The sequence below is a fragment of the Gavia stellata genome, chromosome 14 (assembly GCF_030936135.1).
Source record: "Gavia stellata isolate bGavSte3 chromosome 14, bGavSte3.hap2, whole genome shotgun sequence".
NCBI classification, from domain to species: Eukaryota; Metazoa; Chordata; class Aves; order Gaviiformes; family Gaviidae; genus Gavia; species Gavia stellata.
In genome coordinates, this window is record NC_082607.1 from 11,125,477 (window position 1) to 11,195,872 (window position 70,396).

Here is a 70,396-nt window from a genome sequence, read left to right on the forward strand (position 1 = left end):
CAGATTAGGAAAAAAGACAGGGCATAAAATACAGGCTGGGGACAGGGGGGAAATTTGTGAACTACTGCCCTAAAGGATGCATTTGTGTTCTCAGAAGCAAGGAGGAACTCTGCAGTTACAGAGCAAGTGTCCAGCACACCCTGTAGCGTCCACAATGATGTGTAAATCAGAAACTACTGCTGCAATGCCACCCTCTGGAGCAATCTGTTAACATCACAGGAGGAGCACCCAGACTCTCTAAGCTGAAATGATGCTGCAACAGAAGAGCGATCAATAAAAAGAGAAGACTGGGGGAGGAATGAGCAGCACTGATTATTTTTTTGAAGCTGTTGCTGGCTTAAAAAGATTTACATCCCACAGTCATCCTAGCTGCGCTACTGAACTATAAAGCAACATTTAGCCTAGTAAAATAAACACTGGACCAGCCTGCATCTACACTAGCAAACTCAGTGCACAAACACCTACCAAGCAGAGTGATGGCATACAAACTACCTATCGGGAATGGTGACTGGAAATCCAGCCAATTAAGGTCTGATTCAACTAGGAGAGGAATTCTTGCCCTACTTAAAATCTATGGTAAATACTAAGTCTGGAATAAAATATACAATGCAAAAATGCGCAGAGAAGAGGTGAGAAGTACTATCAGCAGAGCCTGTAACTGATCTGAGCTGCGCTCCTTAGTAAAGTCTGTAGCATAAAAGAAATCAAACTGAGCATCTCCAAGGAAAAAATTCAAGCAATTCTGGCTGTAGGCAAAACCACATTTAATGCTTGCTGCCTTCTATGGTTGTATGTAATTACCTCCTACACTTAACTGGGCAAACATGACCTTCTCATCTGGTACAGTGTGACACCTTTACCTGTTCATGTGTTTGTGCAAGTCAGAACTGAGAACAATAATTAAAGCTGGCCTGGCAGGCACCAAGGAGATACTACAGGCAACAATGGGTACCTTTGACTCTATGCCATTGTTTACAGTCCCTGCACTAATGTGATGCAGCATACATCGCCAAAACTGTGATTCCAAATGAATTTTATGTGGCATTTGAGGCCTGGCTTTTTATGGGTCCAAAGGCGTTTCTTAGTTAAGCAGAGAGCACATTGTGCATTAAAGATCTGAAAGCAGCGGCTCACAGAGATCCAAATTAGACCTGGTGAACTGAGCACACTGGGTGAAGAATTCACTCTAAACAGATCCATCCTCCCATCTGCATCAGGCAGCCTGCGTGATTTGTCTGGGTACCATAAATGGAATGCCACTGCAGTTCAGTGGAAGTGGCTTCTACTGCTTATAATACTTCAGCCTGAAGAATAAAGGCCCTGTGGCAGACCTCAGGAATAAGAACACATACATAAACTCCAGTCGAACATAATTGGTTTTGCTTTCATCTTTGCATCCTGCTTGATTACTTCCACAAAGGTACCTTCCTGTTCTTACCAACACGTAGTTCTATCTAGCTGAGCCAAAAGAGCAACAAGACACTTCACAACAAACTCTATAGCAGAAGCACAGCTCAGGCAGCACCAGCCTCAGCTATAGCATCCAGTGTCTTGCTATCACAGGCACCAGATCCTATAAACTTCCCAATACTTCCCCGGCTGCCACTTTCAATATATCTCACTCCTTTAGGGAGTCCCATTCTCACACTATTATTCCAAAGCTAATACTAACCTGTGCAGTACTGCAAAGCATCTAGTACAGTATGTTCCTACTTAATGTTGCTCTAAATGCCACACTGACTTATGTGTCTGCACATACCCACCTTCAGGAAATGACCCTGTATCCAGCTGCACAACAGACATGAGGATGTCACAGCTATGCCAAGGGCTGGTTTCTAGCTTCAGCCGTAGGACACAAAGTGGTGCCTGGTGCACACAAAAAGCAGAAATCACTAATATTTGGTTTACTCAGACTATGAAAAGAAAACAGACATGGAGCACTGATAGAGACTGCAATGCAGCTGACTTTTTTTGATTACTTCTTGGCCATGACCACTGCACTAAGCACACTACTAAGCTCTTCTTACAGAGCATGTCAGGCTTTCAGAACGGACTACGACTAATGCAATTTCTTCTTTTCTATAGCCACCATCCTGCTGTTAGTGGCTCTGTCCTCTGACTGAATAGGCTTTAATAATCTGGTTCAAAATGTAAAAACACATTTTACTTAAAAACCAAGATTAAATAAGACTTCATCTCCAACCAGATGATCTTATAGCTGAAAGATACTGCTGTCCATCAGCTCTGCCTTCTGTGTAATGTTTGTAAAGAATAAGCAGCAAAGCACTTTCAGTTCTCCAGTAAGCAAACCAGAGGACCTGAAATGACTGTTACAGTGTTCCTCAGGGTGCTTGAATATCCTCTTAAAGAAACAGCAAAAGAATCCACTTATAGGATGATGCCCAGTTACAGATTATGCAAATGTATATGTGGTCTATCACACAAAAGACACAATATACCATATTTACTTTGACTTGTCTTCTACCTGCTTACTGTAGTGCAGCAGCCCTAACTGAAAAGCAATCAGTATACATCTACCAGCTATGATACCTAGTCTTCTAAGCAGGCAACTGATAGCCCAAATCTGTGCTTTTTGCTCAGGCACCGTATCAGCCTCTTTTTTTTAAAAAAACTCCTATACTAAAGTATATCCAGGCTCTGCTAGAAGCCACAGTACTGGCCCCAAGCACTCAAAAGGGCTTTATTGGAGTGCGCTGTTGCTCCCTCCCACCCCGTCACTTTTACTTCCTTCCAGAGAAGGGCTGGGCGCATTGGAAGATGCATGGCCTTGTGCTCATATGCAGGTATAACTCAACAACAATGTGTCCCTTGGAGTTAGGACACCAAGAGGTGTTATGGAGCACATCTGTGCTACAGTACAGAAGACAACACTCGGGCCATGTTTCTTCTGACTTCTGAACCTGCCGGTGTAACAGCAACAATTGTATAGAACTAATTAAGTTTTCTAACCCCACTCCATCTGTCCACATTGAATTTCAGGTGGGAAGTATCTCTTCAATCCAGCTGCAGTAAGATCCATCCATTTACCAGCCTCTGTTTTTATATGGATTTGGGGGGATTTCATGCTGAACTGTGACTGATGTGTTACAGTTAGTAGTTGTTGCAGGAGAAGAGTCAGACATCACTCAGAGCTGATCTAGTAGTTTATTGAGTTCTAATCAGTAAATTCAGGTATGTAAAATATTTCAAAAGTACAGATGGATTGGCGGTCAGTACTATTTACTACACTTAAAGTTATTATGGGTTACAAAGATTATCACTTAAGCTTACTATACATATTTTAAGGGTTACACACATGGAGAAAATGTCACTTACCAAGCCATCAATGTCTGGTGTCAGGTGAGGGATCTCTCAGCCTCATGGGGTAACCTTGAGAGGCATCCCCACTCAAGGGGAGCTCAGCGCTGCGCAGCCAGCTGCTATGGAGGGAGAGCTCACCGGACGGACCCCAATGGCTGCAGATATTTATAGCATAAAGTGGTTGATTTGTAGTCAGATTTTCTGCTGTGTTAATGCAGTTTCAGCTGCTCATCAGCCCAGTCTCCAGCCAAACCCTTTTTTTGGGGGTTTGATGCTGAGTTCTCACTGATAGCCTCACAAAATAGGATTACCTTTGACTAGGCCTACTTACTGAGCATCTGCCTGGACCAAAGTTCACTTAGTTCGAACAGGAGGAGTGCATCCGTCACAGTAGTCTATAAACAGCTTTAGCTTTTTCTGTGGGAAAAATAGTACCTGCTCTTTTTTTATTCTAACTAAACTATGAAACTGCCAAACAGCTCTGAATTCTTGTCCATACTGAAATGGACTGAAAATTAAACAATCTGGTAAGTATTTATGTAGCAAGGCAGCTATGTCATCCAGAGGAGATGCCTGGTCTTTGAATATTTTTATTGTTCTCATTGCCATTTACTACTAAAAGCAGGTGTTTAAACCAACCTGTTACACAACAGCAGACACATCTCAAGAAGTATTTATTTCTAACTGTTACATAGCTCCAGAGAATGAAAGTTATTCCCTAGAGGAAAACAATTACATTTATTCAATAAACACTTCCTAAAAAGTACATAACTTAATTGCCAACAAGAAGGAGATCCTGTTTCTTTTCCACTGCTCCCATGACCCCATGCCTTTGCAGAGCTAATGTCCTCTTTCATTCAGCGGAACATTTCCAACATAGACTGCTGTCCTCCTTTATTGCAGTTGTGGCTGTCATTATTCTTCTTCATTTGGAAGAAACCCCTTTGTTCTGTCCAATTTGTCCAGAATCTCACTATAAAGACCAATCATCTGGAGAATACAAGCACCATAGTTGTCAAGAAGGATGGGTAACGTTATATCATTCAGCTAGATACTACAACAAAGTGACAGGGAACAGAACTAAGGGAATAGGTGGGATACTACCACCAGCTTTTCAACCTAAAATTTCAGACTGCTGTAAAGATTTTGGCACAGATTTAAATACAGTGGTTTAAGAAAAAAAATAGTCAAATCACTGCAACCTAACACAGGTGGTTTTATTTATACTGACATAAAGCATAGTTTATAGCCAAGTCTTACATTGTCAAATAAACCTATTCACAGAATCACAGAATGGTTGAGGTTGGGAGTCATCTCAATTCTTACAATCTTAACTGATGTACCTTAAACGGTATAAAAGTTGCAACCAGCTCTTGATTGCCAAGCTCATGCATAAGAGAATGAATGATCACTGCATACACTAGCCAGGATGCACTGTGTTGCAATCAAGGTAGGAGCACCAGCCAAGAACTGAAGAGAGAAGCTTACTTGTGACAGTAAGAAAAAGTGTTGTTGCTTTCTACAGAGGTACTAGCCCTCAAATTTCTCCCTCACAGGAAGTAGCTAAGCTACACCTGAAAAGATGAGCTTTAATGATTTTATTCACATCAGCTTAAACCCTATTTATAAGACATTAGAGTATACTAGAAACCAAGCTTGAAAGTATTCATACAACAGCTGATTTAAGTAAACTGGTACAGCCCCTTGACTTTAGTGAAAGCAGGCAATATACAGGAGTTCTCCCATGGCCACAAATGGTCAGAAGTTTATTTCCAGTCAGCCATTTACACGATCCTTCCAGTAAAAGGACACTACATTACTCTTTCTATTGTCTATTGAAACTTTTCTGGCCTTACTTCGAAAAAAATCTTTTAGCATCAAGTTCCCCCAAAATACTTAGGAACTATGCTTCTCCTGAAACTCTTTAAAGGACATCTGTAGTGGTTTCTTCACCCATATCCATACCTCAAATTCAAGCCAGACATCCAATCCCACATCCTCAAATCCATCTGCTTACACTTACATGGCCTTCATAGCTTTTCTTCAGAGATCCTAAGTGATTGAGGAAACGCATTCCTAATCCACACCACTGCTCAGCTTCCTTATATTTACCAACAGTATACTGAAATATTCCTGTATTCCAGGCTCTTGTCATCAACCAAAGGATCTCCATCTCTGGGTAAGCATCCTGGAGTAGCAAACAAGAAGCACCAGCTCATTAGAAAATAGACTCTTCACTTTAAACCTGACAAGTCAATAGTGCATTAGAGTTCAGTTTTAGGCTGGGAAAACAGTTGTGTAGGGTTTTTTCTCTAAGCAAAGGGCAAGTCCTTCAGAGCTATCCTGTACTTCACAGTTCATCTGCACTACTGTCAAACAGCTTGTTTCCAACATGGGTAAGTCATGTTGCAATTATGTATTGGTAGGTCAGAAAATGCAATTCTGTGGGACTGGGAATGATGCTAGAATGGAAATACGCTTTCCAACAGCCTATCTGCAGACAGGCTGAACTTGCTGCTGTGGTACTTTCCGGTTTATCCAAACAGTACTGAATAGCAGGACATAGCTGCTCACTACAGATTAGAAGCAGCAGTTCTTACGTCTTCAAAATTTCTCTATGCACTGTGGCAATGACTTGCCAGAGTGAAAGCTGCCCTTGTAACTGCTGAACAGAAGCCAGAGTACCCAACAATACTTTGAACCTGCTGGGGAACTGATTCAGTTGGGGAAGGGAAGGCCAAGCAATTATTTATTTGCCATGCAAATCCTTAAGGGGAGGCTGGAAGGACTTCTTTTCCCTCTTTGATAGATATTTCTCATCCTAGAGTAAGAGGGTCCAGAGTGAATTTCTGAAATGCAGTATCCATTTCTGAACAGGAGGTATAAATCATGAGTGGTGTACCAGCTTTCTAACTGATAATGTACTGATGTGCTGCCCCAGAGTCCTTCTCTTAGTATGGTACCATTAGTACCTGCTGCCATGAGTAAGACTGCAAAAGTAGGCCTTCTAGTACTGTGAAATTTCGCTGTTATGAGTATCAGTCCACATTAACATTAACAACAGGAACACTCCTTAACTGATTTTCACCTATGAAATTCTAGGTAGAAATGTCTAATTCCTCAGTACAACTGCCTTCACTGCACAGCATTATGCTTCAGACCTGAAAGGAGCAGCAGAAATGCTTACTGAAGGAAAGACTTTTCTCTCCACATACCTCTTCTCACAGAAACAAGGCATATGGTGCCACAAGTACTGACAGCACAGGAATCTAGTTCTAGGTCATTTGGAAAAAACAGTAACGTACTAAGTTTCCAAATACGTTTAACAAAACAGAGCTCAGAAAAAAAGCAAGACTGGTATCCAAATTTTAGCTGGCTTTAAACTGATCTGGAAAAGTAATTTGCATTTTAAAAAAACATATTCAGCATAAGAATGTAGAAAGCAGGAGGAAGAAAGATGGAAGTTCTAGCTCAAGATGTTTCTAAAATAGGCACTGAAAATTTGGCCTTAAATGTCTCTAAAAAAGCCCTTACAAAATGCAGGGAAATTCATAATTCAGTCATAAATATCCAAGATGCATTTCTTTTGAGGTAATTTCAGTGTATATTTTACTGAAGAAGTCTCAGCTGCTCCACATATAACACTATATAATGTTCATTCTACTCATTATTCTCAGTCTGATGAGAATTTTTTTTTAAAATGTGCTCAGGATCACCTCCCAGTCTCTTGTTTCCCTGTTCAACTTACTGTGCTGATGACTATGCTTAGAGCATCTTCAAAGTAGTCCCACACCTCATGCAGTACACAGGCATCCAAGTCTGTTAATCCAGTTGGCAAAGAAAGATTAATCAAACTATGTAAGCATTTGCTGAGAATTGAAACAGAGCAGAAGAGGAAACATTAAATACTACGTGCACAAACAACTACTTTTTAGTATCAGCAACACATTAACTTACGTCTCTATGATTGTCAGACAGACATGTCCACCTTGGTGCTTACTACACTCACATTCTTATAGCAGAAACATACATTTTCCTATTATGAGATCTCATTCATACAAACTATGCAAAAAGAGAGGCAAGAGCAGCAATTACTTCATTATTTTCATCGCTGGGCTCTAAAGTAACACAGAAGGAAAGACATAGTATTTTCTAGGGTGCTACACACAACAGCGAGGAAAAAGTACCTTTTCTAACTTCACCAACAAGAACTAAGTAGTCAGCATCCTCAGAAAATCAGTAACAAATACATAATTTCTGAAAACAGGTCTGTCTTTCTCAGTGTGAAGTTAAGAAAGGCAATATTAACAGTTGCCTTTGCCCAGTGATTACTGCAACGAACTCGGAAGGGAGGGAAAAAATCCTTTATGGGATACAAATGAGAGAGAAGGACACACACCAGGTTGTTTTTCAGATTCCATAAGCTACAGCTGTTAGAGAGCCAGTTACCCAGCAAAATAAATCACATAGGTACCATGGCATGATATGACTCACTTACAAGTCATGGCTTTCTTCTCACCCCTTAATTTCTCTTCACTTCATTGTTTTTGAAATACCTAGTTCAGTACTGCAGGGTAACATTTGAAATTATCACCCTCCTCACAAGAAACAGCCAGAGACTTCTGCATCCAATTTTCATTTTCCTTCCTCAATAGATTCATTTATTGGAAATACGACTGTTTCAGAAAACATGCCAAGTAAACAAATTGCAGTTAACACATCTATTAGACAGTCATACTTGAGAAGTAAATTGGTTGGCCAGTAAGAAGCGGAGCCTTGCACATAAGCTAAAATCCACTTTTTTCAAACTGCAGGCTTTACTCCCTGTCAGCATTTCCAGTCATAGGCTCATGGCAAAGCTATGTGATAACACTAACCTAAATTTCACAGCATCAATGACAGTCTGCTTTCTGTGAAGGTTTAGTGCACTCTTGAGAGCTTTCTTACACAGTACAGGATACCGAGCTGGAGATTCCATTGCTAATGCTTAAAGGCAAAAGAAAATAAAGAAGAAAGAAAGAAAGAAATGACTGGAGCCAGACTTTAATCTCATTGGTCACTAAAATAAACTACAGCATTCTGTCAGATCCCTTGTGATAAACAACTGAAGAGAGATTTGCTTAATGCCTGGGCTGGTCACAAGCTAGTGCTTCTCTACTACTTTCTTACTGTGCACATCACCAATGAGGACTACAAGGCAGAAGCACAGTAGATTTTGTAATTTACAAGTACTCTCACTGCTGTTTAATTCTGGTGCAGTAACCCAAAAATATTGGGGGGGAGGTCCTAAAGTAAAGAGTATTGTCTTATTTGTCTCCTTGAACATGAAAATCTGGATGGAAAAATTAGGTAGGAGTGAGATGTCAGTATGGTGTTTCCAAGCCCAGGTGTGTACTCCCTCAAGACAAGGGAGATAAGTAGGTGTTAATGCAATCCTACAGAATCCCCTCCAAAGACTTGCCACAGTAGTTCTAAATTTTACTCATCTTCCTTGGATCCTACTCTAGATTCTCAAGGAGGCCTGACTAGAACTTTGTGATGAAAGTACAGTACCATATAGAGAAGTGCAAATTAACTACACTAACTTTAAGTTGAAACTGCATTATCTATCCAAAGTCCACAACCTAAAACTTCTGTATGAGGGCATGAATCAGCTAGGGTCATTCTCTGGCCTTTGCCAGTCTGGAGTTCGTAAAAGTTTATCTGAATAATCTTTTCCAGACTCACAACCTATATAAATGTCTTGGGGTCTAGAAATGGAAGGATGTTGCAAATTTCTGGTTCATTATCCACATAATATGGTATTTCAAAATACAGGTCTCTTAATGTTGCCGAGATCCTAACCATCTTTGCTTCCGGACAAAATATATATGGTTATACCCATTTTCTGCATTCTGCACAACACATTATAATCCTGATCACCCCAAATGAACAGGGAAGAGCAACAAAAGCTGTTTTTCATGACCTGAAGAACCATGAAAGTACAAATGCAGTCCTTACATGCAATGATTTCTAGCGTCTTGACCTCTATTTGTGGTTGCTCCCATACTGACTCCATAAGGTTGTGCAGTGTTGGATCATTCAGTTTGGATCTTGCTTCAAATTCATAAAGCAGCAACAATGTGTCTGTTGGATCTTTAGCAAAATCTCCTACAGAAGAGACAGAATTGCCTTTATCTAATGATTCATTTTCTTACATGGTGTACCATAAGGTATAGATTTTGTATCCAACAGGAAGGAAAACCATTAAGGTACTCAGATCTTACAGCAGAGCAAGTGGAACTCTGAAGCAGTCTTGGACAGAAACCTCAGATATCCAAAGCACAACCCCACCAACCACCATGCCTCCCTGCACTGCCCCCCCTGCCCCACCCCACCCCCCCAAAAAAAAAAAAATCTAGATTGTCTGTAATTGGCTAAATTCATGCAACCCTCCTAGGCAAGATAATAGCTACTAGGGAAGCCATTTTCATAGACAAGTGAAAGAGATAACAGGAGGCCACCAGCTCAGAAGGTCAGCTTATTAAGGGAGTTATCATCAGCTTCAAATTTTTCTATAGGACTTGTCCCCTTTCTGATAGAAAAGCCCTCAGGAAATCCTTAAACATAGAAGAAGGGTGGCAGCACAGTAGAACTGCTAGGAAGGTTTGTAAACTTGATACAAATGCCAAACAATCCTTTACTGAATTATCAAAGACCTTTGTTTTCACATCTAAAAGACATTCTCAGCTTCCTCTAGGGCAACAGACTTGCCCACATGTTGGCCAAGGTCTAGTGAAGAAGAAGTGAAGGAAGCACCAGGCTACCATTCCACAAACCTCTGCAGGAGAAACTCCAATATGTCCCTGTCCTGAGATAACCAACCTCTTGGGATTTTAAGAATGGAAAATTAAAAGGGAAGAAGTCTTCCTGAGTTATCTTGCCTTCAGTGCAAAAGGGCAAAGAGAATCCCAAATCCAGGCCATATAATGAACCTTTCATTCTGAAATTTTAAGGGGAAAAAAAACCCAGCAAGTAAATTTCTTGACAGAAGTTAAATACTAATGCATCTTACAATGGAAACTCCAGTGTCCCAAACCTATAAATGAAAAGAAACCAGACCACAGGCCAGACAAAGAATGCCTAATAGAATTTTTCTACCAATATACTACCAAAAAAGTGAAGCATGCATCCTCTAGGCTAACAGTCACTCAGCATCTCAGCTGTCACCTGAAAGCACACCATTCTCCAGCAATATCTGATCCAAATTGACATGGAATAGTCAGGGAACAGAGGATGGGTTTTGGCACTTCAAAGTATTGTAGCAGGACTTTCTGTATTCTGAAATGCCTTATCTGGGAAGAGGTTAGTATAACTATTAAAACAGTGCAAGAGCGACTCCACTCTAGAGCAAAAAGTTTGGAGTTTCTTAACATTTAAGACAGAACAGTCAACCCAACTTCACTCTGAAAGATTGTTCCATACTTCACAGCACCTATACAATAAAAAGCCTGCAAGGACATACAAAAAACCGTAGTTGGCTTTGCCAACTCTTTTATTATATTGCCATATATCTGCTTCATTACTCGTCAGCTGAGACAGCAATTCTATAAGCCCTGTATTTTTCATGAATACAATGAATAAGTCTTAGAGTTACAGGTGCTGAACAGACACACTTTGTAGCTTACCTGTTAATTTCAGAACTTTCCATATCTCCTTGCACGCCTGGAGATGTTGAAGGGCCTGAGTCAAAAGCTCTGTCTATTTTACAAAATTTAAGAAGTTATTTTTTTCATAGTTTTAAAAGCGAAAAGAATATTACAAGTCACAACTAACAGGATCTCTATACCTAACTATAAAATAAATCAAGAATGAGCCTAATTAGTACATCATCTACACCAGTTACTGGTTTTTGGGGTTTTTTTCCTCTCTCTTTTTCAAAGACCTCCACATTCCAGACAAAACCTCTTCACACTGAACATTCCATTGGTCCAGAAAGAACCATATGGGCTCCTATGGGACATAATTTCTTTTAGTTCCCAAGCATAAAATAGTGCTATTGAGACTGACAAACCACTAAATCCCACAACACAAATTGCTGTGCGTTGCTCTCCACAAAAGTATGTTTCTACAACAATCACTGTACAGCAGACTTCCGTACTTCCTTCATAACCACTGTACATTTTCCTTAATCTTACCACAGTCAAGTACAACACCCCAGAAAAAGGATGTATGCATAAAAAAACCAAACCAAACCAAAATTGTGAGCTTTATCACAACAATACTGGTAACCACTTTCAGCAACGGCATAATCCTAAAGATGCAGTACTTATCTGCCTGACCAACCAATGTTTAGCAGCAGACTCCTCACGTAATATATAAGGTAGACTGAAATTCCTCTAAGAGAAGGTGCTGCCGTCACCCTTTGCTGATATAAATCTGTTCAAACCCACTGAAGACAACAGAACTAATTTACAGAAACCCAACATTTACAATTGTCTGGAAAGCACTAGGTGCACTGATTCTAACTAACTATGAAAGGTTCCCATGCTTACATTCTCAATATCCTGTTCTGAGTGAAACAACTAAGACTTCAAAATCAAAAGAAAAAAATGCTGCACTGATACATACAGAATCAGTTAACAGAGCAATGCCCTACCTGTTCAGAAGGTGTTACTTGTTGTCTCCCCATTTCCAGATCAACTGCAGCTGCCATTAACAAGCATGTCTTCTGAGCAATTAGAACAGCTTTGTCAGAAGGACAAAACTGGGACAACTGACACCAAAAAAAGGAAACGGTAATGAGACTTCTGCACATATAAAGCAATTCGCTCATGAACAGATGATTGCTGAGTCTCCTCTATGACACTCTTGGTAATCAGGCATGAATAGTATATATTCATATTGCAATTTTACTTGTACAATTACACAAGAAGATTATTTAAATATGAAGTGTAAAGCAGTGTTGGACTCCCCTCTCTACAAGCACATACAAAACTGACAATGTTCGTAAAAGTTCTGTATGGAGATTAGGACTCAAGTACTTAACATGCTCGTATTAATGATACAGTTTCCAAACATCAGAATCCATTTATTTTAGAAAGTCCTCATTGAAGTCTAAGTTTCTTATGACATTTTTAAGCAACAGAATGTAAAGTACAATAATAATGCTTACATTTTGTATTACAAGTCAATCTCCTTCTGACAAAAGGAGCCCTTGGGCCCCTCACTACAAGAAGGACATTGAGGTGCTGGAGCATGTCCAGAGAAGGACAACAAAGCTGGTGAGGGGTCTGGAGCACAAGTCTTATGAGGAGCGGCTGAGGGAGCTGGGGTTGTTCAGTCTGGAGAAGAGGAGGCTGAGGGGAGACCTTATCACTCTCTACAATTACCTGAAAGGAGGTTGCAGAGAGGTGGGTGTTGGTCTCTTCTCCCAAGTGACTAGTGACAGGACAAGAGGAAATGGCCTCAAGTTGTGCCAGGGGAGGTTTAGACTGGGTATTAGGAAAAATTTCTTTACTGAGAGAGTGGTGAGACACTGGAACAGGCCGCCCGGGGAGGTAGTGGAGTCACCATCATTGGAGGTGTTCAAGGAACGTGTGGACATGGCATTGTGGGACATGGTTTAATGGGCATGGTGGTGTTGGGTTGATGGTTGGACTTGATGATCTTACAGGTGCTTTCCAAGCTTAGTGATTCTGTGAAAAGTGCTCCATCTTCAGAGCATAAAAGCATGTCTCCAAGGAGATACCTGATACATGGATGTAACTTCTAACAGAACTAGACAGATGACAATATTTCTCAATCAGAGGTACTATTAGCAAGAGTACATACCTTGAAAGACAGTAGAAAAAAATCCCTCATCTTTTCAGGGCAGCCCCTGAACTGTACAGCTAAGTTCCAAGCTAACAAAGACATAAAAAATGGAGACTAGATAAAAATCTTCAATGTTATGGGTATGCCCATCTTAGGTCTAGTAATAGGCAGTTCACATTCTACAGTTCAATTTCTTAATCAAAATATCATCAACAGCTCATTTAACAACAGCAAGAAATACCATTATTAGTGATTTGTTAAAATAGCTTCATGCTTTCAAATTTTGTCTTGGTAATTTCATCATAAACAGGTATCCATTCTACCGCATACCCTACCCACAAGAGCATGGATTGGAAGAAGCATCTTCTTATGTTAGTAAACAAAACTAGTATCTGAATAAAAGTGTTGAACAATATTCCCAAGACAAATTAAAAAAAAAAAAAGGGAAAAAAACCCACAACACTTTGAAACATTCTCCATTTTACCCCAGCAGGGTCAAGAACATGTCAATTAAACACACAATTCTGATTAGTAAATGGATGAGCCATCTAAAGACAATCAAATGATTTATGTATGAGAATCTGACCCAATTAAATGTCTAGATTCTACAGCGACTTTGCAGATTCTAACTTTCAGGTTAATTTATTCCATAGGATATGTTTTTGTAGTCTCTGAATTGTTTATTCTGTGAGTGACAATGCTGCCTTGGAAAGGTGATGGTCACCACAGATTCCATTCACACTCATGTTACTATATTTGACCTCGGCCGCTTCTCTCCTTCCTTTGCTACTCTTTATTGGAGCATGGCTACACTGTGAGGAAGTGTGCAAAAGCTCATTACGGCAGATGTCTTCTGTTATTGATTTCAACTGTTTTCTCTCCTGTACGCTCTGGCAAAAGCAAGAATTTGAAAAATTGCTTCAACCCATTACCCTACGCTTATATTTTTATTTATAGACAGCAAATGCACTGACTCCTTTACCAAAACAGTGTAATGAAGACTACTAAATGAGGATCCAGAGACACGCTACGGATAGTGCTTAGGACAGCTCCATGGGAGCTGCACTTCTCACTAGGAAACCACTTCACCTATGTTAATGTTTGCTGTTTAGATTTCATATACTGTAGTTCAAGGCATACTCCAGGACTGCTCATTTAAGAGACAGTCTATCTGCGTGGCCGAGGTAAGCTCGTCCTGCATCAATCACACCAGTACACTCATCTGAACTTCCTAATTCTTATTTTGCCTACATGAGAATATGCATACCCAGGATCAGCAATAAAGTGGGTTTTTTATTGCTCTTAGCAGCACTTTTTTCCCAGACCTTGAAGAAAATCTTTATGCGTTCTATTTGCCTGATCTTAAATTTTACTTCTGTAACCGAGTTTTAGTAGTGAAAGGCTAACTAAGAGAAAAACGGTGAACTCTGAAGAGTTGTATCATGGACACATACAATTCCTCTGGTGAAGGGAATAATGTATCGGCTATCCCATCAGTCAAATAGACCTTGTGTGAGTATCTGTCTTACTAACTGACTTAAAACATGAGCCATATCATAGTTTCAGAAGACAGAAAATCCAGCATGAGAACTTTAAGACTAGTTAAGGCAGCGACTGCCAAAGGTGACAAGTTTTATAACCTACTGAATCTTTAAACACTTCTTTCTTTCTTAAGGTCTAGCTAAGTGGAGGTGGAGGGGATTCAGTTTAGATTTTGAGAGTGCAACATACCAACTTTTCTAAACCAGTGAGCTTCAAGGATCCTCATGTCCCCTGTAAACTTCTCTTCTGTGAAAGACTCAGCAAGTCTCTTGTGAGCTGCAGAAAGTGTGTTATTCAATACGTAAGTAACTTTCTAAGCAAAATAAAAACATTTCCAAGTCTAATAACTACACTACAAAACAGAGGTTTCCAAAAACTCCCTGATGAAGAGTTATACTCACAACTTAAATCTAATATGCTTGACCAGAGAGACTTATTAAAAAAAACATCAAAAGGTGCCTCAAAGAGCATTTTAGATAAGATGTATAAGGCTGGCAACAAGTACTGCCTCTTCGAAGTTTACTGACACTGAATTCTAATGCGGAGAAATTTTACTTAATTTCACAAAAAGTTGAGGTTTTTTAAATTTAGTAATAGGTTTAAGACCTTTCTTCAAGAAACCTTTAATTAATTTAATTCTAGTCTTCAATCTCTTCTCCTAGTTGCAGTAAGTTAGGAAGAGAGCGGTAAAAGATTTAGTGAAAGTAAGTATTTCTTCTGATGGAGAAAAGTCCTCTGTAAAACTGTACCTTTTCCAATGCAAACAAGACAATTCTTTTTCAAAGGACAGCACAACTTAAAAGTGGCAACCAATTTTAACAAGCCTCTCCAGTCTTTCAGTATTTTGCTATTACTCCTTGCAGTCTTCTAAGCCTTCCAAGGCCAAAAAAAATAGCATTAACTTAATTTAAAAAATGCTTCCTTTTAAAACAGCTAGAACAGCGAAGACCACCATTGGCATTTAATTAATGACAGTAGAAAGTTACGCTGTTAATTCAGTTTACAAAACCAAACTTCTTCCTTTTGTGGTAGCCCTGCTACTACAGATACAAACTTTGTTCCTATCAATGCAGTCAGAGTAGGAGACTGTCACTTGAGGCCACCCAGGCTGTGGCTTGTACCCAAATATCTGTTGTTTGCATGCATGGCCTTATGAAGGATTAAAGGGAAACTGCCTAGAAGAAACTGCCCCTTTGTCTGAGAGAAGCTCCCAAGTACAAGCTTTACTAGAAACAGTTTTTCCAACACTAGCCTGCAAGCTTTCCATAGCAAAAACCTGTAGCACTGAGATCCAGCTTCACAACACTGTTGAATCTCCAGTTTTAGTTTTCACTGATTTCAGTTAAAAGTTGGGAACCTAGATTTAAATAAGGAGTCTGAACAGTTGGTTGGTATGGACATAATCCTATCATAAAATGTTCACAGATGGAAGAACTACATAAAATGTAAATACAACAAAAGCATACCCAAGGTCAAGTAAGTCAGCACTGAGTTGATATCTTCATCTCTAGAATGGAGGAAAAATTAAGTTTTAGAAAATGTTTGATTAACTTTCTTAGAACAGAACACATTATTTATGTTGGAATACAGTATCTCCGTAATTATGGATATAATAATTTTTTCCCCTGACAAACATCTCGGGTATTAGAAACTTCTAACATTTGAAGCTGCAGAAAGAGTATTGAAGGCCTTCAAAAAGTTGTATTGATCTGCAGCAGCAAAGGTCATTGTAGAAGTGCAGCGGGAGATTTTCTCAGTTTGTTGGGGCTGCAGGTTAAACTTCAAACCCCACTGACACGCTGGTTTCTTGACAGTCAAAATCCAGCAGTACAGTTCTCCTACTTCTAAGCCAACACACCATTTGTGAAATGGCTAGTCTTCAGCAAGGAAGGTCCCCCTCTGAAGTTCCCACTCAGAACTTCTGAAAGATATCACATCCTAGTGTCAAAGTTGACGAGGTTGCTTAGCTCACATTCCCCATCAAAAATACCTGACAGTCTTACGCATTAATAAAACAGGAAGGCAAAGTGCAAATATTTAAAAGAAAGGTTATAGAAGTAGAAAAGATGTTCCTATGTGATGTCATTAGGTCAAGCTGGGAAGTCATCTGGGTGGACTTTTTACTAGCTTAAAAACTAATCTCTTGATTAGTCTGCAGGAAAATAAGCCCAGCAAGAAAATATTACACCATTTGTACAACATGTCCACCATAAGAAAATGGTTTTGCAAATGTACTCACCTTTTCTCTTCATTTTCTGCCATGACCTTTGACAACATCAGACGAACCAAACATCTAAATATGAGAAAAACAAGCTATGAAGAAACAAGAATTTTTTTTCCAACAGTGTACTTTGCCCTAATTTTCCAGAAAGGATCCCACTTTTCTTCCTTATGCTATCAGTCCGTGGAACTCACAGAAGAATTCGAAGTGTCAAACTGAGAATAAGATTATACTATTTCCCACCCTATTGCCTTATTTTGTATATCACTTTGTTAAATCACGTAATAGTAAGTAAATAAATGTACTTTAACAAAGGCTTTAAGCAAATATTGGAATAAATACATCTCTCTCACGATATTTGTTTTTAGAAACATGATGGAATACTTCAATAAGAAGACACCGCTTAATCAGAGGATACAAATGAACTGGTATTTTCACCAAATATATTATTACAATCTCTTTAGAGTCACTATTGGTCATCTGTTCAAATCACAATGTAATCATAAAGTTCAGAGCAACTAATACTATTTGCTTGGGAGAGACTTGGAACATCTGCAGATATTCAGGCTTGAGGTATATCTGCAGCACCAAAAAGACTGGTAACTAATCTTTCATCTACTCTGTTTTCCACCCTCCTCAATATAATAAATTCTTTTTGAAAAAGAAACCAGAAAAATGCCTCTTTCCTTGTAAATATACTGAATTCTCACTTTAAAGCTGCAAATAACTGTCGGCAGTCTTGTAAATGTTCAGACAAACACTCCAAAGCTTTGATAGCCACAACTTGTTGTTCATTCTGAAAAGAAAACATGTTTTGTATAAACTGCACTACCTCAGTTACCACCAAAAAAAAACCAAAACCCCAAAGCAACACCACATTCCAAAAGTCTGTGCAGTCTACTAGCAGGAAAAAGAACAAAGGACTCCACACAGAAGAGCCTCAGATTCAAGAGAAAACCATAAGGAGAGATCATATGATTCCATGCACAAGGAGCCTATGGCAAGAACAGGATCAGTACAGGCTGGCAAGGCTTTGATGCCTTACAGTGCTATGAACAAAGCTCTAAAAGGCAATCAAAAGCCTTCTAATTATGATGCCAATGTAATCAGCCAGTTCAGACATCAATCAAGTCACCAACCAAGAGGCAAACCAGAGGGTCCAGTGACTTCTCAGTCTTTCATTGCTGACTTGTGTATTTTGTACACAGGTTCCCCCTAGCATGTCAAAGATCAAATACCAGAGGCAGAAAAAGACGTAACTAAGAATTTTACAGAAATACACCATGTCACTTCCAGATACTAACATTTATAGCTCAGAATCCTTTATTTTCCTGAAGAAATATTTAAAAATGTAATTTATTTATACATGAAATCAATTTCTACTTTGCATTACACAACACATTTGAGTGACACCTTGGTCATGGAAGCATGAAATACTTAGAAATGCATGAAATACATAGAAATATTAAAAGTAGACCAGGTTACAGAAGTTACAGCTGTCCTACTTATATCAATAAAGCAAAGTAAAGACAACATTATCTGCCCTACCTCTAGAGCAATTTGGGCAGCTAAACTCAGGAGGTTAGTGCCTGTATTTTCATCCACTCTCAGCTTGTCTTCATGTTGAGATGGCTTTTCTGCTAGCTTCCCCATTTCAATAACTACTTCTACAGCTGAAATATACATAGGGAAAAAATAAATTTTTTTATAGAAGCAATTGGAAAATGAAAAGTTCTATTGTTTTGATGAGGCTTTAAAAAAAAAATTACAGCCTTTCATAAGTTGTTTCTAATATGAAAAACCAAGACAAGAAAACCTGACCATACCAGCACTTCTCCACAATTATGCGTTTCTTCCTGGAGAGGCACCAAAAGGCTTTCCAAGCTACTAATCTAAGGAAACAAGGATGCCATACAAATGAAACTATCTCACATCCTTAATTTTGTTCTGCTGCATAACTATCTGTCACCAAAGACAGAAGACTTTCTCTAATACATTGTCTGGGCGTGATTCCAAGCTCCCACATCTTGGCTTATGCTAAGGGTGCTGCTGCTTTTATGTTCACACTGTGCTGTGGTTCCCACTCTATATTATGTGGACAAATTATGCTATCATTGAAAAGATATATAGAGAACAATTAATTGGCACAGAACTCATTGGAAAATAAGCTCTGCTTGTTACTCTGTATTCTGATGAAGTATAGACTGTATTTCTCAACTTTCATTACTTGAGCTAAGATTCTCATTAAAATATGAAATGGCAGAATCATTATAAAGAAGAAAGAGTCTACAGAGATATGCCATCCTGTAAGTCATCTCAGCAATTTATGTATTTTCTGGTAACTTCAGGCTCTACTTGTCCAGAGAAATTAAGAGCAGCAATAATGGTTCTATTAAGCTCAGTTCCGTTTAGCTCACTATCCTTTTCTTATATTGTATATGCATACAAAAGAGTATTAGAAACAGTAAGTATACAATGATTCTCACCCTGGGATGCTACTATAGCTTCTGCCCATGAGAAGATTAGAGACTTACAAGCCAGAGGCTCCATCCAGACAATATCAGATATGGCAATGGACTACACATCTTACATATTGTGTGCAAAAAGCATCCCACTCTGACAGTTTATATCTACAGCCTGACAGTTTCAATGACTTTATAGACCCTTCATCTAGCTTCCCTCTATTGTGTCTTTCTCAAGATGAACAGTCCCAAATCTGCTTAGTATTTTCTGATGTATTCAGCACTTCTGCTCCTTGTAGTGATCCCTTTATCTTTCAAGTTCTACCTTTATTAGTATCTTTCTCCATCACTGCAATCTTATAAACACTGAATTTAGTAAAGATGCTGTTTGGATCGCACCTCTCTGCTTCTTTAACTGCCTCTTTAGCCTATTCACAGAAGAGATTAAAGGAAATCAGTACAATGACATCTTGCAATCAGTAATACAATTTGCAATAGAAGAGAGCTAAAAAGATACACAAAATGTTAATGGTTACATTGTTGATATTTATATAACTACTCAAGAAGTTCAGTTTGGCAACATCTTCCCTGGACAGAAAAGTAAAGTGGTGAGAGCAGAAGATGGCACCAAAGGCTGACAATGACCAGACTGAGGAAAAAGCCAATTCTTCAAAATTACAGCTACAGAATCAGAAAGCAAGAGAAGGCCTGAGAATGCTGAAAAATTAAAGTCCCTGCTGTCACTTTGAACTGTGAAGTTTAACACCCCCAAACCAGAAGGCCTAGACAGGTAAAGCCGGTGCACTTCTCCGCAGAGGTGAGGGCTAACACACTGTTAGGGGAAGTTCTAGTGAAACACATCAAACATTTTTCCTGCCAGGGCTCACCTGTCTTGAAGAGAGGAGGACCTCTGAGAAAAAACCTGATATACTGAGGCATGGTCACACAACTTGTGGACTGTTTCCCCCCATTAGAATGATAGGTGATACAAGAGGCCCCCATAGCAGCTAAGATGATGAACAACATCTCTCTGCCAGGTGATGCAAGATGGCCAAAGACAGTTCCCTCTCTCAAAGCAGAAGAGGAAGAGTAACAAAGATGTAAACTAAGTCCCAATAACATAGCTACAAAAATAAAAACAATGCAAATAAATAAATATGTATACATATATATTATATATACCTTGTCAACTTGTTTCAGATGAAGGTAGCAAGAAGCCATGTTCCTCTGCAGCTTCGCCAAGTTTTGATCTATCTGCCCAGGTGTGTAGAAGTTCACAGAATAACTGTACCAGTGAAGAGCTTCAGAATAGCTTTTTGCCTAGGAAATAAAAAACCACAAACAAAAAAAAAGCCCAAACCCCCCAGAACCAAACATGCTCTTATTTGTGTGATTAAACTGCCTATGTTTTCCCAATTTTAAAAAAAAGTCATAGAAAATGAAAGATTTAGATAATCAAGTATATTATAGTGTAACCTTTCCCCCAGAAGACCAATCATTGGTCCCACAACACAGGTAATACTCATTAGGAGAAGTGACACTTTACCTATTCCTAGTCTTCCCTATTCTTACGGCTGTTATCAAAGACAGGACACTGGACTAGATAGATCATTCATCTGACCCAGAAAGGACATTCTTATGACTAAATACAAAACAGAAATATTATTTCTAAAAACCTCTCTCTTCATGATACAAAGCAACTGAAACTAAGAGAAAAAGACAAAAGTGTTTATCCCATTTAGACTGTGAACCTTGATGATACTATGCTGAAGATGGTACTCCCAACTATAGTAGGACAGAGAATTTATTTTAAAATGAGGAGGGAGGAAGCTGTGTCATTAGCAAAACTCCTTCTTGACTACACAGATGAAAGGTAGTAAAATGGCACGTGTTTTTCTTTATATATTCAAGAAATGAGCATATGACAGAAATAGAAGAGTAGAACATGAGCTCATCTTCTCCAAATACTGTAAGAATAAGAAGGTATCTGGTTTTGAGTAACAGAACTTATACATACTCACAGTACAAATGTAAATGAACTAAGATACAATGTAAGCATCCAAAGCTACTTCATATAGGCTAAAAGGAAAATCGGTACACAAATGATAACACTTCATGCTCCTTAAAGCAACAACTGACCGTCAGAGGGTAGGAATTGTAAAATAAACAAAAATAAACAATGTAAAGAGTATTTTCAGGTTTTTGTTCCCTTCCCAGGACAGAGCTAGAACGATGGGCTGCACAGGTTCCTTGGCTGATCAATTCTGGCCATAACTGTTCCCATGTACAAACCTTGAGATGAGGCTACCTGAAACTTGATGTTGTAATGGAAAACAACACCCAGCCGTATGAAAATAAAACTAGTGCCAACTGGGACAGGGATCTTAGTAACAGCTTGCACTCTAACCAAAAACAGATAAACCAAAGAGGTCAGAAAAAGTAGATCTTAATTTTCGCTGATACAAATAACAACTATGTTTGGTCCCAAACCTCATAATGTTTGGCAGCTCTGTCCCACAAGATGATGTGCAGCTGGTTTAAGGCTTCAGGCAACAGCTGTTTCCCAGTATAATGACCTGAAAAGATACTGCAAATCATCACCTTACAACAGCTTTAAGAAGCACACTGAGAAGCACCTAAGAACTATCTGAGAAACACTGTCCCACAGTCTACAACAAAAAACACTGACACAGCAATAGTTTCAGCCAGGACCCAGTGTTTCATATCCTGCTTCTGACAAAAAACCCCCACAAACAAAAAACAAAACCCACAAAAAACAGTGGTAAGAGAATATATATTTTCATGCTTCAACAACATAAATATGGCTCTTGCACCTAGCTCAATGCTATGTAAAATACGGTCAGATTTCCAGCAGATCTGACAGTCAAAAAATACCACAGTGCTACAGGTGCAACAGACCCGAAAACGAAACTGTTGTTCAGCTACTCAAACAAGGATATGCAACCTGTTTTAATACCGACAAACAAAAACACACTGGGTTGGATGGACAAAGTATTAACACTACACAGAACTTCTGATAAATGTTTCTAATCCCACATGTATCAGTCACACACAGTCTACACTAAGAAGGAGGAATTGTTCCAGCAAATTAATTTAACCCTGAGCTTTATCATGACTGTCATTCATCATGGAAGTTGAGAGTTGCCATGCAAAAGAAACATAAGGGAAAATAGACACAAATAGAAAGAAAGATGAGAATAAGCAAAAAAGTGAAAGGCAGAATTCAAGACATTATACAACTAAATCCAGCTTTCAGTAAACAGCAGCAAAAGATGGATACAGACCTATAATAATTTCTTCAACCTTTTGCTTAGCAAGCAGCTCCCTCTTATTCTGCAACAGGAACTCAATGTGGAGCAGGGTAATTTTTCCAAGGTCAGGTGAAGATTCAAATCGTTCAGGAACAGATTTCAGAAAATCAAAAGCAACTGATTCCCTATTCACAGAGATGCATTTTTAAGAGGCTGCACAAGAAGAGCTGTTAATTTTCCATTCTAAACACATTCACACTGTACAGCATGTTTCTCATTAATACTACTGTCACACAATCACACTGACAAGAGTGAGTCAAGGTATGAATTTACTGCAGTTCATCTATTCACTAGTAACTTCCTATTAGCACATGCTTGTTCCACAGTATTCACAAGAGAGTTTCTCCTCACAATGAAAGAATAAGAATTTACTGCAAGATAGAAGCATTTACATAGGTAATCTTGATGGGGCATTCAACAGTGTGAAATTTCATGCCTCAATTTATTTTGCAGTAACTTGTTCATCTTTATACTGTTTTTCACAAGAATGATTCTAGGACTCCAAACTCTTTCATTCTGAGGGTTGGTTAGTCAATATGGAAGAAATATTTCAGTCAGGTAATTCCAGACTCATATATATATTATTCCAGATACATATTAAAACTACATAGGGAGAATCTTATCACTCCAAAGTAAGGCTACAGCATTGCAAATTGCCACTCAACATTATTTCATACCCTATTCTGCTGCTGCCATAATCTGCACCACCTTGCTATAGAAAAGACAGGCTTCATCTCAAAACTGATTACCTGCCTCTGTGAGTTTTTATTTAAAATAAAGCATCATTGTATAATAGATGTTCTTTGCTTATAAAAGAACACCTATAAAGCCCAAATATTGTGTTCACACCACTTAGTGATGGTTTCATACCTTCCATGCTCCAGCAGCAGTTTGGCAGTATTCAAACAAAAGTCTAAAGACATCTCATGGTGCAGGAATTCTGCAACTGCTAGACAGAACACAAAGCAGTTGAGATTATTTAATCAACTTAGACATGTAACTGCTCAATTTACCATTTACCTCTTACAGCTTCTTTGGGGGAAAAAAAAACAAACCAAAAAACAAAAACCCCAATATAATAGTTCTAAAAAAAAGGAAGAATAAAACATGTCTACTGTGCTTTGACTTCCCTTTTGCTGTACAATTAATGTAGTACTACAGAAAGGGGACAGACTGATAGCCCTGGAATCTAGCCCTCTGTCTCTTTAAACAGGAACAGCATAGGCATTAATAGCACAAACTTTTGCCTCAAGCTGCTTTCCATCAAAATGTCTCATCCTTATCCAGCAGGAACCACTTAAGACTGAGCTCAGTGCTCAGGCTGTGTGGTGGTATCACATTGCAATGGGAACTACTTAAGCCTAATGCCTTTAGTATCAGCACGAGTCAATTCATCAGCTGATAAGTAGGTATCAGGTTTAGACCACTCGGATAAAGTTTAAAAATTGCTAGACTGTGCTGAATGGTTAGTTATAAGATTTATACATTTGCTTGGATGAGATCAGAAAAGGAACACATAGGGACATGACTGTAACAGTTGTTAAAGGAAGAATTTCTAAGGCACCTGTGTACAAGTGCACAATACAAGATTTTAGTCAAATGCCTAAAACTTAGCAGGAACCTTTACTCAAAAAAAAAAAAAGAGAGAGAGAAATTGCAGTGCATGGACACAGCACTCTTTTCTGCCAGCCATACAAGAAAAGACAGACATCCACTCATTAATAAACTTGAAAAACTGACTGGAGTCCTAGTGATACTAAATATAAGCAGAGTGTGTTTTGATAGGCAACACTATGGCGTCACAATTCAAACTGCAGAACAGAAGCCAGGTATTGCAGTGGTAAGTTTTGAATAACTGTCCACTTGAAAGCTGGCTGAAATTCCCCAGGAGCAATCTGAAGTGGAGTTTCCATTCCTGCTAGTCTGGAAGCGTTCAAACCATTCAGGTCTCTGCAAGAAATTCCTCATCTCATCCTACATTTATTTCTCAGAGCATTCATTGTGCATCTGATGCTTTCCAACCATGAAGAGTACAAAGCCTCTCTTCCTTAAGATTTCATTATTTATGGAAATAAATTTCTCCTGATACATTACCCTTTCTATATTAAAGTCCCTCAAAAAAACTTTCTTCTCTCATGCCAATAGAAAAGTAAATTCTCTTCAAATGACAAAAAGAGTTTATATGCCCTAGATAAACTAAATAAACTCTGGTAACACAGGTTTATAACACCACAGTGGTCAGCACTTGACATCTCTTGGCCAAAATCTGCAAAATCACACATAAAGAATAGCAATGTTTCACAAGCCTTTCTTCTATGCTGACTGCATAAGAGACAATCCACCTACACCCTTTTTGAGTAAACTTAGGCATATGTCTAAAAGAAACCATACCTTTACGTTGCTGTATTTTCACTGTCTTTATTCTAACAGGCTTCAGAGTCTTCCCCCTTCCCTATTTTCAGCAAGTCTATTTAAATTCTCAACAAAAATAAAATCATGCTTCATTCAAACTTACATTAGCACCTGGGTAACTCCTCTGTGAACACTGACTACTATGTCTCACACTCCAAAACCAGAATGACATTTAGCTAATGTCTAATTCTCTAACACACAGGAGAAAGGGATTTATTTTTTTTTCTTTTCTATCGACAACTCAGGCCATCTTCCTGGATATGGAGTAGTATGACCTTACTATGAAATCTATAGAGAGCTGTGATACCTGAGTTGATATCTTCATCTGATGCTCCACTTTTAAGAAGAATTTTAACTTTCAAAAAACACCCTGCTGGATGCAAATTCTCCTGCATAATGAAAAACAATAGATTACTTGGACAGCTGTTTGTAGAATACAGATCCTGTAAGAGTCCAGCACATTCATAACACAGGCAAGTATTAGAAAAATCACATACACTCTACTGTATTCTTCAGTTCTATTTTAATGACTGAAGCAACCAGTAATATGTTCTTCTCAAATGCAGTGTGCATCTCTATTATTCATTCTTATACTGCCAAAAGACCATGAGGTCAATGAAAGCAAGGGATACATGATTCTCATTTTGCTATGGCCCATTTCCAATACTTTTAAATAGAAGCTGAACAATACTGAATGACAGAAACATTTCCTGCTTTTCTATGTGTGAAATGGCTGGATTACTCTAGAATTAATATTAGCAGAATTCAAAGTAGCTCATAATAATACAAAATTTAGGCGAGAACAACAATGGGAGCAAATGGAAATAATGAAGGCTCTCACTAAAACACTGCACATTTCAGACTCCAGAATAAAAATTTTCTTCTAGTTTCCCATACCCTCATACAATATCAAAACATACATTATCAAAAATGATGATAAAAACACTTTCCACCTCAAAAGGTTTTGCGAAAGTAAATACAATAAAAACCGCAAAGGGCTTAGATACTGTAGTAGCATGTTATTTGAATGATTAAAATACACTGCTTTTTATCCTGATCTCATGAGCACATGTGTCATCATTTGCCTGAAAGTTTTAACAGCATGTAGAAAACTGAATTTAGGCTTTCATTTAAAACAGGATTTTATACTTAAAACTTGTTTTGGATGAAACAGATGATGGAAATTCAAAAATGGTCAAAGGCAAATATAAATTTTTCAAATTTAAGTTACTCTAACTAACCTGAAAAGATAGAAGCAAAAAATTAATGATGTCTTTATATGGGAAACGGAGTTTGTACAAGAGCAAGAGACCTCACTGCAGTGTCTGCTTAGTGATATATGAACTTTCTTCAGGGTAGCTGGTATGTTTATACAGCTCATTTTTCACATTCCAGAAGAAATACAGTCATGTTAGTAAAGTGCAGTAGCTAAATTAATTGTTTGAAACAAGACTGATGTAGCATGGCTATACAGCTTTCAAAACTGAGTTCTGTTTGGTGCTTGCTCAAGTATTTGTACAAATAATGAGATGGGGACTCAAAATGTAGTATGGACATATCCATTATAACCCAAAGCAAGACAAAAGGTCTGCTGCATAAAAAGCAAGCTGCTATAAATCTCAGGTGGGCCACACTCTAGTTTATTCTGTTTGTACAGTTTTCAGGAATATGTGCCAGAGAAATTTTAGTCATATCATTATCAAAGGACCTCACTATTAATAGATATGAGGCAGCAAGACAGCTCTACGTCCACATGCAAAGAAGTATTTCTCTATAAAAAAAGCTGGAAACACCAAAACATACTTACGAGTACGAAAACCGAAGCAAAGAAAACACACCTGTCTGGTGTCAAGGGTAACAAACCAGTGATTAATGTGGTCCATATTATTACGTTAATAAATGTTTGAGTTTCAACTATTGCACACCATAAATACAGTAACACATTACTACCTGATTTGCCAAGCTTATAGCTTTCAATGCCTTGTCAAGATACAGACTGCAATCCCACTCGAAATAGGCTGTAGCTAACAATCGCAGCACTTTAGCCTGGAAAGAAAAAGAAACGGGAAGTTTAAATGCCATCTGCAGAGCAGAAAAAAAACCCCAGCCACACATGAACATACATATGAATACAAAAGACTTAAAATTTAACGTCATGAAAAATAAAAGCTCTTTGAGTCAAATTATGCTTGTCTGGTATCAGACATACAAAGCGATTGCTCAGTTCTGAAGTATACCCAGTCTTCAACACTGCGATTCACACAGGACATGAATCAACTAAAGTTCAGAGGAGAATGGAAGGGTAGCAAGGAAAATCAGAGATCTGGAAAAAACAGAATGAAAGAATAAACTGAAGGAACAGGAGGTACAAACTTCACTGAGAGGAAAAAAAAACCACAACACAAAGACATACCTGATAATTGCCTTCAAATATATAAATTATTTATATAAAGAGGGAGAGATTAAAATCTTCTCCATATCCAGTGTGGGTAGTAAAAGGAGTAGTAAGTCTTATGAGACAGACAAACATCTATAAGAAATGACAGAGATGTAACTGATGATGCCTTGAAAGAAGAGTGGGAAGGGAAAAAGAGATGGCCTTTCAGGGTCTACTTCAGCCATACTTTCTACAATTTAATTTCTGTGAAACAGTAGATTCAAACGTGATTTAAGGGCACCCACCAGTGACTGAACTCTCAGACTGACATTCACAGCAACTGAACTGGCAACTTTGCCAAACTTCAGAGCAGACACTACTAAAGAGGAGGCCAAAGAATCACTGGTCAGGTTGGCACAGCAGAGGCAGATGATACAGTGGATTCAAGTCAACAAAATCCTCCTATTTGTAAACAGCAATTTCTCCATTTCTTACCTGCATTTCTTTGCCAACAGAGTATTTCGCGTGCATCTTCCCAATGTCATAACTCTGGCTATCAATGATAAGTCAAAGTTAGCATTAAATAGGATGACAGACATAAATTCAGCCAGTCTTCTGATATGTGCAACATTCCTATCCTTTCCCACTTCTTAACTAGTTAGAAACCACATAAATCACAGAAACTAATCTCAGCACTCACTCTTCCTAGAGAACAGAAAATTTTTGTTTTCTTTCTAAATCCTCACATTAGAAATTGTACTCAATCACTTTCTTCAACCTGTTGCACCACCTTCTGTAACATCTTCTATTCAAACATTTCAGTAGGCTTTGTAAGTTTTAAGCATAGGGGTTTTGAAGAACCAAGTGTTCTCATTCTCACCTGAATATATAATATAGTCACACACAAAAGTTATACATGACCTGGTCTCAAGATCACAGCAAATCAATACCAGAGACAGAAACAGAACCTGGGAGTCATGATTCCCCATTGTTTTTCTAAAAGTTAAATGATAGCACAAAGGACCACCCAGGAGAAAACGCAGTGGTAATTCCACAAAATCAGATTTGATTGCAAATGCTGTGAAATGAAGAACTGTTAGAAAGAAAAACAGTAACTAGGCATGTGTTTCCTCATCTAATATATTCTCAGTACAGGGAAATCTTAACCCACTAGATGGAGCTACATGTCTTTCTCCAAATTATTATTTGCATTTCGCAAAGGTTTATTTCCTCCTCAAATTTTGTCATCAGGACTTGGTATTTAATTTTCCACAAGAATAAAATATAAAATAATCTCCAAAACACCAGCTGTAATTAATTGTAAGCATTTCTACAAATCCTCTTTGACAACATATGTGACCATAACTATTTTGAATTTGGTATGTTGCCATTTGCTTCTGACTATTTAGAAGAAAAATAACAAGAAGAAATAAAAACAAATTTTCTGAGCTGAGGCTGTGACCTTGGCATGAGGGTACTCTTCACGACAGCCTACATTTTTTCTTCCTTAGTAATACCACATTACTTATTTGGATCCTACCCAAACCATCTCTAAACTATTCCTTTTTCACCTTGATGTTTGTGTCTTTCATCAGTCAAGGACTTGCTCTCAGTGAAGCACCTCCTTTATGAGAAATTCAAACACTGTTTAAAACAAATCCATTTAAAACCAGTCAGAAAAATTAATCTACTCTTTTCCAAAGTTTTCAAATCCCTTCACTATCATTTACGAATGGCACAAGAACTGGCAACAGCTTCTTCATAAAAATAATCTCTTTGGAAGAAGTGTTAGGGAGAAAATTGATGAGAACCATGGAAAGACGACTTCCATTCTGATGACGTGAAAATCAATGTGGAAAGCAGACATAAATGTTAGGCAACAGAGTAAGACAGTCACTAAGTATCTGATCAGCTAATTTGGTTTAGCTAAAATCTGGTATTCAGACCTTTTTAATTAAACCTCTACCTTCCCTTACTCCCCTCTCTCCTTCTCACATGTTTTTACATCTCAAAAGCAGGATTTTATTTTGTTTGCCTTTGCACATTACCTGAGCCAGAAGGAGCTCTGTTCATACCTCTTCCATTCATAGGTTTCCACTCCAAAATTGTAACAGAGGATTGACAGGTAACAGGTCTGCAATAAAAGACTCCTGCTTCTATAATGCTCTTGTAGAAACATCATTAGATCTATGGCACTCCAGTCTCAGGTTCTTTAAAATGCATTTTACTTTAAAGATATATCCACTGTTATAATTTCTGACCTTATACAAAGAGATATTGAACATGACTAAAATGGAATCATAATTGTGTGGGAAAGCATCATTAACCAGTCCAGGACATGCAAAACAGCAGGATTCTTGAAACACATGTGGTAGAATAGTTCCTCAAGAAATCACGCTGAAAGCACTAGAACTGTGTAAACAAAAATTAAAACTTGAGAGGAAAAACTGGAATATTACAACTTCATTTTTAAAAATGACAAAAAAGTTTTACATAGTTAAGTGAAGAGGACTCTACCTCTTCTTCCCAGCATGTCTCTGAGGTTAAAAAAGGAACATCCACATTACAAGTTTTAGGAGAAAACTGGTTTTGAATGCTTGGTTATTCAGAGCACTGTTGCCTTCTGCTTTATCAGTCAGCCCTGACAATGTCTGTTCGTAACAACTTGTCTTTCCTTTGAAATGATTTGCAGTTGTCATATGTTGTCCAAAGAAGAGACAGAAAAGTCATTTTATATATCAACAGGTTGCCAATATTTACACTCATTTTGTCTCTACAGTAACTTTATTTTCCAAGTATAAACTATGTTTCTTGAAAACGACTACAGATTTCAAATCCTCAGGCAAGAATGAGAGAGGTAACACAACATCTTGCTTCAAATTTATTGTTTATCTCATTGCAACCCAGAGACAAAAGCACAGATTCAGCATGCATGAACAAAAACAACCAATCACTCTCAGCTGTGAAACCCTTATTTTTCATTAATTCATTTGTGAACATTTTCTTTCCAGAACAGAAAGTTTACTGTATTGAGAGGGTTGCAAATTGTTTAGCATAATGCTGTAGGCATACTGTGGCATACCCCAGTCATTTACTTGCATGCTTGGAAAAGAAGTATTTAAAAGGATAATTAAAATACTATTTCAGTGAATTATTGTGTTCCAGGCGTCAAGCGTAACACTAAATATTCCCATAAACCTGGCACCTCTCTAAACAACAAGTGGCTGGAACAATTCTGGCATTTCACCCTGTAGGGCAAGAGTTCCCAGCTATGGTTCATAGACGACAAGCTGCAAATCCTCTCCAGCTGATCAGTGGTACCATACATTACCATAACGCAACAAATCTCCTTGTGATACACTGCAAGTGGTCTGTGGTACAACGGGAGCCTGGTAGAGTTAAGGACTGATGGCTACCTAGTGATCCAAAAGTTTCGAAGTCACTTAGCAATCACTAGCTCTTCCCTTTTTTCTCTTTGTTTAAATACCACTCTTTAAACCAGAAGTAAATTGCATCTCTCATGATCAGAAACCTTTTCCTTGCCTGCATCAGTGCTCCTGGTTTGTGAAGAGCATTCATCATGAGAAGTTCAATATTATTTAATGGAGGAGTTTAAGCGAAAAGCATGAAATCCATTTAAAATTAAATGAGGAACAGTAATGCAAAGATCCTAGCAAGCACTTTCAACAATTCACAGTGAGAAGCTCTGCTCTTATTATACAAATCAAAGCTAGATCCCTGCAACTGACTTCGTCACTCAGATGCACCCAACAAGGCCTGCAGATCACAAAAAACAATTTAAAACTGGTTGGTGTTTAACTGGTTAAAAACCCAATTAAACTTCAACCGTATTTCCTATGTTTCCCTTTCAGAATTTACATTTACCCCTTTGATTTTTACTACCTGTACCAGAGACAGGTACAAAATGTTTCCTAAATATTGTGAAAACATTAAAGTAGGCAAATGAAAATAAATGTGGGGAAGTTTATTCTGATATAAACATATTAAGAGTTTTATCCTTGCAAACAAAGAACTAGTCTGCATATGCTAGAGTTTGTTTTCTGTGAACATTGTTCTATGACACAAGAACTACAAAAAACAGTTTAGTGCAATGGGAAGCTTCCATTCATAGCTCTAAAGCTTCACAGAACCACAGAATCACTAAGGTTGGAAAAGACCTGTAAGATCATCAAGTCCAACCATCAACCCAACCCCACCATGCCCACTAAACCATGTCCCACAATGCCTCGTCCACACGTTCCTTGAACACCTCCAGGGATGGTGACTCCACCACTTCCCTGGGCAGCTTATTCCAGTGTCTCACCACTCTCTCAGTAAAGAAATTTTTCCTAATATCCAGTCTAAACCTCCCCTGGCACAACTTGAGGCCATTTCCTCTTGTCCTGTCACTAGTCACTTGGGAGAAGAGACCAACACCCACCTCTCTGCAACCTCCTTTCAGGTAATTGTAGAAAGTGATAAGGTCTCCCCTCAGCCTCCTCTTCTCCAGAATGAACAACCCCAGCTCCCTCAGCCGCTCCTCACAAGACCTGTGCTCCAGACCCCTCATCAGCTTCGTCGTCCTTCTCTGGACACGCTCCAGCACCTCAATGTCCTTCTTGTAGTGAGGGGCCAAAAACTGAACACAGGATTCAAGGTGCGGCCTCACCAGCGCCGAGTACAGGGGCACGATCACTTCCCTGGTCCTGCTGGCCACACTATTTCTGATACGGGCCAGGATGCTGTTGGCCTTCTTGGCCACCTGGGCACACTGCTGGCTCATATTCAGCCGGCTGTCAATCAACACCCCCAGGTCCTTTTCCACCAGGCAGCTTTCCAGCCACTCGTCCCCAATCCTGTAGCGTTGCATGGGGTTGTTGTGACCCAAGTGCAGGACCCGGCACTTGGCCTTATTAAACCTCATACAATTGGCCTCGGCCCATCCATCCAGCCTGTCCAGATCCCTCTGCAGAGCCTTCCTACCCTCCAGCAGATTAACGCTCCCCCCCAACTTGGTGTCGTCTGCAAACTTGCTGAGGGAGCACTCAATCCCCTCATCCAGATCATTGCTAAATATATTAAACAAGACCAGTCCCAAAACTGAGCCCTGGGGGACTCCGCTTGTGACCAACCACAACTCTCTGGGCTCGTCTGTCCAGGCAGTTTTTTACCCAGCGAAGAATACACCTGTCTAAGCCATGATTCGCCAGCTTCTCCAGGAGAATGCTGTGGGAGACAGTGTCGAAGGCTTTACTAAAGTCCAGGTAGACAACATCCACAGCCTTCCCCTCATCCACTAGGCGGGTCACCTGGTCATAGAAGGAGATCAGGTTGGTCAAGCAGGACCTGCCTTTCATGAACCCGCGCTGGCTGGGCCTGATCCCTTGGTTGTCCCTCACATGCCCTGTGAGCGCCCTCAGGATGAACCTCTCCATAATCTTCCCCAGTACCGAGGTCAGGCTGACAGGCCTGTAGTTCCCTGGATCCTCCTTCCGGCCCTTCTTGTAGATGGGCGTCACATTGGCAATCTTCCAGTCGTCCGGGACCTCCCCTGTTAACCAGGACTGTTCATAAATGATGGAGAGCGGCTTGGCAAGCTCCTCCACCAGCTCCCTCAGCACCCTTGGGTGGATGCCATCAGGCCCCACAGACTTGGAAGAGTCCAGGTGGCATAGCAGGTCGTTAACTGCTTCCTCCTGGATCATGGGGACTTTATTTTGCTCTCCATCCCCATCTTCCAGCTCAGGGAGCTAGATACCCTGAGGACACCTGGTCTGGCTATTAAAGACTGAGGTAAGGAAGGCATTAAGTACCTCAGCCTTTTCCTCATCCTTGGTGACCATGTTCCCCCACCCCGCATCCAGTAAAGGATGGAGATTCTCCTTGGCTCTCTTTTTGTTGTTAATGTATTTATAGAAACATTTGTTGTTATCCCTTACGACTGTGGCCAGATTGAGCTCTAGCTGGGCTTCTGCCTTTCCAATTTCCTCTCTGCATGACCTAACGAGATCCTTGTACTCTCTTCTTCAGTTGCCTGCCCCTTCTTCCAAAGGTGATAAACTCTCCTTTTTTTCCTGAGTCCCAGCAAAAGCTCCCCGTTCAGCCAGGCCGGTCGTCTTCCCTGCCGGCTCTTCTTACGGCACATGGGGACTGCCTTCATGAAGATGAAGATGTGTACTGAGGATAGTGATAGATTTGCATATCAAAGATTTAGTAATTCAGCTCTTCTTGTCCCATCTGTCTCCAGGCAAAAGTTCACATGGGTACAAGTGAAGAAGCAATATACAAGATCAAGATGTAAAATGCACGTGGTTCTGTAGAAGATTAGGTGGCATATTCAATTTAGAAATCTTTTTACCTTGCTTGCTAATTTGTCTTCTCTCATTCTTTAGGAAGAGTTTATCATTCTATTTCAAATGATAAACTATAAGAAACCAGGAAAAAAAAGGAAAAGAACTTTGAAGAACAAACCTGCTGTTTTCATGCAAAATTTTTAGTAGGAAAATCTCAAAGCAGCAACCAATAGAACAGACACACAGTACAGAGTACTTTTCAAAATGTTGTATGGCATACGTCATTCTTTAACATATAGAGAGGAAAGCAGATTTTCAAGGTTTGGAACGATAAAGAAGGGATGATTTCACTTACCTCTTTCGGCAATTTCATCAACATATCTTTGCAGCGCTGCATGCACATCACCGCCTTCTGAAAATCCCCTTGAGCAACTGCCTAAGAAAGCAGTAGAGCATGCCAACAAACTGTTAGTGGGCAACTTGTCTTTAAAATTAATTAAAAGACTGATTCTCTGAAATAGGACTTGGGCTTTTCACATTCAGTAAAGCTAGGTTTGAGATTAGGTATCTGTCCTTACAGTGCTACAATACTTCTGTGTATTTCTATATATTGCCAGATGATAAAGACATCCAGAAAACCACTGCAGTCCTTAAGTAGTACGAAAAGGCCAGATGCATGGGACAAGTTATTTCAGATGTTAAGATGATACAGCAGTTCAGCAAATCTTAAACCACCTCTCCAATAACTTAAGGTCCTCTTTTGTCTCCATGATCAAATTAAACATTTTGGCCACTGCTTTGGCCTGTTTAGGGAAGCTCTTGAGAATTTTGGGGACAGTACTCCCCTTCTAGATACTGAGGTCAGTGGTGTTATCAACAAACACAGGCAACTACATTTTCTCATATTTACACTCATATGTCTATAACAGTCTATAGCATTGATAAAGTACTCAGAAACTTCAGTCAGGCACAACAATGCCTCACAAAACTTAGAATTTCTAAATTACATACTTAGAATTATCGTAATTTGTGTTGTTGATCCCCTAGAAAACCATTAGCACTTTTTCAGACCTCTCATACTGCACTAGGCTTTTTTTTTTTATGTAATTATCAACACGATTCTTACCTCACTGTATGATGCCAGAGGTTAAGACTTTAAAGAAAATATCAAATGTCATGGAACTCACTGTTTCCAGATCTTTTAATTTTATACTGATTCTCCCACTGTTTAAAGCCTTTATACGTGGAAAGCAGCATGTATGAGGTCATGGAAGAGAGGGTATTCATGTATGGAAAGATCTCTGTCTGATGGCATATAATATTAATAGCTTTGATGATCGTGAGTTTGCAAAGTCATGAAAGTTGTAAGTTACAGAAGACTTTGCACATGTGGCTTATAGTATCTACTTGTTAGATACAAACCCAGGCTATCTGCAGCCATGATAAATACTACCTTCATATACTTTCAAGCAGCCTAGCTGCAAATACTAGCGCAGTATGATCAGTGTTCCAAAGTGACTAGCCTTGCTGTGCATATGTTACACGAATGCAATTTGGGGGACCCAGGCTCTACACCGGTCCTATCCCCCTTCTTCAGTCAAGCACAGGACACTTTGGAACTGACACATTTATGATTCGGAAAGGCAGCTGTTTGTTTTATAAACAGCCATGCTAGCCAAATCAGAGCAACAAATGTGAACTAGAAGATATAAACACCACAGCAGAAATTACTGCGATAAATTAGGCAAATTAAAAATCATTAAGCGATTGCAACACTGAATGCAAACACAAGATCTGCTATCTTCCATCTAATTGAAGGAAATATATCCCTCAGCAAGTCTTCAATGCCAAGCATTCATACGTCTAATAACTGGGTCAGAGTTTGCCCTCTATACCCCAAGTGACTTATAAGGAAAACTGGGAAGAACACATACTGATTCAGCCTGATAAGAGAGTACTTTGAAGAGGTTCTTCTCCACATCAGCTTTGTGCACATGAATATCTGCTTCACCATCGCTCCCCTTAAGTAACTTCGCATACAGTTTTTCTATACTCTGAAAAACAAAGCATAGGCATCACCCATGGAACTTACAAATAGGTATGTTTATAAGAGATTAAAACCGGAGAACTTACATTCATGGCAATCTCTAGAAATCCATCAGCAAGATCAGCTTTTCCAATATCTATCCATCCTTTCCCAGTTTTCATAGACATCTGAAGGAGAAAATTATAAGTGCTTTGTGAAAATATTGTCACTGTCAAGAAAGGCAATGTTATGTGCATCAATGAGATGAGTTCTATCTAACATAGGAGAGGGGTATTTCAGCTCTTCAATTTCTGACAACTGCCTCACGTCTGAATGAAGTCCTTAACATTCAGATGCAGCATAAGACTTATGGTGCCCTACTAGACAATATTATAAGATACTGAAATAAATTAATATGCTGCTTATGTAACATTTTACCATATGACAAAGATGTGATACCAACCGCACTGTCCAGAAATTCCTAACTGCACTGGCTCAGCAAGGTATCCCTGTGATAATACAGTTCCCCCTTCAGTGTGTATATTCCCCAGAACTACAAGTATATTTCACTCCCTTTCCAAAGCAATGGTAATAGGGTTTGAAGGCTTCCCTTGGTGATCAACTGTTCTTCATTGCTCACCCACCATTAGCCTTACCAAAATCTGTCTTCGAATAGTTCCCTCTGGAGGATCACTGCCTTCACAAAGGCACACCAGTTTGCAAGCAACAAACCGTACTGCAAGAAAACAGTGCAGATATTCATAAGTTCCCTTTTCTCATTTTTTTTTATTTATTTTGAAAGTCAGGCCCTGCCATATCTGAAAGATTGCTTGCCATTTTAAATTACAAGAGAGAAATACTTGAAAGCTTCAGGAGTCAAAGCAGTCTGAATTTTACCCAAGCTGCTTAAAACTCTTTTTAGGCAGTAAGAAAAAAAAAAATATATTCTCATCAAAATACCTGTTAAGCATTTTAGAGAGAGTTTAAGCTAAATACCTGGTATTCAAAGACTTAATTACATTGCAGGTGCTTACAGTACATGTCTTGAGAGCCCCAAAACAGCCTTCAGCAAAATAGGGAAATGAAGCTTAATAATCTTTACATTTTCAAAGTAAAAAGCAAAAACATTTTCAGGCCCTCCTTATACTTCAGGGATGGAAAAGACACCACTTAATGTATTTAAAATAGCCTCTCCCTGGCCCTTCAGCTGTGATACAAGATCTGAGAACATTATGCTCTACAATTACTACTTATTTTGTGTAAACTTACCCTTTTCCCTTTACCTGATATTACTTATATGATGCAGATTATACGTAATTTTGACTATAATCCCTCAAGACAAAAATGTAGGCCAGATATTGCAATCCTGCAGAACCACATAAAGAACAGGTTGAGGGAAAAGGCCAAAAGCTCACTTCTGCTTTCTCCCAACCCTGCTCCTGGCTCCAAGCAAACCCACCAGCTGTGTACCCGGCTAAAGCAGCAAAGTAAAAAGAGGATTTAGAGTTTTTCTGTATGTAAACGTTGATGAGATAGTTACATTAAAGAAACAATCTCACTTGATATAAATAAAATTTACATCTATGTTATTTCCATACGTTTTTAGATTAAAACCAGACACTAGAAAGCAAATTATAGCTTCCTTTGGTCACATCACCTCTTTACTGATGCTCTGGCATGGAAAGGGGGAGGGATAAGAATGCCTACACTGATTCCGTGTCAAAAGGAATTTACTCTTACACCAGGATGCTCCTTCCTAAACTGTTTATACAAGCCTAGCTGTGTATTTTCCTTTGTCTACACCCTACCTGCAAAGATCCAAACAAATCTACAGCACTACATATATGCCTGTCAGCGGAGAGTTTTTCCTTTTCATGCTATAGCACACAAAACACATTTAGGAAGGTATAGAACATATACGTACGTTTAGCTCTTTGCTCATCATTGACAACAGAACCCATGTGTTTGGTCACAGCCCAGTTCCACAGGCTTACTGCACCCTCTTCAACCTGAGTAGGAGAATTCCATTAGATTTAATTTTGTCCTGGATTTAGGTCACATTGAAATTTACTACTGGAAAAGGAACCATCTTTCATGTGTACCACAGTAATGACCTGTCCACATGTCTGTGCAACTTCCTGTTACATTGGAGTCAAAGGTGTGCGTTTTCCATGAAACTGTTACATGATCCCACAGGGAGATCTGGGACAGTGACCTGAAAACAGGCATGCTGAATGGACCACATAGCATTTCTTCAGCTAAAAGTACAGATCATTCTTTTCTATAGATCCACCATGTCAGAAGAATTATAAGCAGCTGGCAGGAAGCACATACTCTTTTCATAAGCGTATTTCATAAGATATATTCAGTCTTAGACTATTTCACACCTTCTAAAAACATGAGAGCACTTCTAAGATGAAGCAAGTTAAGAAAGAACACGACTGTAAATCCAAGACCCGAAACTAAAAAGAACTAATTAATCATATGACCAATAGCACATATATGTCACATCATCCATCCCTGCCTTCATCCAATTTGAAATTATGCATAATAGCCAATTCTATACGTGAAGTGGTGGACTTCAGAAACATTCAAATATGTTCCTAAACAAACCCCATTAAGCTGCCGTATTACTGAAATGTCCTAACCTACGTTTCTATCAAGTCTTTTTCCAAACTTAGCAAAACATGACCTCACTTACCATATCCATCTGGGATGAAGTTTTCTCATAAACACTCAGAGATACAAAATTTGTGCAATAGCACATCACCATGTCCAAAATACAACTGATTCACCATCAGCTTACAAAATAACATTATGGACATTTTAAACAGATGTTGAAAAAATTGAAGGGATTGTAAAAGACCTGTAAGAATTGTATCAGGTTTGAGAATGTATTTATAGTAAGGCTTCACCTCTTTTGCCTATCAAAAAGAAAACTAAGTACTTTAATTATTTTAAATACCTACATCAGGAAACTTCTGATACTAGCAAACAAAGAACAAAGGCTACTGAATATATATTCTTGTTAAAAAGATTATGCAGTCCCACATAAAGGCAATAAGCTCCTTTAACAACCCACCTTGAAGGGCTGCACTTTCCATCACTTCAAATCCTAGTTTCCATGGCACATCTTGCCTACAAATACGCTCTTGCCTAACTAGGAGACATTTTATGGCCCCTTTTATCGAAGAGATAAGATTACAATTTAATGGTTTCTCCTTTCTTTAAAAATAATTTAGCCCAACTGATTCAGGAAGTACTGAAGGATACCAGTTTTATGCTCCTATATTTTTCAGATTGCACTACTCATGCTTTCTGTTGTGACACTTGCTAACCTATCTTGCTCCTTGTCACAAATTTAGGACTTTCAAAATCAGTCTTCCTTAGATAATTGTTATGAGTTAAATCTCCCTTCAAAATAAAATTTTGGAGAAAAAGCTTGGACAATATCTCAGCTGGTCTTGTTCTTATTCCAGATTCGTGTATTACTCATCAGACTTCTTTTTGAAAAAGGCCTTTTAAAGCAGATGTTTACTATTTTATAAGTACTCCTCTAGTAGAAATACACTGAAGGAAAAACCCCTAAAATTAAAAACATTATAAACAACAACCTAATTCACTCTTACCATGTATGAAAATTAGTACTTCCCACTCTAATATTACGCACTGGGTTTACCAGGCAGTTAAAACGACATGTTTGGTTTTTTCTTCCTCGAGTATCTACTATCATTATCAAAGTCCACGTACAGGATGAAAAGGACCTCTCCTCTGATCCAGTACCAAACTCTTAATGCATCAGCACTCTATGCTGGTATTTTTACTTGAAATTACAATTAGATACAACTAGAAAATTGAAGTAATAAAAACCTTAACATTACTAAGACACTAGTAACTTTTCCCACTATGATGCATGCTTTTAGACTTAGGATCAACATTTTGCATTGACTTTTTAAATGTAACATTTTCCACTTTAGTTTGGACTTTCTCGCTATTGGGTTAAAAGATGAAAACACAAAGTTCTTTATTTACACGCCAACAGCGCTAGACTTTAACGTTTAGCTTCACCGCAAACGACGGGAGGCAGGAGCACGTGCTCGCAGAGCTGCAGCATCCGCCGCCACCAACCTGGGCGAGCGCTGCTGTGTAGTGCGAAGCACATGAAACCCCTGTTTCTTCAGGCGAGCTGGAGAGGGGCATCGGGCTGGGATGCCGGGGCTCTACCTCAGCCATGCTCCCATCCTCCTCCGAGATGCTCCCTGCGGCCTGGAAGAGCTCCTCGGTGAGGGCGGCGATGCGGGACGGGGCCTCCTCCCTCAGCAGCTCCCGCACCAGCCCTGTAGGACAGGACGAGAGTGGGGGCGTGAGATATGGCCCATCAACAGGCGGCGGCTGCCAGACCCTTAGCGGGAAGGAAGCCCCCAGCCCGCGGCAGGCGGTACCTTCCACCCTCGCCAGCCTCCCTCCCGCCATGGCCGGAGCCACCCCACAGCACCACCCGCGCACTGCGAGGAGACAGAAAACCGCCGCTGCGCTTGCGCACCGCCCGCCCCGCGCGCCCACCGCCGCGGAGCATGCCGGGCCCGGCGCCATGGCTGCGCCGAACCTAGCCCTGCCGGTGACTCCGCGCGCCGATTGGCTGTCCGGCACTACCGCCCCGCCTGCCCGCCCCGAGTGACAGGCGCCGGAGCCAATCAGACGGCGCGGCGGACTGACTCCCCCGCTTGCTGTCCGGTGGGCGCCGCGGCGGTTCTGGAAGGATCGCGGGAGCCGGGCCCGGCCGGGCGGAGGCGAGATGTCGGGGCTGCTCCACACCACGCTGAGCGGGCTCAACAGCGACTCCTACTGCGAGATAAGCCAGTACCGCGACCAGCACTTCCGGGTGCGCCCGGCGGCCGGGCCTGAGGCGCGGGGTTGGGGGCGGCGGGGCCCGAGGCAGCGGAGCCCGGCCGGGGCGGGGAGGTGGAGCAGCGCCTGAGGGGGAGGGCTGTGGCCGGGGCAAGGCGGTGCGAGGAGCCGGGGAGTGGGAGGACACCGGATCTGCGGGGCGGCGGGAGGTGCCCGCCGGGGCCTCGCGCCGGGAGGGGGGAGCAGGCATGCTCACCCCTTCTTGTGTTCCCCTCTGCTCTCAGGGTAGCAGGCAGCTGCAGGAGAAATCCCTGAAAATTTCCTCTACGCTCTATGTTGGCAACCTGTCCTTCTACACCACCGAGGAGCAGATCCAGGAGCTCTTCTCTAAGTGTGGAGACGTCAAGAGGATTGTCATGGGGCTGGACAAGATCAAGAAAACCCCCTGTGGCTTTTGCTTTGTCGAGTATCCTTTTTGGCTCCCTGCTACTGTCAGCCCATGTGTGGTTGCCACCCTTAGTTCCTCTCTGCACAGCAAGCTTAGCTGTACTGCGGTGGAAAACCTGAAAAGGAATGACAATCAAGTGCTTTCTACCAAGCACTTCCCTTCCAACCTTGCTACTTCCCCATCACCACCTTGATTGAGAGACAGAATGTACTGTGCTGTAGGTGAAATGTTCTACCACTGCTGTACTTTCTGGAGGTGGCAGAGAGCTCCTTTAATTTGTTAATTTCTTTAATGATTTTTAGGGACAAAATGAGAACTGTTACAATCGTCAGTCTGAGTTCTTGCGTGGCCAGAGCACGCGTTCACTTTGTCACCTTAACTTTACACCAGAATGAAGTAGCAGAATAAGCCATGGCAGTATTCCCAAGCACAGGGTACACGCTTGTACAAGTTGTACCGCAAACTGTCTTTGCAAAGCTATCCTGTGAGGCCTGCCCCTCTTGTTCAAATTCAGTCAAGTTTCACGTATTATAAAAAGGCATATTACAGATTTCTTGCCCTTAGCAAGGCTTTAACGTGCTTGTTTCATCTACTAGTGAAATAAGCGATCCAAAGCTACTTCTTGTCTGTGCAGGTACTAACGTTGAAGTTCAGAATCCTTCCTGAGTGGGAGCTGTTTTTAGCTTGGATTGATATGAGTGCAGTTTTTGATCCCATAGAGAAGAGCGGGAACAGTAGAAAAGGCTGGAAGGCAGGGGTTTTCTGCTTCTCAAATACAATAGTTCTCTTATTTTTTTGGTTACAGGGAAAATAAAAAAGCACTCTTAGTTCTCCTTATAGTATGCTTCAGATACTACACAAGAGCAGACGCTGAACACGCAATGCGATTTATCAACGGCACACGACTAGATGACCGCATTATTCGAACTGACTGGGATGCAGGGTTTAAGGAGGGGCGACAGTATGGAAGAGGAAAGACCGGAGGACAGGTAAAGGCAATACCAGTTCATACCTTGAATTTGATCCCCCTAAGACTGTGTACTGCTTTGTTAGTTTTGTCTTAGGCAGAACAATGTGTAAACTGTAAAGACCTGATAATGAACTTTAGCCACTCCCAGATTGTTTTCGTAACTGGTGCCTGGTGTTAAAAGCTAGAAATAGAATCTAAGGCCATTTCCATCTAGGACTCCAAACTTCCTACAATGCAAGCAGAATGTTCCCTAATCTAAGCTACTACTCAAAGTGATGCAGAATTTGAATGGAGGGGGACAGCGTAGCTGCTAGGCCAATCCCATAATGCAGCAGTTTGCACCAGTGCAAAGGTGACGTTCCTTTGCAGATATCCAGGGTGGAGGGGAGAAAATGTTCTGGAGGCCAAGCCTGGCAGTTAAGACAGCTGGACTGCAAAGCTGAATGAAAATAGTTTGGGGTCTTCTTTGCTTCTTGTCTAAAAAGACCTCAGCCATCAGATAAATCCTCATGGGTCATTTTCACCACCATTACAACCTTTTTAGTGGATTATTTGAAGAGATTTCAAACAAGTCAGAGTGCTTCTAACCTGAACTTTGGTTCCCCACCAATCGAGGAAGGAGGGGATGATGATTCTGAAGTCTAGCAGGAGACAGGTAGTGCAGGGTACTAATATCTGTGTTACTGCTGTGCCCCAGGTGCGAGATGAATACCGGACAGACTACGATGTGGGAAGAGGTGGCTTTGGCAAGATCATTCAGATGCAGAAGGCAAATCATCAGCCTGCAATCTATTAATTGCCTCATGGGTCCTAGCTCGTAGAGGACTCTGTCCTTCCAGAGCTAGCCCTATTCTCGCATTTTGGATTGGGGTAGGGAGTGAGATCCAAGTTCCAGCAAAAGGTGACCCTCCTTAGACTGTGGATATACATGTATTCATTCCCCCTTCCTTCTGGGCTAGAGAGGATGTTCTGTGCTGATACAGGGCAACAAGGGAAAAAAAAAAAAAAGGACAGCTCTGCAGGATTCTGGGTAAGAAGAAACACAGCATGTCACACGGACCTCGTGCTATGACATACTCTTCACGTTGCAGCTAAGCAGGTGTCTTCCTCCAAGCTGCGACTGCAGCCGTGGTTGCTCTCAAATGGAACTTCTTAAAAGCTTACCACCATCGGAGCCGTCCAGGTGCCTGGGCACCTTGTGGGGATGCACAAGAGATTCAGGTTTCTAATTTACAACCTCATCTGCTTACAAAGCAGTATCGCTGATTGGATGAGAGAAATGGAACAAGGTCTTACCATCCACTTGGAGGTGTTTGTCTGCATATCTAGCCCTTGGGTTGGTCAGGGCCTGCAGAGCATTTCTCTTTATGATGCCCCCAGTGCTGCCTGGCTTTTCAGATCCTCATTGTTCGGCGTGATTTTGTTAAAAGTTTCTTTTAATTTTTTAAATAAACAGTTGTATTGGGTCTGGCCGAGATGGAGTTAATTTTCCCCCAGCAGCCCTCATAGTGCTGTGCTTTGTATTGGTAGCTAGAAAGGTGTCGATAACACACCAGTGTTTTGGCTACTGCTGAGGAGTGCTCCCACAGCATCAAGGCTGTCTCCAGTGTTTCCCACCCTCACCCAGTAGGCTGGGATTGGGCAAGATCTTGGGAGGGGAGAGAGCCAGGACAGCTGACCCAAACTGACCAAAGGGATATTCCATACCATATGACATCCGCTCAGCAATAAAAGCTAACAGAAAGGAGGAGGAGGGGCAGGGGCATTCGTTATTAACGACGTTTGTCTTCCGGAGCAACCACCATGCATAGTGAAGCCCTACTTCCTGGGAAGTGGCTGGACGTTGCCTGCTGATGGGAAATAACTAATCTTTCGTTTTCCTTTGCTTCCATGCGTGGCCTTGCTTTTGCTTTATTAAACTGCCTTTATCTTGACACATGAGTTCTTTTCCATCTTATTTTCTCCCTCTCTGTCCTGCTGAGGAGGGGAGCAATAGAACAGCTTGGTGGGTACCTGGCAGCCAGCCAAGGTCAACCCACTACAGTCCTTTTTGGCACCCAACGTGGGGCCTGAGACAATGGCAGTTTTGTATTAAGCATGCTATAGCTGTAGTAGTTATGAAGTAGCAAGCCTCTGTGCGGGTCACGGAGTTTGTTGGCTGCACTGCTTATCTCTTTATTTTGCTGAGCTTTGGGAACGTGTTAGTACAAACAATGGCTATGTGCTTTGCCCTGAATTGATGACCTTGCTGTGCCGAGGGAGCTATTTTGTGGAGAGGATGAGGGAATACATCTCCCTCTTCCTATCCGGGATTGACATGGGTTGTTTTATTATGCAGGCTCCCGCGGTCCTTGTTCACCCTTACGTGAGCTGTTTAATACTAATACTGTTGACATATTATGGGGTTTGTGGAATCTGGTGTCATCCTGGTGTAAGAGAAGACAACTTTTGCGTGAGGCAATACTGAAACATGCCCTGAGGCAGCCGGTCCCTGAACTGGCAAACTGACGCACCACCTGATAGAAGGGTGCCTTGCCTACCCCAATGAAAACCAGCAGCTCGTAGCACTGTACTGGGGTTTGGACTGTGCTTACTGAGCCACAGCTCAGTACTATCAGAGGACTGTGGTTAAGGCAGGGGCCCAAACCACCTCTGAGAATACCTTGACTGAGACTGGAGTGTAAACTACAACTGAGGACATGATAGTAGAGGTAGGAACCCAAACAATAACTACACTTGTCCCAGTAGTGAAAAAGAAACAGTGGACAAGGAGGTAAATGGGTCCATATCATTGATTAGTAGGGGAGGAGGAAGAAGAGGAAGAGTTTGATGAAGAAGCTGGTCCTTCAGCAAAGAAATTGGAGGAAGGAGTGAGATAATTCAGACAAGAAGCAGAAACTACCTGGTCTCCGACCTCATCAGAACTTCAAGACATGCAGAAAGATTACAGCTGCCAGCCAGGTGCATGGATTGCTGCCTGGCTGCTCTGGTGCTGGGATAACAGGGTCAACAGTCAGCAGTTGAACGGTAGAGAAGCCCAGCGGCTGGGATCCTTTGCTAGGAGCCAGGGAATTGAGAGAGGAATTGGAAAAGAGGCAGCAATTAGCAGTCTCTAGAGACAGCTCCTCTCAAGTGTGAAGGCAAGGTACCCATTCAAGGAAGATCTTGTGAACTCCCCAGGAAAGTGGACTAGTGCAAACAAAGGCATCCAGTACCTGAGAGAATTAGCAGTGCTGGAAGTCATCTACAGCGATCTAGACAATTATGAGGTCCCCAAAGATCCAGAGGATGTCCTGTGCACACGGGCCATGTGGACGAAGGTGGTTCGAAGTGCCCCAGCATCATATTCTAACAGGTTGGCAATGATGTTTTGCCCAGATATGGATACACCAACTGTGGAGACAGTGTCTTCTTGGCTCCAAAACTTTGAAGAAAATCTCTCCCTCCTCATCCCTACGGGCCAGCGCCTTGGCTGTCAGGGGTGCACCAAGAAATCAGTCCCCTCCTGCCCCAGGCAGAGGGAAAGGGGGTCCCAGGCACATGCTGCGTGGCACACTCTAGTTCTTCCTGCGTGACAAGGGGAAGGATATGAAGAAGTGGGATGGTGAACCCACCTTTAAGCTGGGAGCCTGTGTATGTGAACTGAGGGGGAAAACAGCTGTTAAGAAGGGGCCACCCAAGAAGGCTGTTAGTTTAGTTGCTGTAGAGAGACAAGAAGGCAATCAGTAATCTGTCAGACATAGAAGGACTGAGATCACCTCCCTTGATCCTGGTGAGGGGACTTCTGGTCTGGCACTGAAAGGGTCAGACAATGAATGCTCTGACCAGGAACCGGAACAGAGGGTCCCTACCTTCAGCCAGGAGGAGGAAAGGGATGACTGGGTGTACTGGACTGCATGGATTCAATGGCCTGGCACATTAGACCCACAGAATTATAAGGCTTTGGTAGACACTGGTGCACAGTGTATGCTGGTACCATGAGGGTGTAGGGACACTGAACCCATCTGGATCTCTGGAGTGACAGCGAAATGCCAAGAATTGTCTGTATTGGAGGCTGAGGTGAGCTTAACAGGGGACAAGTGGCAAAAGCACTCCCTTGTGACGGGCCCAGAGGCCCCTTGTATCCTTGGCATAGACTACCTCAGGAGAGGGTACTTCAAGGACCCAACAGGGCACCGATGGGCTTTTGGTGTAGCCCCTGTGAACACAGAGTGAGTTTCACAAGGAACTGGACAAGTACAACGATGACCCAAACCAAGCCAGTGTTGGTGCCCAACAGTCAAACCTACTGCTTCTCCTGTCCTGAGCACCCATCTTGACAGATGGGGCCCAAGTCATACCCTGTTCTTATGAATATTTGGAGGAGTGGAGGAAGCCCATGAAATGGGAGAATAATATTTATGTGTTAAAGGACAGGGGATAGTAATTAAGGAGAATGTATAAATCTGTATAATGGGTACAAAGATGGCTTAAGTATGTAATATAAGTTGTAAGTGTTGGTAAGAAGGGATTTCAGTAATAAGAAATAAATACAATGGGATGGTTAGAAGATACATATGTATGTATTGAATTATGTGGGACCTGAGCATGGCGCAAATGGTATGGAATAGGCTGTCTCTCCAACATTTTCCCCCCTTCACCCAGTAGGCTGGGGATGGGCAAGATCTTGGGAGGGGAGAGAGCCAGGACAGCTGACCCAAGGGATATTCCATACGGTATGACATCTGCTCAGCAATAAAAGCTAACAGAAAGCAGGGGGGTGGGGGGTGGTGTTCATTATTACAACGTTTGTCTTCTGGAGGAACCACTACACCTACTGAAGCCCTGCTTCCCGGGAAGTGGCTGGACATCGCCTGCTGATGGGAAGTAGAGAATAAATCTTTTGTTTTCCTTTGCTTCCATGCGCAGACTTGCATTTGCTTTATTAAACTGCCTTTATCTTGACATGAGTTCTTTTCCATCTTGTTTTCTCCCTCTGTCCTGCTGAGAAGGGGAGTGATAGAGCGGCTGGGTGGGTACCTGGCAGCCAGCCAAGGTCAACCCACTACAACAGTGAGTCCTGTACCCATTGCAGTTTGTGCATCAAAACCACTCGCTCTGTGACATAAAGTCGGGGAAATATCTCCTGTTGGTGTCTTAAAGCTGCTGTCACTTGCAAACACAAAGATGGACTCTAAAATGGGGCACGAGTTTCGGTGTGTTTCTCTTGGCTTCTGTCTTGGTGCTGGCTTTTTCTCCTCTTCTCTTTTGCAATAGCTGATGGCTGATGTCAGAAGGAAGTTGCTTATAAAGTGTACGGCTGCTCTGAATAAGACAAGCCCTTATGTTCCACATCAGCAGGTTCTAGGAGAACTTTCCCTATCCTGTCACCTGTTCCACAATCAGAGGAGTGTATAAAACAAAACAACATCCCAGTGTGCACTTCAGAGAGGAAGGAACCCAGAACTCCCTTCCCTGTGTTTACGACAGACATTCTTCCCATTGTAACAAGAGCATAGCTGACACTCTCTAATCTGTCTTAGGGTCTGAACAAGGGACCACAGGAGATGAAAACCCTTTCTGATCTGTCCCCAAGAACCTCTCAGCTAGGGCAAGTAATTCCATTGAACAAGTTAAATTCTGTCTGTAAATTGGGTTTGTATTATGTAAATATTAGCAGCTGCTCCCTGCCCAGTAATGTGTAATCATCATTTTTCATGCATTATCTCATCCAAGAGAATAGAAACCATTGCATACCCATCTGCAGACCAGGCATACAACTTTATTTTAACACTCACATTACCCCAAAGTCTTGATAACTGAGTGGGAGGGGGGTGTTAAGTTTAGTTTGTTGAAATGTCTCCTACCTGTTTGTTTTGCAAGTCAGGTTGCTGCGCCTGTACAACTGTCACAGATCTTGAAGGAACTGCGTGTTCAGTCTTCAGCAGGTTTAAGCAATGACAGCACTGAGAAGCCTGTGATGCGGGCTGCCCATGAGATGCAGTGAAAAGGAGCAGGACGTTGACTTAAGAGTGAAAAATAGAAGCAGTCATCTGTCCAGCCTGGCAGAGCAGCATCAGCGTGACGTCCCTTGTGGAGAATATGAATTACAGAGGAAATAATTGCCTGGGCAAACACAGCAGGGAAACTGGGAAACTTAAGGAAGATAGGGAAAGGTATCAGCCATGAAACTCTAGGATTAGCAAAGGAATCTCTTGTGTATGAGGTAGGGAAACATAAGGTAAACTTTCACTTTGCTCCTGCCAGAGACTGATGTGGCCTATTGGACACATCAGTCCTATGTATGTGACAGAACATGCAGAAATCTGTTCAGTCAGGTGCCTAGGCTGTTTTATGACTGCAGAAGGCATCAGTCTCTATTTTTGCAAGATACTGTGATTTCAGCTCTCCGCAGATCTCCCTGTCCCACTCACTTCAGTCTGGAGGAAGGCTGTCTCCTTCAGCAAGTCCCAAACCAGGGCTAGCAATCTATGCACCCACCATTCCTCTTTCAACATAACCTTTGCAAACAGATTTGTGCTGACTTTTATTCAAATACATGTATTTGCCTAAAAGAATCCACCTCAAATACTACAGCTGCAGTAAATGTCAGGATCCCTTCCTCCTACAGCAATCCCAGACAGAACCAAAGTGAGATGAGAAAGTTTACAAGTCAGTTGGTGTTCCCAGCTCTCAGCCCGTGCTGCCACGTGTGGCACCATGCTGCATCAGTCAGAATAGGTGTCCTTGCCAAGAGTGCTCTCAAGCATGGTGGCTGCCAGGGTCCTGGAGCAGCCCCTCCTGCCCTGCCCTGGCCAGGCTCCTGGCCGTGGCATGCTCTGTGCCCACAAGACTCAGGCTCCAGGGCTGCCTTTCAGACACCTTTCAGCAGCACACAAAGGTTGTATTAGGAGAGAAGACCCTTTGTCCTCACATTGCTGGGGCAGTGCCAAGCTGGGCAGTGCAGCCAACAGACCGAGAGACCTGACGAGACCCAAGAGAAACCGGGTACAACTTAGCAGCAAGCGTGTGGGTGCCTCTCCAAGTTGTGAGCAGTTCACATGCTGGAAGCAGAGGCCACTTTTCCTGGCCAACAGCCAAGCTCTTTCTGTAAAGAACCCTGATGCTGCATTCATGCCAGTGCCAACCAAAGTAGCTGAAACCACCCTTCAGACTTCATGGGGAATCAGGACTTGGACTCCAATGAGTTTCTGCTGGATCCCTTGTGATCTGTGGAGACCCTTTTCCTCCATGATAGAGAACAGAATAAAGTGGAGCGGTTTTGCCAGGGGATGCTGCTCCTCCTCAGGCTCCTCGGCCGTGCTCTCGCTGAGGAACACCATGCTCAAAGCCATCTGCACTGGTGAGGGGAAGAGGGAGGCTGCGGTCCTCATTCAGTGTGACAGCTTTTAGAGTCCCCTTTGATCCAATAACAAATCTGAGCAAACTTTAGAGCAGTCAAGTGAACGGCAACATTAGAGTCATGGTGCTCCCCAGCCACTGGGGCCCTGAGAAGACCCTGATCACCTTCCTGTCTCATTTGTGTCATACGGGGTCCCACACTTTGCCATACACCCCAGAACCAGATGCACCAGGCCTGGCATTGGAGTGCTGGTAGATGAGGTGGACCGAGAAATTAATCCTCTTCCCAGCCATCCCTCCACTGCCGCAGCTGCCATCAGCTTCATGTGCGGGCACCGGTGTGGCCTGCGCAGGTCCAAAAGGGCGTAGCTGTAGTCCATGATGACCAAGTTGGGGCCCTGGATCCAGCCTGTGGGCACCTGCATGCACTACACCCGAGCCCGGTGCATCGCCAGCCTCCCCGCCCCCGTCCCGTTGCCAGTGCCCTGCATGGGCGTCAAGAAACCCACCTTGATCTTCTTGGCCTCCTTCACATAGTCTTTGCTGTTGTGAATGCAGTGGGCAGCGGTGAGGACATGCCGCTCGGACACCAGCACACCCATTCAGCCCGTAGAGATCTTGACAGTGGCAGAGAAGGGGTGGTTCATCAGGAAGTAGTTCCCACTGATAGAAAACCGCCTGTCTGCACCATAGATCTGCTGCTGCTAGCTTCGCACATGCTGTCTCTGCCACCTCCTCTCCGTGCCACTTGCCCAGGGGCCCACTTCCTCCGTAGTGAGGGTGCGGGTGCTGTTGGGATACACTATCATCTCATAAGAGAGGTACTTCTGGAAGTCCTGAGAGACAAGGGTGGCCTCCCTCTGGGTGCAGGCGTTGTCACAGCATACTGTCAGTTCCAGGATGGGCTGTGACAAGAACAGCCCTTTGGCTAGTTGCAGCATGGACCAGGGAACAAGAGCAGGAACCAGGTCACCAGCTGCAGCACTGGGAAGTAAGGAGAGCAGGAGAAGAGCATCCACCTGGCAGCAAGTCATCGTTCCAGACCTGCAAAGGCAAAGCAAGGAGAGCATTAAGCCTGCATGATTAGAGAGCCGGCCACCTGCCATGGCTCGGGGCTGGGAGGATTATAAGATGCATGCAGTCTCGTGCCAGCTATTGGGTCGTGCTTGCTTAAGCTGTTACCACAGAAAGCAGCAGGGTTGGGACCTGCCTGGAGCTGGGTGAGTAAGCAGTGATAGTAATCTCACCCAGCACTGGCTTTGATCTCCTGGAGCTCTTCTGGGTGGTAAGGCCCTGCAGCGCCACTGCAGAAATATCACGGGCTGATGAGTTTGCTGTGTCGCGCCAGTAACCCCGTCTGCCCTGGGGTACCTTCCCTGGATTCCAGGGCTCGTGCCCGGCTGATGGATGCATCCCACCCAGCAGCTGCCGCAGCTCCGCTCCACCAATCCGTCACCTGAGGGCAGGAGGATCAGACCGTACCTGCTCGCTGGTCCTACATGGAAGAAGGCGGTGCAGTAACTCCTCGGGTTGAAGTATTTGGTGTCACAGAGCAGTGCAGACCAGCCAGCCTATTTTAACTCCCAAACAGATCATTGTACCCAATTTCAAATTTAATCTGCTGCTACATCTCCGCGTGCCAGGGCCACCTCTGGTCTGGCAGGGGAGCAGTGCAGAGGGCAGGCTCTGCAGTGCCAGGTCTCCCTCCAACGGCTCAGCAGCACAGCGCTCTGGCTCCGTCCTGCCCAGAGCCTGCGTACCCACACTGGCTCCTCTCTGCAGCCCCCCGCCGAAGGCTCTTCCTCGGCAAGCAGCTGGTGTGCAGAGAGAGCTGCTCCAACGCCTCGTCCAGGAAAGCCCCATGTCCCCTGAAGGCAGCCGGGGCTGCGCAGGACACCTGGCACTGCGTGGGGTTATGAAAGCCGCAGGGGACTGGGTGGAGCTAGGCAGGGAGGTAGCCAAAAGCCACCACCTCTCTGCACCCCCCCACACCCTGACCCGCCAGTGCTGCATCCCCGGCATGGCCCATGGCCCGAGCATGTCACTGTCAGCCGGTGGCCGCAGCCAGGCCCCCGCTGCAATGCTGCCCCACTGCCTTCCCCGTCAGCATGGCTTGGGCCAAACGCAGCCGGAACCAACAACCCTCCAGCTCCTCTTTAAATCCAGGGGGGACAGCAACAGGGAGATCACAAGCCAAGCCCCGGCTGTAGCTCCCAGGGGGCCTGCCTGAGTGCCCCCCCGGCACTACAGCCAGCAAGACAGGACTGACACAGGAGCCAGCCCTGCCTCCCCTGCCCGTGTTCCTGCCCACACTTGTGCCTGGTCTGCCTGGCACCCGTGCAGAGGAAGAGGCACAGGCAGGGGAGCAGCTTCAGGCTTGTTTGGTTCCCTCCAGGGCTCTGCCAGCTGCTCTGCCAGAGCTGGAGCCGCCCCAGGGAGGCCTATGGCTGGGCAGCAGTCAGAAACACAGCCTGTGCTGCAAATCTGGGTGGAAACTCCATGGCTGACGGGTAAAACCACAGCCAGCTGGGTGCAGGGCTGGGGATCAGGCCTCTCAGTGGCAAAGCCAGGCTCTGCTTTTTGCTCTGTTTTCTCAAACCAGAAAATGGCCCCTTCCAGACTGGCATGGGAGGGGAAAGCCCACCCTGCAGCCCCCAACACCTGACAGCCTTCACCCAGGAACATGCTTCCCTCCCGGCCCCTCTCTCCACAATGGAGACCCCAGTTACTATGAGAGCATCTCAGCAGACCACACGCAGGCTGGCGTGGCAGCAGTTAAAGCAGCGGGAGCAGCCTGTGCTGCTCCCTCGTGCAGACAACATGCTGGGGCTCCGGCTGGGTGTTATTCATCCACCAACTGATGTGCTGAGATGTACAGTAACACCAGAGGGGCCCAGGAGAGGCAGAGGCACTGCCCGATGGAGTATGCAGTGCCATCCATGGCAGCTCTGCTAGCCCAGATGGGGTGGAAGGAGGTGGTGGGCAGACGGAGGCAGGGTGCCCCCAGAGTGGGCGCCAAGGGCTGGGGCAGCACCCCTAGGCAGACAGGCAAGGGCAGGGTGCCCTGCACAGGGCCCGGGGATGGACAGGGCTGCTGCGCTCCTGCCAGCACCTGCACCCGTGGCAGGATGGCACTAACCCACCGTACCGCACCAGCACAGACTGGTGGCTGCCCTGCCAGGCTGCCCTGGTGGGAGCTGCCCAGGGCTTCCAGCACCCTGCTCCATGTCTGGACCTCTGCCAGTCCCAATGGGTGCCCAGGATGGGACGCTGGTGCCCAGTGGGATGGCCTGGAGCCAGGCACAGACATACCCCTGGGCACAAACAGACCCACGCACAGATATGGACATGCACATGTGCACGGGGACACAGGCACGAACAAAGGCATGGGGGGCCTGCAGCAGGGCCAAGCCAGGGGGTGAGGGCTCCAGCCGTGTCACAGGCCCATTGCCCGCTAAGCCTAGCAACAGCAACAGCACCTGAACCGGGGTGCATGGGTGCCAGAGGGACTGCAGGTTCAGGGCTCAGCAGGGACCCATGTGCTGCCCCTGGCCAGAAGATACCCACCAGGTGGGGTGGTGTGACCCAGCGTGGCACACTGGGGCACTGGCATGAACAGGAGAGCTGGAAGCACCTGCGAGGAGCTAGTGGCAAGAGTCAGCTGCGCCTGAGGGCTGGAGCCTGAGGCTCTGGCAGGGCATGCCGGCATGGGGCAGCAGGGCAGGCAGTGCCTAGCATGGGGCTAGAGCAGGTGCCGCAGCCCCTTTTACTCCGGGCACAGCCCTGGGGCAGGGCTCACCGCTCCAGCCCAGGGGCCAAGCAGAGCTGATGGTGTGGGGCCCTTGCCACTGACCGTGCACTGACCCCGCTCCACTGCCAGCATACAGAGAGAGATGCCAAAACCATGCAAGATCCATCTGCCCTAAATTAGTTTATTTTGCAAAATAATCTGTCAAGGCTGATTTAGACCAGACCAGAATCTGGGAAATCATCATCTCACAGGGATGCAGCCCAGCTCCTGGCCATGCTTCCTCTGGGACCATTGCTGGAGCCTCCAGGAGATATTTTCAAGGTCTTTACTGCAGCCGCTGCCCTGGGACCTGGTGCCACACTCCCATGTAGCACAGGGCCTGCATGGCAGGCCCATGGCAGCCTGGTGTCCTGCCCAGAGGTACCAGCAGCACTGGGTTGAGCTGGCCTGGAGCACTGCTCCACGGTTCCTGGCTCACTGTCCCAGGGAACAGTGCAAGGGCTGGTGGCTCCAGGCAGCAGGTTTCAGGCAGGGAGCTCAGCCAGCACAGCCAGCTGTGGCCGAGCCCTGCTCTGCCCTGGCACCAGCCTGGCACCTGGCCCAGCAGCACATGGGATCCTGCCCAGGGGTCCATGACCACAGGGCATTAACATGAGATGCGGCAGGACAACAGACCCAAGCACTTAAAAAACATTTAGTTTAATAGGTATAAAAGTCGACATTAAAACACCAATTATACAAAGGCATACGATGTTGGACACTGGTATGGCTACACTGTGGACATCTTCACGGACACCCGAGCTAGATGCTCACACCAAGCAGCATGGCTGGGGCAGCACGGCTGGGGCAGCACGGGGCTCAGCACAGGATGCAAATTCCAGACACAGAGAGGCTTTTGGCCAGCTGAGCCCCATGCTGCTGGGGAGTACCGGACTGCTGGCGGTATCAGAATGAGCCGCCCCAAGCCTCGTTGCATGGCTCCAGCCATAGCGGCCATATACACGCCCAGCACTGGGAAAGCACGAAGAGGAGGTGGTGACCACAGCCATATGGACAGACAGAATGAATACAGCTGCACCAACACACGGGGCCTCCCGTGCACAGGGAAAGCAGCATTTCTGACAGCAGCTTCCACGGCAGGAGGGCCGTGACAGTGTAACTGCCCCTCAGCAGGGTCAGGGGGATGGCAGAGACCAGCCCCGGGCCACCAGCGCTCCCACCCAGCCCGGTGGCTCGTCTCCGTGACCTCTGCTCTGCGAGGGGAAAGGGCAGCACATGACCTGGCTCTGCGGTCCTGACTCTGGGACTCGCTCCCCGTGGGCGAGGGGATGGATGTACTGTGTGGATCATGATCTTGTCCCCCAAGCGGGAATACTGGCAGAGGTCCACGGAGTGCTGGTGCCCAGTCCCTCAGACCGCAGCAGCCCCGGGGCCAAGGTCCAGTTCAGGGTGGTGCAGAGGCTTTTCTACTGTGGCACCGGGTTCCTCCATGTTTTTCCCTTCCACGCTGTTCCGAATCCCATAGCCGAAGTAAATCATAAAACCTGCAGGACAGTTTCCACAATGAAATGCACAGCAGTGGGCTGCCAGTGTAACAGCCCCCCAGGGGAGACCCTGCAGGCGCTGCGTTCCCCTCCACAGGACACCTACCCACAGCCGTCCAGATGGCAAACCGCACCCAGGTGCCGGCACTCAGCTGTACCATCAGCAGTATGTTAACGAAGATGCTGAAGATGGGCAGGAGCGGGAGGAAAGGTACCTGCAAGGGACAAGAGGTGTCATGTCAGCTATGCCTTGAGGGACCCAGCCAGGCTCGAGGATGCTGCTGGCCACAGGGGGATCCCACCCCTGCCACAGCCCAGAGAGCACCCGGGCACTTCTACGCTGGGGACTGCACCTCGGAGAGCCATGTCTCGGGGCCCTGGGCTTTTCTGGACAGTGACTGCCTGGCAGCAAGCCCTGGCAGACCCTGCAATGGCCCAGACCCTGCTAGGGGTCCATGGGAGTGCACTGAGCTGCTGGGGGCTGCACTCACTTTGAAGTTCAACCGGGCGTTGCTCTGTGGCTGCCTCCAAACGATGATGGTAGGAATGAGCAGAGCCACAAGGAGCAGCACCAGGGCCGTGATCCAGCCCACGCTGGCGTCCTTCAGCGCAGTCACCTTGAGGGTCAGGACCACGCAGATGACTGTGATCAGTGTGGCTGCAAGAGAGGGGACAGTTGGGGGGCTGCACAGCACGTGGCCTCCCTGGGACCCCGAGCATCACCAAAGGCTGGGCTGAGGCACCCACTCCTCTCAAGTCAGGTATGGGTCCAGCACATGCTGTCTCCAACACCCACCCCAAAGCCTCAGGAAAGTGCTTTGCTGGGGGAACTTGCCAGCTCAGCAAGCCGAGGGGAGCCTGCACTTGGCTGGGCTCAAACCCAGCTCTGACGCGTACCCAGACCTGGCTGAGCCACCCCATTCTGACTGCACAATGAAGCTATTGATGGACGGATCAAACCTCACTGGCCAAGATCAAGCACTCTTGGGGGGCCAGGGACCACCCTTGCTGGGTGGCCAGCCTGGGCCAGGCTCGTCACAGGGAGCTCCCATCACCACCCCCACATGCCTGGCTTAGCACCCACGTCCTCCATCAGTCCCCGTACACCCCAAACCCCAGCTGTGTCCCGCGCTTGGCACCCTGCTGAGGGCAGAGCAGGTCTAGTGCCCGCTGGCGCTGCCAACAGCAGCTGGCAGCCTGTGCTGCCTGGCCCCTCTCCTCTGCCCGGCATGCCCACCATCCCTTCCCGGCTCTGCAGAGACGTGCCAAAACGCTCCAGCCCCTGGCAGGAGGGGACATCGGCCACCGGCTCCCATTCACTCACCAATGACTGAGACACAGATGTAGACAATGCGCCCCGAGAGCGTGGTGGGGGTGTCTGCAAGTGGGTTGAAGAGCGTCGCCAGGGACAGTGTCTCTTTCTGCTGGGCGCTGGCGACAGTCGGGTTCATGATCACCCTCTCCTCCTCATTCCCATTCAGCTCCAGCATTTCCATGGCCTTTGGGGAGTTCAGCTGCCCGGACTGGTACCTGAGCAGGCGGGACAAGCTGCAGCGGAGCCTGAGGAACTTCCCAACCCAGGGGCACAGTGGGCAGCACCCTCATACCCCTCCTACTCCTCCAGCCCCACACGCTGCTCCAGCAGTGGCCCTGCGATGGCCACCCCACAGATGTGTCTAGAGACACCGCGCAGGCTCTTTTGAGCAGCCTCCATCTTGGGGGCTTTATGCTTCCCCAGGCTGCATCCCCCCAGTGAAAAGCTGTGGCCACAAGCCCTGTGCTTGCCGCAAGGCACATCCACCACGGGCACCACCACACGAGAGGAGGCACCCACCGGAGGATGAGCACGCACACCGCCACCAGGGAGTAGGCCAGCAGCGTGCCGATTGACATGAGGTCCACCAGGTCCTTCAGGTCAAGCAGGAGGGCCATCACCGCTGCAATAAGGACAGGCAGCATGAGTATGGTTCCAGACCGCCACAGGGCTGAGCGTGAGGCGGCAGCCAGGAGCCTTACCCGCAAGGAGCCCCGAGGTGATGGTGGCTAACAGAGGGGTCTTCGTGCGGCTGTTGATGCTGGAGAGGAACTTGAAGAGCAGCCCGTCCTCCGCCATGGCATAGATCACGCGGGGCATGGGGAACATGGAGCCCAGCAAGCTGCCATGGGGAGAGATGGCTCAGGGCCTGCCAGGCAAGCACACCCACCACCCAGACGGGGATGGGATCAGCTCTGTGCTGGGAGCAGGACAGCAGCCAGATGGGGCAAACCCCCAGCCCAGCTGGGATGTGTGCTGCTGGTCCCCATGCCATGCCAGGTGGTGCCAAGAACAGAGCCAGTCCTACCTGGTGGAGAGGGCACAGAGCGAGCCGACGGCAACGGCATAGCGGGCGGGCTCCCAGCCCACTGCCTTGAAAGCCTCAGGCAGGGGGCTCTCCTTGTTCAGGAGGAAGTAAGGTACCATGAGGGTCAGGGCTGCGGAGACCCCGAAATAAGCCACGAAGCAGATGAGGAGGGACACAATGATGCCAATGGGGATTGAGCGTTGTGGGTTCCTGGCTTCCTCCCCTGTGCAGAGACAAGATGCAGTATCTGTCCCTGCTCCGAGGCACAGCGCGGGGCAGCTGGCCCTGGGGGACGAGCCGTAGCAGGGACTTTCCATGGCAGCATGGGACTGGGCAGCAGCAGGCAGGGGCTGTTGGAGAGGAGGGGTCCCCAGCTGTGCTGCTGCGCTGGCAGAGGCTTCGGCACTGCCGAGAGCAGAGGCGCGTGGCTGCAGCCACGGCTTCCAGGCATGCGGCTGCCCGGTAGCTGGGCTCACAGCTCCCCCCTAGCCATGCTGGCCCTCTGCCCCCACCAGCAGCTCCTGTTCCCCACAGAGCTCACTGAACGTGCATCCTCTGTGTGCGTGGGCACATCGAGGCAGGCACCGTGCCCTCTGCTCCCCGGCAAGGGGCTCGGCAGCCAGCATAGGAAGGAAGGGGGAAGGGGGCAGCTGCCGGGCAGCCCCTGGGGGCGGGGAAGAACGGGCAGGGAAATCAGGCAGAACAGCCTGTACCAGCCACCCACTAAGTAGATTCCTGGGGGAATGAGAGGAAATTAAGAGGGCTCCCTGCGCTCTCAAAAGTGGCAGTTCTGCATGAACTCAGTCATTTAGAAAAATGTTGCTTGAGGCTGGGAAATAACCAGGAGGCACTAGCAATTCCCAGTGCTGTCACAACCTCAACTCGGCAGCGGAAAGGCTCCTCACTGCTCCAGGAGCTGCCTGCACAGGCAGGGTGCAGCCCCTCTCCCACGGTCCAGTGCAGGGAGCCCCTTTTCCTGGGGCAGGGCAGGCTGTGAGCCCTTGTGTGCTGGCCCAGCTGGGGACAGAACCACTGCGGGGAAACCTCCCAGGAGCGGTAGGACAGGCTGTTTCCCATGCCATGGAGCATCCTCCCCAGTAGGTCCCAGCCAGCCGCCAGCTGTGCTGGGGTAATGCCCACGCTGCCCTCGCCCAAGGCGGTACCTGTGGTGGCAATGCAGTCAAAGCCCACGAAGGCATAGAAACAGGTGGCAGCACCAGTCAGGATCCCTTCCAATCCAAAAGGGATAAACCCACCAGAGCCGAAGGCTTTTTTCCTGGAAAGGAGGGAGGAGAGCAGCTGCCGTGGGGTGCACAGACAGCAGGGCCGGTGCCAGCCCTGTGCGGGACCCTGGCCTGGCACGGGACCCTGGCCTGGCACAGTTGCTCTCCTCACCCAATATCATCCAGTGGGTCCAGGTAGCCGTCGATGTAGTCCTCTGAGAGCTGCCAGTTCTTGATGTCTCCCTTCACGAAACCAGCAATGATGACGAAGCCCAGCACCACCAGGTTCACCGCTGTGAAGATTTTGTTCACGAGGGCGGATTCACTGACACCGAAGGCCAGCAGCGCTGCGGGGACAGAAGGGGTGAGTGGGGACCTGCTGGGCTCCCATGCCACCATCTGCGGTGCCACGGAGCCACTCCTATGCACTCACCAGTGAGTAGCCCAATCAGGATCAGAGCGAAGAAGTCTGGGCGCTCGGCCAGGACCCCTGGCAGGTGCACTGTGGTCTTGTTCATGAAGAAAGTGGAGATGTGGTTGCCGATGATGTTGTCGAATGCCGCGCTCCAGGCTCGAGCCACACTGGCCGTGCCTGGTTGATGGCAAATCTGTGCATCAGTCTGAGCCCAGGGCACAGCGACACCGGCCACCCCCACCCCAGCACCCACCTCCTTTCTGATCCCACCCCACACCCTGCTCCCATAGCACCACACACTGCCCCCATGAGCCCCCCATGCTGCCAGTGCGGTGCTGGAAGGAGCCCAAGCACACGTGCCAGCACCTGGCCCAGTCCCGTACCTATCACATAGGAGAGGATGAGGTTCCAGCCGGTTGTGAAAGCCCAGATCTCGCCGACAGTGACGTAGCTGTAGAGGTAGGCAGAGCCGGTCTTGGGGACGCGGGCCCCAAACTCTGCATAGCAGAGTCCAGCCAGTACTGATGAGAGAGCAGCCACCAGGAAGCAGAGGACAATGGAGGGACCAGCCATCTCCTTGGCCACTTCTCCGGCCAGCACATACACACCGGCCCCTAGCGTGCTGCCCACCCCCAGGGCTATGAGGTCCAGTGTGGAGAGACAGCGAGCGAAACGCGTGTCCTCGGAGCTCAGATCCACCACGCGCCGGCGGATCAGCTTCTTCCCAACACTGGTCACTTTTCCCGCAAACATCTTGTCCTCTCGTGGGTAGCGCTCAGCTGCTTCAAAACCCCTGCAAGAGAAGGGACGGTAGGAGCGTGAAGTTCAGCGTCCTGCAGGCAGCAGGACCCACACTGCGGGGAGCAGGGCAGACAGCAATGCCCACAGGAGCTATGCCTGCTCCCAGCTGACCCGTTGGCACTAAGCCCCCGCCATGCTGGTGGGGCAGAGACCGTGACAGCTCTCTCCAAGGCACCGTGAGGCTGCACATACCCCACCTGCACAGCCCCTGCACCAGGACAGCGAGGAAGGGATGAACCCAGCGAGTCTGTGGTGGGAAATAGGCTCATTGCACAAGCCCTGTGTGGTCCCCACCATGGGGCCCCTGGGCATGTCCCAGAGCTTGCCCACTGTCTCCCAGCAACTCCCTACTGATTTGGCAACCTGGAGATCCCTCAGCCCAAACTTGACTGCTGGCACATCCCTCCGGCCTGGCGTGTGGGCATGCGCAGCGGCGATGGCAAGGGAGACAAAGCATTCCTCCAGCAGAGGATTTGGAAGGCTGGGCTGACTCACTAGGACGTGGCCATTTCTCCATTGCTCCTAGCATCTACACTACACCTTCAGCAGGGATGCATGGCTAGACACACAGCGTGGGCCCCCAGTGCACATCGCATGCCAACTTGCCGAGCACTTGCACTCGGCACTTGCTGAGCACCCTGCACGCTCTGCAGGATACAATCGCCCTAAAAGCGTGTCACCCCCACTCCCCTTGCTCACAGCTGCCACCCATCCCCAAAAAGCTCTGGGAGACGAGCACCCTGTGGAGCAGGCAGCCAGCACAGGGTGAGAGGAGCCACAAGTAAAGCGGCTCCCAATGCCCACAGCCACGGCTACCACCCTGTGCCCAGCACTGGAACACCCACCCACCAGTGCCTTCTCCCTGCTGGCTGCTCCCTTCACTGGGAAACAAAACACGCTCCAGACAGGCGCCTGGGGCAGCACTGACGCTGCCCTGTGTGGCTCAGCGTGAGTACACATGATGATAACTTTGTGGCCCTTTTCCACTCTGGGGGATTATGAGGGTAGCAGTGGCAGCTACCTGCTCAGCTGCTTCCCCATAACCCTCAAACCAGCCTGTTTCTGGAGAAACCTCCTGAGCTGGCACATGCTACATTCGGCCTTGGCCCAAGGAGCTGTCCCAGGCCAGGGCAGCCCCTGGGCCAGGTTTCAAGGGAACAAGTGCCCCAGCACTGGCACCCTCCCCAGCCACTGCACGGACAGCTCTGGCTGCCTTCCCCAGCGCTGCTCGATTGCTCCAAGGATTTCTGACGCTTGACGCAAGCTCTGCGAACTGCAAGCACAAGGCTGGCAGCGGGAACGTGCTCAGCCCTTATTCCCAGAGCAGCGCAGAGAAAAAAGCGTGAGTGGTGCCGAGCAGGAAGATGCGGGACAGCCTCCCCTTCCTAACCCCCGCAGGCCCTGCTGCACTGGGGGTTCACCGTGCCCGGTGGAAGGAACACGTGAAGCACCCAGAGCCACACCAGCACCCGTCAGAGCCGGCCTAGGGAAAGCTGCTCGGCCGGCTCCGGGGAGAATCAGCCCAGGGCCGGAGAGGTGTCTGGCAGAACGCCACGCTGTCACGCTGGCGCCCGAGCCGGAGAGCACGCGGCGAGCTACGGGCGCGCGGAGGAGAGGGGAAGTAACGTGTCGGGCGACAGCTCCCGCCGGCGGGAGCCTCCCGCTGCCCGCCGCGTCCCGATACCCACCGCCTCCCGGTGCCCACCGCCTCCCGATACCCACCGCCTCCCGGTGCCCACCGCCTCCCGGTGCCCACCGCCTCCCGCCGCGGCTCGGGGCAGATGCCGGGGGCAGTCAGCCCCCGCGGGGACATCTCCGGCCCCGGGCAGCTGCCAGCCACGCTCCGTCCCTCCGGGGAGCCCGGCGCTGTCCCGGGGGACGGCGGGACCAGGACGGGGCGCCGCGGCAGGTCCCGGCCGCCGCCTGCACCGGCCCCACGTGCGGGCGGCGGCTGATGCAAGCGCGGCACCGGTTGCGCCAGGCCCCGCCCTGCCCGGCGGCGGCGCCCGCCACGACTTACCGGCGGCGCGGCGCGGCTCGGCTCGGCTCGGCTCGACCTGCTCCGGTGCGGTCCCGCTGAGCTCCGCTCCGCTCGCCCCGGGACTGCCGCCGCCGCTGCTGCTGCTGCTGCTGCTGAGGGGGTTGAAGGACGGACCGGCTCCGCCCGCCGGATGCCCGATCGCACCGCCCCGAGCCGAACCCCGGAAACAGGCACCGGCGCTTGGCCCCCCCGGGTGGCCCCAGCCACTCCCCGCCGTCCGACGGGAAGCGAGGGGCGAGCGGGAGCAGCCGCGCGGCCGGTGCGGGGAAGCCCGTCCCCTCGCAGCCCCACCCGTGCCCGGTTCCCCGCACCCTGCCGCCCCCCAGGTCACAGACTGAAAAACCGCAGAAATTCAAGTCATAAACGGCAGCGGGGCGGGGACCCGGCCCGGCTCGGCTCCCGGGAGTGCGGCTGCTGCGGGCGGCAACGCCGAGCCCTGGGCAAGGGAGGGTGCAGCCAGCGGCACCAGCCGCGCTTCCCCGGGAAAGGCCGCGGAGGGGGCGGCTGAGGCTCTCCCGAGCCCAGACGTGCCAGAGGGCAGAGCCTGCCCCGGCCGCGCCGGGGGCGAGGCGAGGGCTGGGGGCGAGGCGAGGGCTGGGGCGCAGCGCGGAGGCCAGCCCTGCCGCAGGGAGCGCGGCCGGAGCTCAGCCCGAGGTACGGAGGGTGGCTCTGCCCCGACCCCCGTGCGGTCTGCAGGGGTGAGTCCCGGCCAGAGCCCACGCTGCCCCGCTGCAGTCCCCTTGTTACCGGAAAAGCCGGGCATAAAAGAACTCTCTAACGCTTGTCTGGATGTTAGAAAGCAGGCAGTCTTTATTGCGGCGCCGGATGCGCAGGCGATAATTCCACCTAGCGCATACCTAAACAGTGTTAGTTTGCAGCTTATATTGGCCTATCACATACATATGCATTTGACTTCCCGGAATTGTTATATACGTTCATCTTATTTCTGACAACTTATTAACATATGCTAATGTCCTTCACACATGCTTGTTAGTGCCTCCAGGTGGTCGTCGGGGGTCTTCAGATGAAGGCTCATACTCTTCTTCACTGTGTTTGATAATTGACCTTTGTTTCTGCACAAGCTCAGTCCTGGGATCATGTGTCTCATGTCTTTCAAGGCTGGTTTTGTACGCATCTTGCAACTTTCTTACCTTCGTGGCTCTGTGCATCTGTTCCTCCAAAGCCAAGGCTGTCTAAAGCGAGATCACCCCAGAGCTCCCTATCTTACAACTATTCCAATTATTTCTAAATTACAAAAGATTTCTCTTTTTGTTTTGGTTACACCTATTGAGTAATAGCTCCAATTGTCCGGCTGCCGGACTTGATACAGGTATCACCCTCAACTCCAGGAGCAACAGGCAGGTCTAAGTGATGGGAAACACCAGCCACGGGAGAACTCTTTGGCAGTTGGGCCAGCAGCCAGGAACAAGGCAGGAGCAAGCACCCTTCTCTCCAGCACGCGGGCTGGGACCCGCCACCCAGAAGCCTGCTCCTGATGCAATCCAGCGTTTGTGTGTCGTGAGCACCCATTCAAACAGGCAGCAGCACTGGGAGGTGAGCCAGCCCCTCCCTGGCACCGCAGGCAAGGCTGCTCCAGCGCCACTGCCGAGGATGCAGAGGCAACAGGCTTCTAACTATTTTCAGCATAGCAGGCAGGAGCACCGGGCTGGTCACTACAGGCCCCATGCTGGGTGCCTGCCCACCCCTCCTCCCCCAGGGGTGCACACATGAGGGCGGGGGAGACAAAAAGGCTCTGCTCAGCAAAATGACCTCAAGGCGATGGAAACAGAAACACAGCATCCTGTGAGCGCAGCTGCCAGGCAGTGACGCAGGCTCTCCTCCAGCTCTCAGCTCTTGCAGATGAATGAACCGTAGCTCAGCAACGCCCCTTCCCCTCCCTGGCCGCAAGACCTCCACCAGGAAGGAAGCAATATCAAGACACAGAAATCCCCTGCAGCCTCGCTGTTAGTGCCCAGGGGCTTCCTGCTCTTTCTTGGGCTGCCTGCAGCAGTCAGGGACCTGGCTGGGCCAAAGCCCTGATGTCTGCGGCACCGCAGGCAGTACCATCGCTGAGGGTGGACTGGCAGCACGGCGGGCACAGCAGAGCTCCATGGGAGGATGCCTCGGCCCAGACAAAGCAGAGGCTGGGTACCCAGAACAGTGAGGGCGGATGACACCAAACTTGCCTATTCCCAGAAACCCTCTTGCGACAGCAGCCATTGGGAGGCAGTTTGACAGGGAGCAGCACCAGGGCACCAAATATGCTTCCAGCTCCGAGACCTCACATGCAGCTCCACATCCATCTTCTCAGTGCCCCATCCTCACCTCCCACTCTACCACTCTCCCCACCCCGTTCAGAGCCCTGATCCAGCAGCACAGGCCAAGGGCTGGGAGGAGGCGGAGGCATGGAGCAAGCCAAGCGCACGTCCCGACAGGAGCGGCAGGAAGGCAGACAGTGGCAGGGTGCACATAGCCAGCGCCAAGGAGGGTAGGAGGTGGCTCCAGCCTGGAAAGCTGGCCAAAAGCCCTGCAGAAGCAGATCTGAATCAGCCTTTGGAGCCCCATCACCTCCCATGACTGGAGCATAGAATCAGAGTATCGTAGAACATCTCAAGTTGGAAGAGACCCATAAGGTTCATCAAGTCCAACTCCCTGCTCCTCGCAGGACTACCTAAAACTAAACCATATGACTAAGAGCATCGTCCAGAGGCTCCTTGAACTCTGACAGGCTTGGTGCCGTGACCACTTCCCTGGGGAGCCTGTTCCAGTGACCAACCACCCTCTCAGTGAAGAACCTTTTCCTAATATCCAGTCTGAACTTCCCCTGATGCAGCTTCATTCCATTTCCTCACATCCCATCACTGGACACCAGAGAGAGAAGATCAGCACCTCCCTCTCCGCTGCCCCCCTTGAGGAAGTTGTAGACTGTGACGAGGTCACCCCTCAGCTTTCTCTTCTCCAAGCTGAACAAAGCAAGTGACCTCAGCCGCTCCTTCTAAGTCTTGCCCTGGAGGCCTTTCACCATCTTGGTCACCCTCCTCTGGAGACACTCCAATAGTTTGATGTCCTTCTTGCAGTGAGGTGCCCAAAACTGCACACGGTACTCAAGGTGGGGCCACAGCAGTGCAGCGTAGAGTGGAACAATCACCTCCCTCGCCCGGCTAGCGATGCTGTGCTTGATGCACTCCAGGACACGGTTGGCCCTTTTGGCTGCCAGGGCACACTGTTGACTCATATTCAACTTGCCATCAACCCAAACCCCCAGACTTCTTTCTGCGGGGATGCTCTCCAGCCTCCCGTCCCCCAATTTGTGTGTATAAGCAGGATCACCCTGTCCCAGGTGGGGAATCTGGCTCTTGCTCCTGTTAAATTTCACATGGTTGGTGATTGCCCAGCTGTCTAGTCTACCCAGATCTCCCTGTAGGGCCTCTCTACCCTTCAGGGAGTCCACAGCTCCTCCTACTTTAGTATAATCGGCAAACTTACTTAATGTGCATTCGATTCCTGCATCCAGATCATTTATAAAAACATTAAAGAGCACCGGCCCTAAAACTGAGCCCTGAGGAACCCCACTGGTGACTGGCCACCAGTCCAATGTAACCTCATTTACCATAACGCTTTGAGCCCAACCCGTCAGCCAATTGCTCCCCCAACACATTACGGGCTTGCCTATTGGTGTGCTGGACAGTTTCTCCAGCAGGATACTGTGACAGACAGCATCAAAAGCTTTGCTAAAATCAAAAAAACTCACATCTACTGGCTTCTCTTGGTCAACTAGATGGGTGACCTTGTCATAAAAGGAAATTAAGTTGCTTAAACAGGACTTTCCTCTCGTGAACCTATGCTGGCTATGACCAATGACTGCGTTGTCTCTCAAGCATTTTTCAATAACTCCCAGAATAACCTTTTCCATAGTTTTACCAGGCATTGAAGTGAGACTGACAGGCCTGTAATTACCAGGGTCCTTCCTTCTTACCCATCTTGAAAATTGGGACATTTGCTAGCTTTCAGTCAACTGGGACCTCTCCAGACTCCCAGGACCATTGAAAAACAATGGAGAGAGGTCCCATGATGACATTGTCCAGCTCTTTCAGTACCCTGGGATGAATCCCATTGTGCTCCATAGATTTATGCACATCCAGCTGGAGCAGCAAGTCTCGAACAAATTCAGGGCTGGTGGGTAGTTTATCATCCCCCCAGTCATGGTCTTCCAACACAGGGCTCCAGGAGTCCCAGGGCCCATCATCAGTGTTGAAGACAGAGGTGAAGAAGGCATTAAATGTCTCTGCTTTGTCTACATCCCCATTTGTGAGGTGATTGACCTTGTCAAGCAACAGACCATTGTTACCTCTGATTCTCCTTTTGCTATTAACATATTTTAAAAAGCCCTTTTTGTTGTCCTTCAGAGTGCTGGCCAGCTTGAACTCTAATCAAGCTTTGGCCACACTAATTTTCTCCCTACAGTGGCAAGACAGCATGTCTGTAGTCCTCCCATGTCGCCTGTCCTTGCTTCCCATGCCCATACACTTTCCTTTTCTGCCTAAGTTCTAGAAGATCCCTGCTCAGCCAAGCCTGTCTTCTGCCCCACTTGCTTGACTTCCGACACTTTGAAATTGCCTGCTCCTGCGCTCTTAAGAGATGGCTCTTGACCAGCGTTCATGGACCCCAATACCTTCAAAAGCAGATTCTCAGGGGACATCACTAACTAGCTTCTTCAGCAGCCCAAAGTCTGCTCTCCCCATACCCAGGGTCGAAGTTTTGCTGGCAGTTTTTCTCCTATCACCAACAATTTGAAACAACTACTTCATGGTCACTGTGACCAAGACAGCCACCAATCACCACTTCGCCCATGAGTCCCTCTCTGTTCACAAACAACAAATCTAGCAGGGCACCTTTCCTAGTCAGCTCCCTTAGTACCTGCACCAAGAAGTTATCTTCAACACGCATGTACAGGGAACCCCCCCCGTATGCTGTGCTAGAGCACTCTGCTGTGGATCATGCTGGCACCGGAGCTGCTTGCCTCGGTGACTGAGTGCCAAGCAGGGGCGGGAAACAGCAGACAGAGCATCCCCTACGCAGTGTCAAGGGCAGCCACCCCAGGAAGGGTGCGGGCTGCCTGTGGCACTCCAGAGCAACAAGGAACCCCAGCTGGAGAGAACAGGGGAGCGGGAGCAGGCCAGCCTTCCTGGCCCAGCCTCAGGGCGCTGCCAGCACCAAGACAGCGGAACCCTCCAGGGCCTCACCCAGACATGAGGCAGCGCGACAAGGTGCCTACATCAACCTACCACAGAGCCAATCCAGCAGGGCAGGGCTTCCAGCCAGGAACAGTGAGGGACTTGAGTCCCAAGCGTTGCTTCCCCATGACCTGCCCCCAGACACTGACAAAAGTCACCAGCTAATAAAATGCCAAGTAGCAGCTAAGGGCTGCAGAAGCCCAATGTGTCATCAGCCAGCGCAGCCTCTCTCCACGTCCACCGTGAAGGTAGTTTAAGGCAGAAACCTACCTGTATGGCTGCCTGCCACCACCACGCATCCATGCATCCTGCCTGGAAGCACCAGGTTTGTCCAGAAAGACAAATGCACAAGGTCTTTTGTAAACCCCAGAGAAAGGCTAAAACAGCTCAGGCACCAGCTCAGAAATTGGGAGCTCCAGGTCCCATCACCTCCCACCTCTGGCACAGCTGGCCCAAGCCACCGGCTGCACGGTGCTCTGTGGTGCCAGGGCACAGGTGGCTCTTACCTGCTCAGCAGCGACTGCATCCCCACACCCTGGAGTCAGGCCAGGGGCCAACTCGCTGGAAAAAGAGGACCCCACACACACCCACGTCTGGTCAGCCTTACCTGTGAAGAGAAGTGTCGCCACTAGAAACGTAACTGCCATCCCTGGCCCCTCTTCAACCAGGCCACAGAGCTGCTCCAGACCTGGGGCAGAACCTGACCAAGGGAACCAGAGGTCTTCAAGCCCCTCCAGCCCAACAGCTGCTGCTGGCCTGGCCTCTATGGGTGCTGCTGGGAGAAGGTAGTCCTGCACTGCCTAGCTCCCAGCAGCTCTGGGCTCCTGATTGGAGTCTGCTCGCACAGGGAGAGCAGACAGCTGCCCTGGGCAGGGCTGTCCCAGCAGAGTGGGGACGGCCTCCTTGCTTTCTCTTCCTCTGCAGGGCCCAGGACTGCAGGCTGCACAGCTGAGTTCTTGAGGAAGGCAGCACACCCCACCTGCAGAGCAGGCTCGGAGCACCCCCAGGCGCTCCTGTTCAGTGAGGATCCCGCTGGGGAGCAGCACTGCCAAACAAGCAGCTGCCAGCTGCCCTAGGCAGCTGCCCATGTTTCCCCATGCTCACTCCGACACAAGGCGAGAATCCACCAGAGCCCAACACAGAAATGTAGACTCTCCTCACTGTGGTACACTCATAAGATGCTTGGTTTTCAGCAGGCCTTCCACAGGCAGGAGCCAGGAAAGCTCCAGAGGGGCTCCTCTCTACAGGGGACCAAGCTCCAGCTCCCCACTCCTGCATGGGACCACACCTCCATACTGCTCACCTGCTCCCAAGACAGTCCCTGCTGCAACCAGCTGTTCTTTGCTCGCACCATTTTCCTTAAGCTCTCGGGTCCTACTGCACATCAGCTCCTGCGCAGTGGATCCTGAAGTGGGGTCCAGGAAATGAAAGTGAAGAGCACCAACCCTCACTCAGAGAGTGTCCTGGCAGCAAGATGCGCTGACCGGGGCTGCTCCCTGTCCTCCGGATGAGCGAGAGCACCAGATTTGTTCAGGCTTTTTGCTGGATGCCCCTTCAGGGAAAGGGACTTCGCCTAGCCTCACTGCTCCGCGTTTCACTTCCCCTCTTCCGAGCCCGAGCACGCGCTGCCCCCTCCTGTCCTTTCCCTGGTATCAGCCTTTGCTCTGCAGCCGAGACCTGAATGTTCCCCCCAGGGTAGCAGCTCCCCCCTCCCAGACGCCGGAGCCTCCAGGGCTTCTGCCCAGATTCACCCTTACCGAGGCAAAAGCGCTTGGGGAAAGACACTTTTCCCAGTGGCCGCAGCCGGGAGCGAGAGGCCACGGCAGGAACTGCTGTAGAGAGCCTCTGGGAGGGCTGTCTGCAACCCCCAACCTTGACAGCAGCTGTAGTGGAGAAACATTGGGCACAGAGGCTGCCACTCTAAAGCAGCTACACTGCACCTCCCCTAGAGCAGCCCAGGGCTCAGCCATGCTGCCCATCCCAGGCCCACGGGCACCAGCACCCCCGCAAGCCCACAAGATCATGGGGTGAGGGCTCCAAGCCAAGAGGCTGCTAGCCCACATTCACGGGAGGCCAGATAGTGCTTATCAACACAGCACTGGGGCACGAGCACATTTCCTGGGCTCCCACCTGCACCGCTTCCACAGACTCCCCACTCCCCACGCTCTGTCCCTGTCCCATGCTGCAGCCCAGGCCTTCCCTCTTCTCCCTTCGCCGCTGCAGCGTCAGTACCCCCAAGCTTCGCTGCTTTGTGGGAGGCAACTGGCAGGTGCAGAATTACTTTCCATCTCTGTGTCCTGGGGGGTGGGTTCGGGAATCGCGGAAGGTTGTGCCAGCTGCAAAGCCCTGCTGGCGTGCTGAAGCCTGGACTTGGCAGCTGGCATCAGCCTCAGCTTGGTACCTGGGGAAGAGACGCGGGGAAGCAGTCGCTGCGCTGGGGCCTCTCTCCAGCGACCCGACTCACCTGGGGGCTGGGGGAGCCTCGTTCCCGGGGCACCGAGCCTCTTGCCGGCCTTGGGGAGCTCCAGACCCAGAGAGGCCCGTGCCCAGGAGAGGGCGCGCGGGGACTGGGTGGCGGTGCGGCCCGCGGGGCCCGGCCCGCCGCAGCGGGGCTGTCCGGCACCGCGACGTGCTGCCTTTGCCGGACAGAGCCTGCGGGCGGGCGAGGCGGGAGCCGGGCCGCGCTGTGCCAGGGCAACCGCCGGCTGCGGCAGACGCCGGGGCTCCCCGCGGGCCGGGCCCGGGGCGACCTCGCAGCCACCCGTGCTCGGTCGGGCGGCGGGCGCCGCGCTGTCCGGGGCCCCCTCGTCGAGGGGCGGCGAATCCTGCAGCGGCGCGGAAGTGACGGGCCCGGCGGCGGCGGGCCACAGGGCGCTGCCCTCCGCCGGGCACTCCTCCTCGGAGAAGCTGAGGCAGAGCGGGGAGGGCGGCGAGCGCGGGCCGCCTCCGTACCGCAGCCGGTCGGGGCAGTGCGGCGAGCCGGAGCCCGCCGGCGGCTGCTGGGACCGCACCCCTCCCGCCTCAGCGCAGCGCCCCCTGTCGCCGGGGAGGGCCACCCGCACCCCTCCCGCCTCAGCGCAGCGCCCCCTGTCGCCGGGGAGGGCCACCCGCACCCCTCCCGCCTCAGCGCAGCGCCCCCCTGTCGCCGGGGAGGGCCACCCGCACCCCTCCCGCCTCAGCGCAGCGCCCCCCTGTCGCCGGGGAGGGCCACCCGCACCCCTCCCGCCTCAGCGCAGCGCTCCCCCTGTCGCCGGGGAGGGCCACCCGCACCCCTCCCGCCTCAGCGCAGCGCCCCCTGTCGCCGCGGAGGGCCACCCGCACCCCTCCCGCCTCAGCGCAGCGCCCCCCTGTCGCCGGGGAGGGCCACCCGCACCCCTCCCGCCTCAGCGCAGCGCCCCCCTGTCGCCGGGGAGGGCCACCCGCACCCCTCCCGCCTCACCGCAGCGCCCCCTGTCGCCGGGGAGGGCCACCCGCACCCCTCCCGCCTCAGCGCAGCGCTCCCCTGTCGCCGGGGAGGGCCATCCGCACCCCTCCCGCCTCAGCGCAGCGCCCCCTGTCGCCGGGGAGGGCAACGCCCCCTGCCGCAGGAGATGCGCGCCCAACCGCCCCGCCGGTGCCCCTCCCGGTGCTTCACCCGCCCCGCCCCGGAAGCCCCCA

The 70,396-nt window shown here is 47.1% G+C and overlaps 3 protein-coding genes and 1 pseudogene across 4 annotated transcripts; 1 reads left to right on the forward strand and 3 right to left on the reverse strand.

Annotated features, from left to right (window-relative positions):
• Window positions 1-4,088: 4,088 nt before the first annotated feature.
• TEX11 (testis expressed 11) lies at window positions 4,089-40,254 on the reverse strand. The gene is given in 30 exon segments (XM_059824348.1): window positions 4,089-4,311; window positions 5,345-5,509; window positions 7,070-7,190; window positions 8,199-8,307; window positions 9,322-9,471; window positions 10,989-11,061; window positions 11,960-12,076; window positions 13,135-13,205; window positions 14,848-14,934; window positions 16,125-16,165; window positions 16,898-16,951; window positions 17,590-17,675; window positions 18,428-18,552; window positions 19,667-19,769; window positions 20,524-20,661; window positions 21,832-21,917; window positions 22,647-22,798; window positions 23,544-23,622; window positions 25,393-25,474; window positions 27,036-27,131; window positions 27,958-28,015; window positions 29,511-29,596; window positions 34,111-34,191; window positions 35,690-35,809; window positions 35,889-35,969; window positions 36,438-36,517; window positions 37,706-37,790; window positions 39,910-40,140; window positions 40,142-40,183; window positions 40,186-40,254. Coding segments are annotated over 30 exon segments (2,943 nt in total). The 3' UTR covers window positions 4,089-4,236.
• A 285-nt stretch (window positions 40,255-40,539) lies between these two features.
• LOC104259715 (nuclear cap-binding protein subunit 2) lies at window positions 40,540-44,070 on the forward strand. 2 transcript variants are annotated; one of them, XM_059824470.1, is made up of 4 exons: window positions 40,540-40,663; window positions 40,914-41,095; window positions 41,928-42,066; window positions 42,745-44,070. In XM_059824470.1, the coding sequence occupies exons 1-4, from the start codon at window positions 40,577-40,579 to the stop codon at window positions 42,841-42,843; spliced, it is 507 nt and encodes a 168-aa protein (XP_059680453.1). In that variant the 5' UTR covers window positions 40,540-40,576; the 3' UTR covers window positions 42,844-44,070. The 2 variants fall into 2 exon arrangements, with proteins under 2 accessions (XP_059680453.1, XP_059680454.1); XM_059824471.1 differs by having other exon boundaries at window positions 40,914-40,953; window positions 41,945-42,066.
• Window positions 44,071-49,416: 5,346 nt separating this feature from the next.
• Window positions 49,417-54,127, reverse strand: LOC104259716 (serine protease 23-like; annotated as a pseudogene).
• A 155-nt stretch (window positions 54,128-54,282) lies between these two features.
• Window positions 54,283-61,493, reverse strand: SLC7A3 (solute carrier family 7 member 3). The gene is made up of 12 exons (XM_059824271.1): window positions 61,485-61,493; window positions 59,047-59,456; window positions 58,682-58,840; window positions 58,421-58,595; window positions 58,189-58,301; window positions 57,026-57,248; window positions 56,700-56,839; window positions 56,518-56,620; window positions 56,008-56,213; window positions 55,175-55,341; window positions 54,790-54,898; window positions 54,283-54,683 (listed from the first exon to the last, which is right to left on the reverse strand). The coding sequence occupies exons 2-12, from the start codon at window positions 59,414-59,416 to the stop codon at window positions 54,550-54,552; spliced, it is 1,899 nt and encodes a 632-aa protein (XP_059680254.1). The 5' UTR covers window positions 59,417-59,456; window positions 61,485-61,493; the 3' UTR covers window positions 54,283-54,549.
• Between the last annotated feature and the right edge of the window lie 8,903 nt (window positions 61,494-70,396).

What these genes read in the sequence shown, in the direction of transcription:
- SLC7A3 (XM_059824271.1), bottom strand. Translation starts at nt 59,416, where the DNA reads ATGTTTGCGGGAAAAGTGACCAGTGTTGGGAAGAAGCTGATCCGCCGG. An exon ending in CTCTGTGCCCTCTCCACCAG is followed by an intron (nt 56,840 to 57,025) that starts GTAGGACTGGCT and finishes TCCCCATGGCAG; the next exon opens with CTTGCTGGGCTCCATGTTCC. An exon ending in TGCCATCTGGACGGCTGTGG is followed by an intron (nt 54,684 to 54,789) that starts GTAGGTGTCCTG and finishes ACTGTCCTGCAG; the next exon opens with GTTTTATGATTTACTTCGGC.
- LOC104259715 (XM_059824470.1), top strand. Translation starts at nt 40,577, where the DNA reads ATGTCGGGGCTGCTCCACACCACGCTGAGCGGGCTCAACAGCGACTCC. An exon ending in ACCGCGACCAGCACTTCCGG is followed by an intron (nt 40,664 to 40,913) that starts GTGCGCCCGGCG and finishes CTCTGCTCTCAG; the next exon opens with GGTAGCAGGCAGCTGCAGGA. An exon ending in TGTGGCTTTTGCTTTGTCGA is followed by an intron (nt 41,096 to 41,927) that starts GTATCCTTTTTG and finishes AGTATGCTTCAG; the next exon opens with ATACTACACAAGAGCAGACG.